A 70,015-nucleotide genomic window follows, 5' to 3' on the forward strand; every position below is an offset into this window, starting at 1 on the left:
TGATTAGATAGATTAGTTTCATGAAATTAGACTTATTAGGTATGGTCTCTTTCTCATCTACTCAAACAGTTGAGAAGGAGAACCGGTTGGGTCTCGTGTTGTGGAGTTGATGAAATATAAAGAGGTATGAGACGGTCAATGAACTTGAAAAGCTGGCCTAGTCAAAAAAGAATTAGGGGGGAAAGACGAGGATTGTTACTTAAAAAGTTATAAATATAATTGTATGGATACCAATTTAATTTTAAGTCATTTAATTTTGTTAATTGAGTCATAAACATTTTGATAATTTACCAATATGGTCATTCCAACCAATTTGAATAGGAAATTGATGACGTTGACCCAGCCATCCTATTTGGGTGGCGTTGACATAGATTATTTTTCCATTGTTTTTAAAATTTCTAATTTTTTTAATTTTTTTTTTAGTTTTCTTTTGAATTGGTAAACCTTGGTAGAGAAAAAAAATAAAAAATAAAACATAAAATAAAATTTTTAAAATATTTTTTTATAAAAAGCAAAATATGTGCACATCAGAGTAGGCCATGCCAAGTAGAATAGCGGTCCAATTCATCAATTTTCTGGCAAAGATTAGCCGAAATAAATATATTGTCAAATTGTCAAAAGACTTCGGATTTAATTAACAAATTTTAAAGGTTTATGATTGAATTGATATCCATATGATATTCTTAGAACTTTTTTGGTAATTTTTTCAGGAAAAAAGAAAGAAAGAAAGAAAGAAAAATTAGAATCTCAAACTACAATATATGCATTGTCCCTTCTAAATGGCTCGTGGCAACTCGGTAGAAAAGTTGGCAAATTCAAAACGAGAAAGCCAACTAGATGTTGTTAGCAACTCAAATGCAAGTTATAAATCAAAACTAGCTGGTATTCTGATGGGAGAAAGTAGGTCAAACAAATACGGGTTGGTAAGTACACATAAGGGTGGATAAATTCGAATCACATGTAAGAAATGGCCAATATAAAAGTCGATAAAATGATATTAAAGATTGATAGATCAAGACAAAGTCTTATAAAACTATGAAGTAGTTCATTTGAGAGTCAATAATTTTAAGATATTTGGTAATTTAATAAACAAAGTTGAAAAATCACTAAAATAAAAGAAGATCGATTAGTCCACATAAGAGTCGGTAAACTTTTAAAATTTATTAACTTTTCTTCAGAAATCTACCCACACGAATTCTTTTTTTCCCTTTTTTAAACGGAACAATAAAATCTTTTTTAAAAGAAAGGTCACAAAGATGATGGATGCTATCTATATCAGGTTCAGCTAAATATTTAATGATGTAGAACAAACCCCCCCCCCCCCAAAAAAAAAAAAAATTTCAACGGTAAGGTTGAACGTAAAAATTAGAACTGAATTTTTTTTTATAATTATTTGTCTGGATGGTAGGTCCATTATATTTATTGCCCGGAGACAATCACGTTGGCATGCCCGGCAGAAAAGGTTCGATAAGCAGTCTCTATCCGCCATGAAAAGCCTAGGCAGTTTTAATTCAATTTGAATTTGGTGCCTGTCAACTTTGAAAGACACGGGACGTGGGTGGATTTAGTGGGCTTGGTACGTCACTCAGACCAAAGTGACTAATCTTGGTCTCTTTGCACATTTTTCACGACCGAAAGTTGCTCAGTGTACCAAGGGACCCATCGTCTCCATTCAAGTCCCAAGTGAAATGTACCACGAGCATGAGTTTTCGCAAGCGCATTAAATCTTGAACCATGTGCCACATGCAAAAAGTCTTTAAGCCTATTACGATTTTGTTAATTCAATTTCAAACCCTTTAAATTTTGTTAATTGATTCTTAAACTTTTTACATTTTGCCAATTGAATTAATCTAAAATTTTGACTGAAAATCGTTAACGCGAATACTAATTATCTTACGTGGTACAACCGACCTTGATGTAGATAAATTTTTAATAATATTTTAAAATTTATTTTATTTTATATTACTTTTTATTTCTCTTTTTTTTTGTCTTTTTGTTTCTATTTATTTATTTTTTATTATTTTCTTTCTCTAGCTGGTCCATGAGGCTCAGCGACCAGCCAAAGGCGTGACCTTATTAGTCTCTAGCAAGCCAATGGTGATGGCAAGCTTTGTCTACCCTTGGCAAGATTGTAGCGAGGCTGCCCATTGCCACACTGGTAAGGTGGGTGGCAAGGCCAACCTCACCCAACAATGATGAGGTCAAGCCTCGCTAGGGGTGGGCGAGGTAGATCCCATTGGTTGTCGACCATTAGTAAGGCCCATCAAACCAGTTAGCGAAAGAAGGAAAGAAAGAAAAGAAAATGAAAGAATAAATAAATAAAAATTCAAAAATTATTCATGTTAGTACGGCCGTGTTATATAAGACGGTTAGCATTCAAGTCATCAATTTTTAGTTAAAATTGGCTAGATAAACTTAATTAGTAAAACGTAAAAAAATGTTTAAAAATCGATTGGCAAAATTAAAAAGCGTAAGATTAAATTGACAAATGCATAATAAATTTAAGATTTTTGAGACAATTTTCCAGCACCGCATGCATCCCTTCGTTCTAACTTTGTCGTGAGTCATGGATATTTGAAATTTCCTCTTCAAGAAGAAACGCATACATCCTAGATTCGATTCTCACTCGACGCATCTTTACAAATCTGCTAGTATCTCCGTGGATGTTGTAATTTATCTTTAATCACGACTCTCTGAAAAATTTGTCTTATTTGGTAGATTGTCAAGCAATCCAAAATCATGAAAATTGCGACGAATCTTTGCCCTCTCCTTGGAAGTCGTTAAGTGCCCCGAAGCCTCGTCGAAGCGTGTTCGATGAACTTAGTGCAGTTCTTGTGCTCCTAGGCGAAGCCGAGTCCCGATGGCCTCGATGTCCGAGTCAATCCCGACTGCAAACGCGACATAAGTTCGAACGAAATAATCGAGGACGATACTAATATAAACAGAGGACTTCGATGACTTGCTAGCAACCCCAGTCTTGGTTTCCATTGGTTTATTCAAGCACCTAAAGTACGTTAAAGTAATGTTTGTTCTTCTCGGTTTAAGCTAACGACCGAGATGTCGGGTTCTCGGTTCTTGTCCTCATCAATTCCCTAACTAATAGTATGTCATGGCAACAAAAATTCCAAGGCCAACCCTTTGAAAATATTACTTTAATCGACCTAACATGACAATAATATTCAAGTTTATGCCAGAAAATCTTGACGAGAGCATGGATCGTTTTCCCATAAGCTAAACATGGGGACTCTAAGCACGAGAAGTCAGCGTAAATCTCTAAAGCAAAGTACTAGTTAACTAAGTAATGCTCTATACCGTAGCATAAACGTCTAGGGTGACAACTATGACTACCCTTGTCATTGTCCTGAATAAAAATATCATTTAATTTTTTATTATATTGTCGAGATTAATCCTCAATTTAAATTATTATATGCTATGCTAAGACTTTGAGAACTTATTAAAGACGGTATGTCATTGCGCAAGTCATTGTCATAGTAGTTATAAAGGGGTCACTAAGCTCACAACTAAGCTATTGTTGTTAATAATGATAAATAACAAAAGAAATTAGAGAAATAACAAACATAGAGGGCAAAGAACATAGTGAATGCTGATAAATATCCGAGCAAGCAAGATAAGTTTTATCCGCATATGATCTTTGTTAAGAAATTACTTGTGGTATAAGCATGTCACCAAGGAGAAACGAATCTCTTTAGGTGGCCCAAGGCAGCCTCCGCGCATGCACGCTTGAATTATCAACATAGCATTCTTTCGCTAAATCACTTGTGTACAAACATAGGATAAAGCCTCAACAATCGAGCTTGGTGGTCAAAATTAGCAAGTCTCTCTCTCTCATGATCCATTGAACTAACTTAGTAACTGTTATGTTACTCATTGTTCCCATAAGCAAATAATCACAACAATAAAATTTTATGCAATAATCTTAACTCTGCCTATTCACAATTAAAATATCTTATTAGATGGTCTCAAACTATCCAATCATGCCAATCAAAGATCTTTATTCTTGCCAAAAAACAACCTTGCTATACATATTCATGACATCTAATCGAAGGTCATGACCTCACCGTTTTGGCAAAGCGCAGAGAGAGAGAGAGAGAGGTGGTAACTGGAGGTAGAGTGGTGCTATTGTTAGTGCCGATGGCCAGAGGCAGTGGGGGGAGGTCAGAAGGGTGGTGAGAGAGAAAGAGAGGTGGTAACTGGGGGTAGAAAGATGCTATTGTTGGTGTCGGCGGCTGGAGGCAGTGGCGGGAAGTTGTTAGGGTGGTGAAATCAAGCATTCTGACATCATGTCTTCATTTTGAAATCAAGGATTCATACCTAAGTTGCAAATTAGGTTAACAGTGACCATTAAGCTCGGAGTGCATTGATGTATCATTCATTTGAGAAGGGAAGATTGAAGGTGCAAATTTTTTTCCCAAAACAGAGAGGATCTCAATTCATCTCTCGATATGATATTACAATATATTTATATTAAGGATGGATAGAGATAGGTTAAAAAAATCCTGGTTTTTCCCTATGTGCATGAGGAACATTCTACAACCTCCACACCCAAGCAGGGCTAACGTGGGAAATGCCCTCTATCTAGTCTCTCTTGCCTTAATTCCTAAAATGCTTTGTTTTACATAGATAGTTCATCGGACGATGCCAAGTAACGACCAAAGTGTCGAGTATATGTTGGTTGGTGTGCCGCATTTATTTCTCTAATTAATTTCATCTCCTGATACTTTCCAATCACGATCCTCCCAGGCCGCAGATCTGGACGAGAAACTCTCACATTTTCCCATAAAGCTAAACGGGGGAACTAAACTGTCTTAAACTCGAGGTCAGCGTAGATACCTAAACTAACCTAAACTAAGCCAGAAGAGACAACTTTGAAGAGCGACTGACACCGCGCTCGTGTCACTGTCCTAGATACATCAACTAATTAAAGGGTCTTTTTTTTTTTTTTTGGTAAAGATCAACTAATTAAAGGATTAATACCACAAAATAAAATAAAATAACTCAAAGTATACTCTCCACCAGGGGTGAGCATGGTCTGGATTGGACCGACCCACCCACTAATCCTAAGATTAACTCGCACAGTGCTGGTTCTCAATTCTTGAAACTGATGATCTACCCTATTGAGTTTAGGACCGAAAACCGAACTGACCCAGTGGGTTCGGTTCGGTTTCAGGATTAACTCAAGATCAACTGAGAATTTATTTATTTCATTTTTTGTACTATCTAAAAAGGCAATCAAGCACCGAACCGACCCAATGGATTTGGTCCAGTTCCAGGGTTAACTCAAAACTAATCGATAATTTTTTCTTTCAATTTTTGTACTCTCTGAAAAGGCGAGTGAGGCAAGCCGAGAAGTTTTTTCTTTTAGTTTTAGCAAATTAAAGACTAAGGGGACGAATAAGACAGAAGAGAATGAGAATTAGAGGAGTATGCCACGATGAGCTATTTATGCCATTTTGAACGCTATGAGGACTCTTTACAAAAACATGTTTCTCTTTTGTAAATTATGGCTTTTGACGCCATAAAAGACATTAAAATATCTAAGTTATTAAAAATAATATAAAATTACTTGAACTCCTCACTAATAAGCTATTTAATATTGTTGATGTCACTTATTTGAAGATTTTCTCTATATAAAAAATTATATATATAAAATTATATATATAAAATCAGGTTGGTACAAGTTGGACCGACCCTAAACTCCAAGATCCATGGACTAACCTGCACTATGTTGGTCTAGGAATCTCAAGACCAAAGACCGACCCGCTCTCCTTGATAATTGGATTAAGATTTGTAGGGTTGAGCTGGTCCAGGGCTAGTCAGGATTGGTCCAGGGTTTACCCTGGACCGATGCTCAATCCTACTCTCCACCAATTGTTTTTTTTTTTAATTACTAAAAACCCTAAACTTATTGTGATACAATTGTCCAAATTTAAACCACAAATTTATACAAGTATAGGGCATATTTATCACGCTTGTATAAATTTGGGTGTTTTTATAATACAAAAAGAATATCAAGATAATATGAGTTTAAACTATAAAATTCCTTTGATTGACCAAAAAAGAAATATATATATATATAAATCCTCTTGGGTTCAAGGCGTTGTCCCTATGACCCTACCTAGTGACCTCGGGACCTCATGTCATCTTGTCGATAGAAAGCGTGAATCACATCTCAACAACATCAATTATGGTTTGGATTTTTGTTCTCGTGGTATTTGCCCTCAATTAAATTCGTGTTCGGTTCAACTCGGGGGTCGTTGGCCATTGATTCCATGCATTTGTTGTTGGTCAGTACTGCGATGGCACGCCGAATTACTACCGCCCGTCGCTGTCGCGTTAGTTATTCTGAAGCGTAGTAGCTGGAGCCACGTGTAACGATCTCTCCCGACGTTGGCTCAGTTTGGAAAATGAAATAGAAATTGCCTAACGGATGTTGATGAAATTGACTGGTGAGGGCCTCGTTCGTGCAGGTCTCGTTGCAACGAAGGACAGATATTTCTCCTTTTCATCAATTAAGCTCTCTCTCTCTCTCGGAACAATGACTCTATTATTGCAAGAATCTCCGAGGCACGTCGCTGGAGAGTTCAAAACCGTGATCTATCGTAAAATTTTCCCCAAGTGCAAGTGTCCCGCTATATTTTCTCTCTCTCTATATATATGATCTATTTTTAATAATCTTATTCTCTTTCATCTAGTAGATCGATTCTATAATAATCGTTAATCGACCATGTCACTTATATAGTTGGTTAGGCACGAATTTCTTGAGGCTAAAAGGATTGACGTGTTTAATCCTTCTTTGGTAAGGGATTTAATCTCTAGTGTTGATTCAATAACAATCATCTTCATTGATATTTTCACTGTGGTGCGATTAGCTTAAGTTGTTGTTTGATTTTCGTAATTCTCGAAATGATTTAGATATCTTCCGAGCAGAATTGTTCGAGTTATCCGCCACATCACAATTAGAGAGAGGCTCGTGCAAATGTGCATTTATTAAACTCGGGGCATATAGATATTGAGTAGTCTATTTGATGGATTACTCTTAAACAACTCCGAGTCTCTAGTGGGGAGTGGGTGGGTGTCAACTCGGACTGAAGGAAGCAAAGAAGGCCATTGGGCTTAAAATGAATGGGCCAAGCATGATATTAGGATCGCCTTGAGATAAGTTATTGTTATTTGGGCTTGGGCTCTTTCCAGGTAATACGGTTTTGCTTGACAGAGCAACTTGATTGAATGGGGTCAACCAATATTTTCTTGCAAAATCTTCTTATAAGCTCTTTTTTTCTTTTTAAAATATTTTTTTCTTTCATTTATTTACTTGTGCTTTGTTTCCTTTTCTCAAATTCACTTGTCTTGCTAACCTTCAATTTGTTTGACGAAAAAATAAATTATTTGAAAAATATTTTCAAAAAATAATCATTTGTATTATTTATATAAATAAATAACAATTTTTTTTCAAATCCCAAAGATGTTTGAACATAAATTGCTTTTGATATAAAAGATCATTTTGAAAAATATTTTATAAATTATTCATTTTTCAAAATAAAAGAGCATAATTATACTAGTTTAATGACAAGATAATTACCAAAAAAGTTTTAAAACTTTCGATTTTGTTAATTGAATTCTAAACCTTTTAATGATTTACTAACATAGTGATTCCTGTTAATTTTGAATAAAATTACTAACTTAGATGTTGTCCATTTTATGCAGTATAGCCGACGCCGATATTGACAATTTTTTTAATTTTTTTTCTCTTTCTTTCTTTCTTTCTTTCTTTACCTTTGTTTCCCCTAAAAGGCCTATGAGGGTCATGGCCCTCGTCCAATGGCTAGTGAAGGTCGTTGGCCTTTACTTATGATTGGGAGAGTCAACGGTGACCCTCACTAGGCTTTGTAGTAAAGAAAAATATTAGCTTGTTCTTGAGATATTAGTTTGTGGTAATCATGGTATGAATATATACTAATTTGAAGTAAATGTGACATAAATGTAGTCTTTGTAATACACAAATTAACTTGGGATAAATGTGACCAAGTGTATCGATTTGAGATATTTTTAGTAGTATTAACTCTAATTTAAAATTAATTGAAGCGTGAAACAATTCCCTCTTCTCTTCATCTCCTAATTTTTTCTCAACTTGGAAAATTTTTTGTGTAGTTTGAATTGTAAGTATGATTGCAAAATGGTGAAAGTCAATATCATCCAAACAAAAGAAAAACTACTTTACTAATTTAGGGTTTTGATACAGTTTGGAAGGGATATTTTCACCTGCAAAAGATTGTAAACGTCTTACCTTAAAAATGTTAAATGTATAATATAAATTGTGCAAAAGGCAAATTAGGGCATGTTTGTTAAAATTTTTTTGCTTGGAAGATTTTTTTTAAAAATTTTTTACGTATTATTTAAAGAAGTTAAGAAACAAACAAGAGAAAAAACATTTTGCCCCAAGTTTAGATGATTTTGTCCGATGAGTTTGGAGTTGGCACAATATCCTTTTCACCTGCAAAAGATATTGTACGTCTTACTTTAAAAATGTTAAATGTATAACATAAATTGAAAAAATGAAAAGAAAAAGGAAAAATAATAAAAGAATTGAAATAAAAATAACAAAAAAAATGAAAAGGTTTAGGATCAGTGTGCAATGATTGAAACATTAACATTCAAATGCGCACTACCATCAAAATTCAAAGTGGGATTTTCCATAATTTCTTCAAATCAAATTTGTTAAGCTTAACTTAATCAAAAGGCCGTGAGTTAAAAGAGTCGCAACAAAATAGTGTTTTTATAAAAGCAAAAATATCTGACAAAAAATGATAATAAAAGCAAAAATATCATCCGACACTTTAAAAGAATTTTGATCCTCATAAAAACAATATTAAAAAACGATAATTTCCTCGACGCGAAAGATGAAATCGCGCTCGGGGTTTATCGTTTCAGCCCATCCCGAACCACCGACTACGAACCCGAGCTCCGTTCCCCGACTAGGTTTAAGCATAGCCGTCGGCGACGGCGGCGGCGGCGACGAGGAGGAGGAGGAGAATGGGCGGCGCCACCAGGTTCCTGATGCTCCTCGCCGCCCCTCTCCCGCCGCGGTGCCCCTCCCTACCCCGCCTAGCGCGCCTCCACCACCACCACTGCCGCCGCCCCGCCCACCTGTCTCCTCTCACCTCCCGCGCTCTCCACCACCACATCCTCGCCGCTTCCACCAACCGTCTCCTTCCACTCCGAGTCGCGTCCTCTCCGCAACAGTTTCACGCTCAGGCTAGCGCCGTCAGAGACGACCATCTCTCCGACTCCGCTCATCCGTGGCCGGAGTGGCTCGACCTCGTCAGGAGCTTATCGGACGGCGGTTATTTCCGTAAGGACGGGTTGGGTGGGGTGGCGGCGCGGGGAATCGGCGGCGAGGCTGAGTTCGTGGCCGGCGTGGAATTGCGGGAGGAGGTCGTCCGCGCGGCTGAGGCGGGCTTGGCTTTTGCGCGCGATCGGCCTCATCTTTTCAGGTATCGTTTGTATGGAAATGCTCGTTCTCTCCGTAGTTGCTTTTTTGGTTCAGCGATGGGTAGAGTGTTCACACCTGGAGTTGGTTGTGTAGGGCACTGTCGAAGAGAGATATTGACGTGGTGGTCGAAAATGGAGCTCCTTTCTTGTTCAGAAATGCTGATGATTCCATCAGAAAGATAAGGGCGTTCGTGAGTGGGGAAGAAGCTGGTGTAAGAACTCATTTTCACTTTTCCTTTGCTTGTAACTTTGTTGCGCTGATCAATACTTTATTTGCTTGTTGGTTGTCAAATGTGTACACAACATCAAAATTGGTGATACCAAGTGAGCTTTATCTAATCTTATCTTACTTTATGTTCGTGGTGAACAATGCTTGCCTGCTTTGCTGATGGCCGCCTACTCTATCTGAATTTCCCAGATCATTGGGCGTACACACACGGTTCTTGCAGGCTTGCATTTACTGGTTGGGTCCTAGATGTTAAGATTTCATCTCGGTCTAATTTTCTTTCTAATTTAGAACCCGCTTCTTATAATTTGGTCAATTGAAACTTTCACTAATTTGAAGTTGTGGCTGTGCATAGGTGGTGCGGTCACTTTGTTAATATGTAGTTTGAAGTTAGTGTCGATTTTGCAAACAGTAGAAAATGCTTTATTTTTTCAGTTCATTTTCATCCTTCTGGTCTATTTGCAGCAACCCTATCTGAGGTAATCCAGTTCATTATTTTGCAGTAATACTTTGCTTATAAAGTTTTGCTGAAACATCCTATGTGATTGCAAATCCGCGTTATGGAGTCTTGCTGAATTTTTTTCCTTACAATCCCAAATCACTGCATTACTTGGAGCTGATAGTTTTTCTGTTAGATTGATGAGGGTTCATCATTCATGGTGTGTCTTTGTGGGCAAGCAATTCTGTGAATATTGTGTTTTGGTGGTCAAAATTGACGTCTGATTTCAGCATTCTTTTTGTTTGTTTTCAATGCATAGATTGTTGATGGGGATAAAGCGCAGACAATTGATTTGATGAGGTTTATATTGAGTTATGCCTGCAGTCCCACCGCACCAGAAAGAAGTGACTTTGGTAATCAAAGTTTGATTGCATCAGTACGGAATCTGCTACGGGAGATGGCAAGTCCAAGTCATACTGCTCCACCATTGAACTTTGCTGGTTCTCTTGAGAACCAGTTCTCTGGTGGCTATGGACAAATTCCTAGGTCCCATGGGCCAAATACTGAGATGAAAAGAGGTGATTGGATCTGCCCAAGGCAAGTCCTTGTTCTTGGTCACCAAACTAAATTCCATCCTGTCTTTTACCAATATGTATAATCTGCTTCTTATGATATGACAAGCGAATTGAATCTCTCTCATTGACATTTACGAGCAGGTGTAGTTTTATGAATTTTGCAAGAAACATGAAATGCCTTGAATGTGAAGAGGCACGGCCTAAAAGGCAATTGACAGGCAGAGAGTGGGAGTGTCCTCAGTGAGTATTTGTTAATTTAGATGTTTCTTACATTAAGTTTTGTGAGTGGCTATCATTAGTACTAAAAGTTATTACTATCACATATATGTTTTTTTACGTTTTTAGATGTGACTTCTTCAACTATGGGAGAAATCAAGTATGCTTGAGATGTGAATGCAAGCGTCCTGGAGAGATGTCATCCACTGTACCATCTGGATTTGGTTTAAGTCATGGTTCTGTTGAAAATGCTCATAAAATCGACATTGAGAGGAGATTTGCTGCCAATGCAGAGAAGGCACCAAGCTTCTTCAACAAAGTTTCACAACTAGATAGCACGTCGGACATTTACGGTGCTATAGCTGATGAAGATTTCCCTGAAATAAAGCCACTGAGGAAAGAAGTGACCAGAAGTAACTTGACTGCTGATGGAACTCCAAATATTGATGATAACCAAACTTGGAATGCAAATAAGAGACTTGATTCACCTTTTTCCAAGTCATCATCTCCACAGCAAGGACAGACTAGAGGAAACAATTCGGGTTCTGTTCCTTTTGTGCCTTTACCTGCTGATATGTTTGCGAATAAACCCGGAAATTCTGAAAATGAGTCAGACAACTTGGAGACAGATGAGGCTGCTTCTCTTGCTTCAAATGCCAGAAACCGGGGTCCTTCTGTTTCTGGAATTAACGTCTCTGGTAAATCAGGAGCTGGTCTTCTGTCTTCCCACGAGCCAGTTATCCATACCGAAAGCCAAGATAAAGAGAGTGGAGAAGAAAATTCTGAGAGATGGTTTAGGAGAATTGCAGATTTACACGATGCCCGAGATCTGCCATCTGCCACTTCTGACGAAGATTTCCCCGAGACCATGCCCATGCGTAAGGGAGAGAACCGATTTGCAGTTGGAAGGATGAAAGATCGTTCTTTGACTTCTCCAACGTACAAAAGACGTGCTGCAATGGAACAAGCTAACAAGTCCAACTTTGTTCCCTTTGTCCCATTCCCACCTGGGTACTTTGCTACGAAGGAAAACCAGCAGCCTGGCATTGCCAATACTACTAATAAAGCTTCTTTGGATACAAACTCAACTACTGCATCTCCAGGGGAGCTTCCACTGGAGGCAAATGATTCAAGTTCAATGCTGCCTAATCGCAATGGACAACCATTGGACAACCGGCATAGTGATGGTGGGAGCTCGAACATAAAGAATTCAACTCATAGTTCAACCTTGAATAAAGGGTCACATAATATGGGGACGCTACAGGACTTCGGCAATCCTCAGATGAGTAGTGGGAGTAGTGTAGGTGTTGGATCATTTCAAGCTGGTAGGGATACAAGAGAGAGGACAAATCTGGTGAGCAGTTCACACCAACCATCGGAAAGTTTCAACGTGAGAGAGCAGTGGAGAGGTAAGAGCCTGGAGGGTTCAGCTGTGAAAGAACCTGATCCTCTGGACATGTCAGAGGGGGCAAAGGCAGAGAGGTGGTTCCGACGCGTTGCCCAGATTAAGGACATTTCAGAGCTGAGCCAGATACCAGATGAGGATTTCCCATCAATAATGCCAATGCGGAAAGGAGTAAACAGGTTTGTCGTGAGCAAGAGGAAGACACCATTAGAGAGGAGGCTGACTTCTTCTCAGTATAGAAGAAATCTCCCTGTTGTGACCTCTGATCCCGTGAAAAATGAAAATGAGAATGAGTGATATTGAGGTTTTTCAACCATTGTAATGCATTGTAAAATCGTTTACGTGGCAAATTTTTAAAGTCAATAGTTTTCTTCAGAAGGTGATTCTTTATCTAAACAAAGTCAGCAGAAAACAACTTGAGCCCTCAGGTCTCAACTTATTTATCTTAAGCCTCTTTGTATCTCTTGTGCCATTGCTTATAGGCAATAGAACAAGAGGAGATAAAAGCAATCTGTGTGTGGAGAAGATGGAGAGTGAGGTGCTGGCGACTTTGTGGCAGGAGGATCTTTTTTAGGTGATGAATCTTGCTTGGATTGGTAAAAGATGTAGGAAAATTTGGCTTTCGAGGATAGGAGAAGTGGTTGTAAAGGGTGCTGGGGTGTGGGCGGTGTTGAACAGGAGGTCGCCCTGTGGTTGTGACTCCTGTGTTCCTTGTGTGTGGAACAGGGAGATGAAGCTTCACATTGTTGTCGAGGAACCTGCAGAAGGTAATTTTAGTGGAGCATTCCACTTTTGCTGTTTAGTGTTATTTTTCCTCATTGTCTATTATTTAATTCCAAACTCTTAGTCTTTATATAACTCACGATGATCTTGTGTTTTTTTACGTACCATGCTTTTAGGAACTATTTGATAAGATGATAGGAGGGGTATAGTACATCATTGAGAATAGGAAGTATTTAATGTAATGCCTCAATCAGTGGCACCTTGCTGACGTGTTGCAATTATTTTTATATGTAAGAAAATTAGATAGTGGAGATGAATTTATGTAAGGGGGAGGAAATGCTAATATTATGCATGTTATAATTTTCTTTGCAAAAATATTATTTGGGCGCTCGATTAGTCTAGATATACTGGCTTAGAGAGGTTAAAAAGTAAGTGATAATTATGTTAAAGTAATAGAAGGAACGGTGTGCAGGATCTTTTTTCAATCATCTTAGTTTTTGGGTCTTCATATTTAAATGGCGTCGCATGTTTTATAATGATTCATAGGTTTCATTTCGGCTGATTCTCTTGTGGATGACATTTAAAAAATCAAATGGATTCGATAGCGTGCTTGATGGTCTCTTGTAAGTGACGATGATCCTTCTAATTGGATAAGAGTAATGTTTGGCATATTAAGACCAGTTTGTGAAGGTAGCGTATTAGAGTGTTCTGAAAATTGCTATACTAATGCTTGGTTTGAGAGAGAAGGGAGGGGGAGAAAATGAGAGAAGGATGTGGAAACTTGAGAAAATTTGAATTTTTTCTGAGAAGGATATAAGAAAGATCTCCACCTGCCCCCACATTTGCTTCCAACATCTATCTTCCAAACGAAGAATGAGTGAGGTGGCATGTAATGCAAGTTGACTGTGTTAGAACAATATGAATTTGCCAAATTGCTTAATAAAGTAAATTTGTAGATCAATCTTAATATAGTCAGCTTTATTCATCGAGTAAATATAGACTTGAGCCACAACTGGAAGTGACCAGCCACTCCATGGATAAAACTGTACAGTTGACCCCCTGTTTCTCGGCTGCTTATTGGAGGGCTGTGATGTCCACATTTAAAGAAGTACAGATCCGAATCTGCAAATTTGGTCCATGCTAGAATCAGTGGCTACTGATTTACTATTGTCTCTTGCACTTTATATAAGTAGAATAAGTTGCTCTTGCTCTCGTTTGTTTGACTCTAGTAATCAAGGTCAGATTTTTGTGTCTCGGCAACTGCCCAGTTGAAAAAGGCAATTGAAAAAATAACCTTGCGCAGGTTTTGGACATCTTCCCTTATCTTTTCTGAATAGGTGAAGACTAACTAAGGTTCTTTGTTGCTGACCTGCCGGATTTGTTTGTATTCAATGAGAGATTACCTCAGTGTGATTGAGAAAGCCCTGATCAGTCCCTCCGGTCGAAGCTTTTGCATTTAGTTGCACGCTTTGTGGGCTGTTTATGGCCTTGTACGCGAAGCACATGGAATTCGCTAAATCGATCGCCTTAATGGCACTGGTGAGGGCACTGAAACGATATCATTTCATTAATTTGCTTACCCACTTCTCTTGCCTAATCTTGTATTTAGTTAAGGGAAAATTTCAAATAAGGGTTCAAAGTGAAAGTGTTTTCTTAAATAAGGATTCAGAGTGGACTTTATTTTAAAAAAGAATCTGAAGTTACTAACTTGTCTCAAATGAGGTTCCAAACTCGCTGGTTATCCAAATCTCTCTGATGGGCATATTCCAGCAAATAAATCGTGGACAAAAAATAGGATTCTCTTTGTAGATTTTTCACCCAACCAAATCAAAGAGAAGCTTCCCTTTTTTTTTTTTTTTTTTGGATTTCTGATCCCAAATCCTCAGCCTCTCATCTCCCCTTCATTCACATCTCTCTCTCTCTCTCTCTCAGACACAGACCCATTCATTCCAACATTTCGATGGCGCTGCTGTGACTCGGGAAGCCATCGAGAAGGAGGACAAAGTACATATCGTCGTGCATGTGGTCGTCGTCGATGGCGAGGGAGGAGATTGGGCGGTCGAGGAAGGAGTCCGCGTGGCATAGCATCTTGTCCGGGAGCTCGAATGTGATCTTGCCAGCGACTTAGTTCCATCGAGGCCCTCGTCGTTCGCTCCCAAAAGACGAACAATCCTCTCTGCTCTCGCTCTCTCCCGCACACATTTTCTTCGTCATTGCTAGTGTGCGACTGTGTGATGCTCTTGATTCACTGTCAATCCATCGCATGAGTTGCGCTAATATTCCGGTTCGATGATTTTTGTAGCTTGACCCACTATTGTTGTTAACTTTGCAATTAAGTTTCGTCTGAGAGGAGTAGGGAGGCTTCGAGAGCAGACTGTGTAAAACTCTTGCGATGCATCTGCCGATTGTTGCCCCTTTCTAACTGAACAAGATTGCATCAAAGAAGGTGAAAATAGTGGCTGAGTGAAACTCTTCAGCTTCACATCTCGCTGCCATCAGTGTGATATTCCATGATATGCTTGTAGCTTGTCGACACGCTGCTTGAACAAGCTGTATTGGCTATTCTTGGATGAATGAAGAATCGGATGCACTGATTTAATAAACTGACCTCGGTCAAAATGAAGCAAATTAGGGGATGTTAAAATTTAATGAAATCGACACTCCTCCCGTGCTTGTTCAACGTGGCACACTGTGTGTCTTTGAGTGGAACTAACTACACAAAAAAATTCTTCTATTTACGATGCTTTGATCAGCAAGTTCAAAGTGGCACACCATGTGTCTTTGAGTGAAACTAGCTGCACAAAAAAATTCTTCTATTTACGATGCTTCGATCAGCAAGTTCAAAGTGGCACACCATGTGTCTTTGAGTGAAACTAGCTGCACAAAAAAATTCTTCTATTTATGATGCTTCGATCAACAAAAGAACTCGTCAACAAGAGGCTTCACCAAAAATAGTTGGTTTTTGGTTTGCTTTGAAAAGCATACAAATTCTTCAATTCAAGTTATAAACTGAATTGGTTCAAAGCAATTACCAAAATTAATTTGACCTCGGTTGCAGTTGTCTTATAAAAGCCCAATATTAAATACACACTTCTCTTTCCTTTAAAGATTTCATTTCAAGCCTATTTTCTGGAGAAATTGATGCTGCTATCAAGCTGAGAAGCTTGAAGGAGTGGTAAGACAGGTCAAAGAGAGGCTCTATGAGAAGCTTGGGACACGGGGGAGAAGATTCGAGTCAGAATTCTTTCAGTTGGATCAAAATAGATTTTTCTTTTTTGGACAAAATCAATTTGGGATCTTTCTGATTTAATTGGGAGAGAATCTATAAAGAGAATTCAAGAGTGGAGATGATTCTCTTTGATTTGGTTGGAAGAAAAATCTACACTAAGAAAATTGAAGATCAACATGGGAAAGAAAGAAAATATGCAAAAAGCCCTAGAATTCAATTTGGAATCTTTAATTTACCTTTTTTTTTAACCATGCTCCAATCGCCAGAATAAGTCCACTAGTGAAAATTTGGCCAACTAGCGAGTTTAGGCCCTCATTTGAAATAGAGTTGGCAACTTCAGACTTCTTATTGATACAAAATTCATCCTAGGCACTTATTTGAGAAAACGGCTCTACTTTGAACCTTCATGTGAAATTTTCCTTTTAGTTAATCTGGTTACTCTAGTTGTAAAATAGCATATAACCCTATTGCAGGTATTGTTTTCCTCTAGAAAAAAAATATCACAATCAACTTCCTTGCTTAGGATCACCACTAATACGCCCGCAAATCCGACCCAAAACCTTGTCGTGGTTGGATCATACATACAGCCTTTTTCCCATAAGAAGGTAAATGCTAAAATCTACAGCTCTTCCCATACTTTTTGGGGGACCAAAAGTTGAATGACTCTTTTCAAGTTTAGCCGAAAGGATCGCCATTGCATAATGTTAAAAGAAAGGCATGAGTAAAAGCAGCACGAGTGTCCCCTTTTTCATAAGGCAATTTCGTGTTTTCATCAATGAAATGTTCGTCACCTCCAGACCACCTTAGGAAGTTACCGATGAAGTGTCCTGAAAAGGGACCTTACTAAAAGGAGCACGCTATCACGTACAGAAGCTGTAAATGTCTCAGCGATCTTCGACTTCCCACCCAATTATGATTCTTCAATTTCTAAAGACCCGAGCATGTCTGCCCTTCAATTAATATATAGTCTTATGACGACCTCAGATCTGACACACATCGTCGACGATTATTCAATTCACCGAGATTCAGGTCTGTCAAATGGGTCTGCGATGATATCATTTTCAATTCCCACTGGAAGACAAAAAGCATGAAACGAGGGAACCGGACCCGGTCCTCTAGAGAGGAGCCACATCGTGATGGTCACTCCAGGTGCTTTGATGAAAAATTCAGACCTCAATCAATGACCTGCAAGAAACTACCTTCCTCTGCTTCAACAAGGAGAGACCATTTCAAGCTAGTTGAATCCACGCCCAGTTATCACCGAACCCAGTCAGCATAATCAGACCACCAGTCAAAACTTTTCTCGCTGATTAAACTTGTTCCTCGAGATCCACGTAGATTAAAGTACAACACGTGAAGAATCGGGGCGGAAAAAGAGAAAAAAGAAATGCTAGATCGGGTGTTTGTCTCGGGCAGGCCCTATCCTAGCTTAGAAGCAGCGATGGAGGTGGCTTTGATCAACATTCTCGAAAAGAGGAAAGATGACAGACTAAATAAATTGACTTCTTCTTTACCAAGAAGTGGTCCGTCTCATGTTCAAGAGTTAGGAAGGTCTAAGATTCAGTTCGTTCTCGATCAGAAAGTCCATAACTTTTGCAAATGCGCTGGATTGCGTGAACATAAGAGGTTTCTTTATCGAGTAAACACCTTGACGGTGTGATCTCCATTATGTTATGTTTTTTCTATTTATATCTAAGATGCAGCTTTAGGACAAATATAATGTATAATTATACTAAAGAAGACGGCACTATTTTTACCCCTCCCCCTCTCTCTATATATATAAGTACACTCAATTTTCACAAAAAGAAAAAGTCACTGCAACTAACAAGTTTAAAGTGGTAGCCTTTTTTCTATTTCTATGTAGAAATCTAGTTATTATAATTAATAGTTTTACATGATTTGTTTATGTTTGTTGCGGACACTATGTTTTCTTTTTTAATGTTGGGTTTTACTTTCATAGGAATTTGTTTTGTAGAAAAGATATATTTTTTTTTTCAAAAAACATAATTCTATTCTACATTGTCAAGCAATTTTATAGATCAATTGTCAAAGTAGAATGCGATTTTTTTTTTTTAGCATAGATGATTTTTTAACATAATCACTTGTTTATAAATTTATATTTGTTTTATGAATAGCAACATTAAACCTGTTCTTATAGGTTGTCATTTATATAAATACATGTATAATGGGATCATATTATGAAACCAAAAAAAAAAGACTCTTTAAAAATTTTCCAAAATATAATCGCAGTTATATTCTACCATGTAAAACTTTAAAAGGCAAAATTTAATTAAACCGATTGCATAAAATAAGAATTCTTTTCAAACCATCATTATCAATTGACAAAAATTAATATCATCCATGAAGTGCTCACGAGAAAAAATCAAGATGTCTCGTTATACATAACTTTTTCATGTCAATGTTTTTGCGTATTCCTAAATACTTCTATAATGTCTTTATATGCTTAGTGTAAAGATATCTCACCAGTTAGTAAGTAAAAAAAAAAAAGACAAATTATTTAATGTAGTAAATCAGGAGACTTGATATATATATTTTTTCGGAAATATTCTTTTTCGATAAAAAAAACTATTTCCATGATAAGAATCTAAAAATAGAATAGGAAACGTAGCATCTTAACTACGGTACTAGTCATTACTATATTCAACTGACTCTCACTAAACAAAATAACTCATTTTGCTTTGAATTAACTTCGGAATTAGGTTCCTTTTCTTTTGAAAATACTTCGCCCTCCGAGCTAGAAACATTACGTGTCTATTGCGAAATGCTTGATCACGACAACTCGGATTCCATATAAAAATAGAAAACTAAACATAGAAAGAAGGCAAGGGGGTCGCTACTCGCTACTTTAACTTAAAATCGAACTGTAGGGGGCAATTTTGGCTTTTTTTTTTTTTTAATTAGTGAAAATGGAGGAGAAGAAGAGGGGACAAAAAACATAAAAATAGAAAAAAAAAAAAAAATCCAGGGGCTACAAAAAAAAAAAAAAAGAAAACGGAAAACGAAAAAAACGAAAAATGATAGCTTTAGAGATAGAAAGGGAGAGAGAAGAACACGTCCGACCAAGCAAAACAGGAGAGAAGAAGAAGCCTGGCGAGCGGAAAACAGAGCCTCCCGCTTCCACGGTCGGCCCCCCCACGCACCATCCCTCTACCTCCCCCTTCCCCTATTCCTACGCGCTCTCTCCCTCCCTCCCTCCCTCCCCTTCCTTCTCTCTCTCTCTCGCATCGTTCGACGCGACGCCATACCTCCCTCCTCCACCGCACCGACCGCCCAGCCATCGCCATTCCATCACCCTCTCCCTCCCCCTCCCCCCTCGTCTCGCCGCGTCAACCGGTCGCCACCCCTCGCACCATCACCACCGCAGGACATCACCATCGCCGCGGCGGCGGCGGCGGCGGCGACGTTGGAGACGTTTCCGGTGGAAGCCATGGCCGGCGTTTCTCGTGAGTCTCTCCTCCTTCCTTCCTTCCTTCCTTTGCATTGCTTCGTTTTCCGCGAGCTTCCGTTTCCGGTAGGCAATCCGCATTTATTTATTTATTTATTTTTTTCTCCTCTTTCCTTCCCGCGGGGAGGAAGTGGCGATCTCGAATGAGAACGCGAGCGAGCATTTCCACGATCGATTCCATTCGATTCCAGCTTGCGGAACCTGAAATCGGCTGCCTTTTCTCCTCCTTTCTGTTTTTTTTTTTTTTTTTTTTGCGAGCGTGGTGCTTCCAGCTGGAATGAGATGATCTGCTCCGCTCGGGATCGCTGATTTCGTTCCCCGCGTGTTCGGCGTCGAAGCCTCGCAATGGCCGAGAGGAACAGCCCCGCCCTCGGCATCCTCTCCCGGAAGTCCCTCTTCTCCCTGTTCACGGCCACCTCGCTCGTGTTCCTCCTGTCCTGGCTCTTCGTGTTTCAGTCCGCGGGCGGCCGTCCTCGCTTCATCGACCACAGCCTGCTCCCCAATTCCAAGCTCCTCGCCACGTTGGATGCCGCCGCCGCCGCTAACCGCGAGGGCCGGAGTGAGAATGAGGTCGGCCCCTCGGTGGGGAACCGGTCGATCCTCATGGACGGCGAGGAGGAAGCCGGCGAAGCGCCCAGAGCGAAGGCGGACGCGAAATGCGGCTCGCCTGATGATGATGATAGTAATTATAATAAAGCGGCCCTCAAGGTCTACATGTATGATTTGCCCCCGGAATTTCATTTCGGACTGTTGGATTGGAAAGGCGAGGGAGAGGGCGTTTGGCCGGATATTCGGACTAAGATTCCGGATTACCCTGGGGGATTGAACTTGCAGCACAGCATAGAGTATTGGCTGACTTTGGATCTCCTCTCCTCCGAGTTCACCAATTCGTCGGGTGGTCGCAGTGCGGTCAGGGTCCATAATTCTAACGAAGCTGACGTGATCTTCGTCCCCTTCTTCTCTTCCTTAAGTTACAACCGGTTTTCGAAGGGGAACCCGCATCAAAAGAAGAGCAAGAATAAGTTGCTGCAGGAGAAGTTGGTCAGTTATTTGGCAAGACAACCGGAATGGAAGAGGTCCGGTGGCAGAGACCATGTAGTTGTGGCTCACCATCCCAACAGCATGTTGGATGCAAGGATGAAGCTGTGGCCAGCTATGTTTATATTAGCAGACTTTGGGCGGTACCCTCCGAACATCGCCAATGTCGACAAGGATGTGATTGCTCCGTACAAACATGTGGTTAGGAACTACGCTGATGATAACTCGGGTTTTGATAGCCGTCCAACTTTGCTGTACTTCCAAGGTGCCATATACAGAAAAGATGTAAGTTCGCCCTCTTTTCCAGTGTTTAGATAGGATGATATGTCAGTCGCTGCATATGGACACCAGGGTGTGATATTTGAGTCTGTTCTCGACTTGCTCCTTTAGATACCGCAGTCTTTCTCGTGCATAATTTCTCTTTCACCTTTTCTGATTTCATCTCTATGCTTGCATTTGCTTAAACTCATTTGCAAAACAGAAATTATAGACTTAAACTGTTAGCTCTAGTCTCCAGTTGTTACAGGTGATGATCATCTGCAGTCCTTGTGTCTCTTGGAATTTGATGTTTCTGTATGTCACTTGCAATGTTATCTTAGCTGATTATCCTAGTTCATTTGTTTGGCTATTAAACTCAATCTGTGCTACTAACAATTGGTGGCCAGACTTTTTAAGAAGTTTATATCCGTTAAACCTACTGTTTTTGGCGTCTCGATTGCAATTGGGAGATATAGAGGTCTGAGTACAGCCTAATTTTACTGTGATTACTATGAGAGTATACAAGGAGAAACCTTTTCCTTATCTGCTCAGGTTTCCATCAGATGATAGATCCAAGAAAACTCTGATTTTGTCTGAATTCAACTGAAAGTTTGTTTGGTTAAAGCTGAAAGGAATTTGTTTTTGAAGATTATATAACCCATATGGATCGAAATTGTTGCAAAGAGTAGAATCCATGTCATAGTGCATCCTTATTTGTAAACATGGAAATGTAGTTGCATAAATTTTCATTTATCAGGGGTTTTATTGATTTCTGTTACTGTTGAAAACAATTTCATTCTCTTTTTAACCTGTATAACTAGAAAGGAGTCCTTGAATTTTATGATTTATTTTTGAGTTCTTTGAAAGCAAGTTTTAAATATGATTTTTTTTTTTTTTTTGGGAGAATCAAAGGGAGTTTAGTTTCCATATGCAACCTTTTAAAAACCGAAATTTCGTTTTTTTCCCATTATTCTCCATCAAACCTTTCTGAGGAGGTGGGGTCGTGCATTAGATATGTGCCAGGGGAAATTCATTTGTAATCAATCCAGTAATGCCAAGTAGATAATCTTTTGCACCATTTTTGTATCGATATGGAGTAAGCGCAATTTTCAAAAGTTCATTGAAGCTGAGAGCAAATTTTAGACTTGCTTGCTGAACTATTTCAAGCTGTGACTACCTCACTCGGATGAATGCTTGTTCATCTAGATGCAAAGTCATGGTACATGGTTTGTCTGGGCAGTAAATTTCCCTAAAATGTGCCTGCCCACAAAATCCATTCTCAGTTATAAGTTCCTTATTATTTATCAGTTTTTTTGTTCTATCTGTCCCTGAAAATTTTCCCAACCTTGGATCGACATAAATGTGTGACTCACATATACTTGGTACTTACTATTTGAGTTTGGTTTGGCTATGACTCTCTGCCATTTTCTGTTTGAGATGATATGCTTGAGAATTGCTTTGACAGGCATCGAGGAGTTCGCATCTTGAATATCCTCTACTTAATGTTCTTCTTTCTTTGCTAAAAATTTGGTTGTTATAATGTCTATGGGAATCAAACATAAGGAAATTTGTGGAGAACATTTTGATACAAACAATAGGTTCATCAGCATCATGTTTACCTTCTTGAATGCTCTTGAAAGACTGGTCAGCTCAGGGATTCTTATGTTAACAGATCAAGATATCCAATGTTTTGCCTTCTCATTTCGGTTTTGTATCTTGCTCTTATGCTCCTGATATTTAGGGTGGATATGTGCGGCAAGAGTTGTTCTATCTCCTAAAGGATGAGAAAGATGTGCATTTCTCATTTGGAAGCGTTCAAAAGGATGGAATCAGAAAAGCTACGCAAGGAATGCGGTCATCCAAGTTTTGCCTCAACATAGCTGGTGATACGCCCTCATCCAACCGCCTCTTTGATGCCATTGCCAGTCACTGTGTCCCGGTCATCATTAGTGATGAAATCGAGCTTCCATATGAGGATGTCCTCGACTACTCCCAATTCTGCATCTTCGTTCGTACTTCTGATGCTATAAAGAAAAACTTCCTCATAAATTTCATTAGGAGTATTGGAAAGGATGAGTGGACCCGAATGTGGCAGAGGTTGAAAGAGATCAATAATTTCTATGAGTTTCAGTACCCATCGAAGGATGGAGATGCTGTCCAGATGATATGGCAAGCTATAGCTCGTAAGGTTCCTTCAATTAGAATGAAGTTGCACAAGTCTCGGCGCTTTGCTCATCATCTGGGCCACACAGAAAGTGGATTGATATCATTCAAATCACCCAAAAATTTTTGGTGAAAAGACACGCAGTTCATTCTTTGTGGCTCCCTTTTTTCAAGAGCCTTCAACATTGTCCTGCTTGAGATAGACGAGAGCCGCTGGTCTTCTCACGGCAGATTTTGAGCCTGAAGCTGTAATTGTTGCAGAGAAATAGAAAGGAGTGAAGTAATTGTCTGGGCAATTCTTCCAGGATATATTGCTTTTTTGGTACTTTTCAGGGATTCGTGTTCTTATCCTGTGGAAGTATACCGTGTGCGACAGCACGAAGCAATGAATCTCTTGGGAAGCCTAACAAGTTCATAAATATTCAAATGGCATTACAGGTTCCTTAATGTGATTAAGATGGGTATAATACTGAAATAACATGTTACTCCTCAATGAATTCAACTCATTTATCTGTCGCTCCGTCTCTTTTGCTGAAATTACTGTTAACATCTGATTTTTGTATTTGCTCAAGTAACAAGCTTCAATCTCAAGTCCTCCTGGCTTCATCCAGCATTCAAGCAATGTATCCATTTGACAGAGGGGGCCTGCTTTTTTCTCATGATCAGTCCACATTCAATCAATTTGATCATTGGTCGACTAATAAGTGTAGCATCCTGTGCTTTCACCCATAAATATCAATTGAGATCTTGGAGCTGCAGAGATTGCCAGATCTTTGCAAGTCAGAAACTGGTATAGGTTCTCTTCTTGGAAAGATTCTTGAAGCGGACTTGGTGCACCCAAAAGTACCAGAATGCCATGTGATTCTTCTTTCTCTCAATATCAAAATGGCTCAAGCAGAAGGCCAAAAGCGTGCAATTCGAAATGAATCGTGTTTAAGATAATATTCTGTCTATTTGGATTAATACGCTAAACATATCAAGTTGAATCAGAATCATGCCATCTCAAATGGTTATTACCCCTTCAGTATTTACTGAGTTGAGCCGCTGCCTCGTCTTTTCAATCATACTCTGCCCTGATTATCCATGCAAACCTATGCATTCGCATACAAATACCTTACTAGGAACAGATCAAGATAAGCAGCCTTCAAGATAAAATCTCACGCTCTCTTTCATTCCCATATTTCTGAAGTAAAGACCAATTCAAACATCGATCCGAGTCTTACAACAAAAACAGCCAGCAAGTTCAAGAGTTCGCCAAGCAACTTTGCGCCTGCTTCTCTAACAGAACAGATGACCGCCTTGATTTTGCCAATGATTCTTTTCTTCTCTTTTCAAGTGGAAGGCGACGGCAGGGATGCCCTTGAGCAGCAGCCTCTCTCCCAGTATCTTTCCTATCTTGCAGCGGCCGCCAAATCCCGAGTGAACTCCATGCTCAGTCTAAAAGCCTTCTCCTGTGAGATCGCTGATTACACGACAGGGGCAGTTCGTAGGGCAATGGATCACTTGGGCACACACGTACTTGTTGGTAAAGTGCGTCTTCAGAACATGAGGCTCGAGAAAAGCTTATTATTTTCGGCGGTTTAGCCGGCGGTGGAATAACCATCTCTGCGTTGTAAATCAGCATAACAGACTTTGAATAGATTAAATACAAAAAAAAAAAAAAAATCAGCTTTCATTCATTTTCCAAATGGTTTGTTTTCCCTATTAGGTGATGCTCTATTAGGTGATGCTCATATATGAGCAAATCAACATTTTCAATATTACCCGATAAGCTCTTTTTGGCTAATCTAGTAATTTGTTATTGGCCAATATGACTAAATCTAGCATGTCATACATTCATATCATTATCATATGAATTAGAAGATGTGAAGAGGAAATAACAAATATTGACATTACTATAGTCAATACAATAACCATACTAACTCGTATCTAAATACAAGTCTACACCACTATTATGGAAGTTTAAATTAAAATTAAGTTGAATCAATATTAATACAGATTCTAAATTTCGATGAATCTCTAGAGCATATAATACAAATAAAGTGCATTTACCACGCATATTTGGTAATTGCCAATTCCTTTTATTTCATCTCTAGAGTTGTTCTCTACATAAATTCATTTCGTTTCAATTGAAATTCGATGGAGCTCAATGAAGGCATCTCTAGTCTATTGCTTTCGAATCTACAATCCATAAAGTTTAGATTCAATTAAAAAACCAAACTTGATATAAAAGTAGCTCACTTAAGAACACGGAAGGTGTCTCCTTCTTTGGCTTGCCATAATCGTGAGCAAAGTGATTCCTCTTACTACAATTGTAACATTTCAACCTTAACATTTTCTTCACACAAGAATGTTTTCTTGTCTTATGTTGGTCAAGTCTTGATTCTTGTTTGAAGAGTTCGCTTCCTTGCCTTTCCACCTTTTGAATGAATTAAGATGTTTGTGCTTGGAGCTTGGAAGAAACTCCTTATGAAATGGAACTAGCATAATAAATTTCTGTTTCTAGCTTAGTCACTAGGAGATGGTCCTGATGGCCTCTTTGGCAGCCCAAGGTGGCACAGTATATCCTCAAGTTCTTCTATAACTTAGTTAAGAGTTTCTAATACTTCTTGCTTTTCTAGCACATATTGCATTTTCACATTCAATATCTCATAATTCTTGCCATTCAATTTCTCTCATTTATTCAGTTCAGCTACTATGTTATTAGATGCCAAAGTCAGTGAACATTTCAAACATATTTGTACGAGTTATTAATGCTCAACATTTATGCATTTATTTTGTATAAACTAATCATATTAATGAATAAAATCAAATAAGATTTTAGAATCGAAAGGTTACTTTGTTTCTAATTATCATCCAAAATTCCTAACTTGAAATTATCATTTATATAATCATTTATACAAAAATAAGTTTTCCAAAGTCACTAAAACTTTCTTGAACTTTCCACAAATAATTGTAAATTAAAATAATAATTTACAATAGTAAATAATATTGAACTTTCATTAACCAAACATGTCCAAGTAAAAAGATAACAACATCAACATGGAAATAAATATTTACATCTAAAATATTTCAAACCAACCTAAGAAAAACAATAAATAAATAAATTCAACGATATTCAACTATCTATAAAAAGGGAAAAACATTTTAATTTTCTTAGAAAATTCCTCTGAAATACTGTCGCATTGGGTTACCATGGAAAGACCTTGGGAGATTCCTAATGGCTTATCCAAGGTGCATTCATTTTACACCAAGTTACTTTCAACCAAAACGGTTGAAGTCTTCGTTGCAAGTTTTTTATAAGCTGGAACCATGTTGGCCTACCATAAGCTATCTAATATTGCTTGTCATTCAAATGGAAGAATGTTTATTAGGATCGACACCTCAAAATTTGGCATAGGGTAATCATTCCAAATGATTCTTTTTATCATTCCGTTGACTCTAAGCACATGCGTCACTATATCAACATCATTTTAAAATTTCTAGCCAAAAATTGATTTGTGGAAGAGAAATAGATTTTTTTTTAATTTCTATTTCTATGAGTTTTTGAAGCAAAAATTCGTATTTAATAATAGCACAAATTTTTTGTTTTAGGAATAGAATTTTGTTTGATAACAACACAAATTTTCTCCTTCTTGGGGTGCGGCAAATGGTGATGGTGGATGGCCATTGGTGACAGAGACCGGCGTTGAGTGGTGGCGGCGGCGAGTGACCGGCGACAATGGTGGTTGACAACCAGTGACGATGGTGACGATCACATGCGTCACTATATCAACGTCATTCCATCAATAATTAGCTATTTTCGCTCTTAGGGTATGAATGATAAAATTTCTAGTCAAAAATTGATTTTTGGAAGAGAAATAGTTTTTTTTTTATTTATTTCTATTTCTAGATGAGTTTTTGAGCAAAAATTCATATTTGATAAACGACGCAAAATTTTTGTTCTCAAAATAAAATTTTGTTTGATAATAACATAAAATTTCTCTTCTTGAGGTACAGCAAATGGTGACGGTGGATGGCGGTTAGCGATGGAGACTAGTAGTGGGTGGTGGCGGCGGGTAACGGTGGTAGGCAACCGGGCACAATGGTGCCCAGCGATGAGCAGCGACCGGAGACTGGTGGGCGATGGACAGTAGGTGGGTGGTCAACTAATAGAGAAAATGAGCAATGCGAACAATTTTTATTTCTTATTTTTGTTTCAAAAAAGAGAAATAATTTTTTTTTTATTTTTGGTTTTTATTCCAAACTTATTTTTGAAGTAGAAATCTATTACAGAAATAGAAAAAATAAAATAATTTTACTAAATGGAATTTCTATTTCAAATATAAGTCTTGAATAGAAAAATTGTTTCTAGAGCAAAAATTTTGGTTTGTCATGCAGCACTTTAGCTCTTCAAGTCTCGCCTTGTGTTCATCCATTTTTACGATAGATTTGTGTACGAAATGCATTTCCTATAACAAATTTAAAAAAAAAAAAATGGTTACACATAATCTATAAAATAATTCATCAACATTTCATATTTTTTTTTTCAGTTAACGGTCAACGAAGGTCAGCAAAGGTCAACGCCAGTGAACGGTCAACGGATGATAGGGTTGGGTCAGCCGGGTCAGCTGGGTTGGATCAACGAGTCAGCTAGGTCAAGCTAGCCGAGGGGCAAAATGGCAACATCAATGAAAAAAGAACATAATCGTAAAAAACGTTGATAGGGGCAAAATCACAATTTTGCAAAAAGTGAGGGGCAAAACTATAATTGCATAGGTAGGTGAGGAGTCCCTTGCCCGTGCTGTGCACGTGCCGATGACCCCAGCCCATTTTGGCCACGTGTGGAGGCGCCTCCAACCACCTTCGGTGGCGTGCCACCCGTTGATTTTCTTGTCTCAACGGGAGCTTCAATCTTGTACTTTCAAAAACAAATTTTGTCGCACGGAACTTCGAGATGGGGCATTGAATAGAATAGTCGGGTGTCGGGTTTTTTGCCCCTGAGTTTTTGTTGGCGTCATTTCACGAATTCTAACCATTGATGCATTTACAAACAACAACAGTGATCGGGAAACAACATGTTAGAAATGGATTTCTAATCAAAACGGATACTCAAACTATTGAGTAACACTAAAAACACAAAATGCATAAACGTGCTTGAAGATCTTTGTATCACTGATTGTGTAAAGCACACTACCAAGACGGATGTACTTTATTTTCCACGGATTAAATGCTGTTGCAATCTTGAGAGGAATCAATCCTTCGATCCTTGATGGAAGCCTCTTAAGAGAGTTCTTTTACTTGAGAGAGAGAATCCACAAGATACAAATTTGCAGAATATTGTCTTTCTTTTTAACGTTTTTTTATATTGCAGTTTCTTTTACACAAAAAATAACTGCTTTTTAGAGTTACAGGTCAGGTTTGGCCCAACATGGGCGGTCCAACATCTTTTATAAAACCCATCAGACCCAATGACAAATGCGTTCCCATACTTTCGGCTTTGGAATCAATGTTGTCGATTCGATTCTTGTCCTAGAGAACTCATATTTAAATGAAGGAAAATGATATTGAGTTGCTGTGTAGGTTCCCTTTCAAATAGCAGACAAATTACGGCTGTGCTCCTGGATTATAGAAAAAGAAAGCCTATATAACAACGAGTTTCCTCAGAGTAATGAACTTTTTCTGAACAACAGTCAACAAAAAGTTACTGGAACTTATGTAGACATATCATCCCTATAGGTCTTTGCAGTTTATCAGCAAAGTTCTTGATCATGATGACAGTGCTAACATCGTGCGCCATCGGATTTGTTCGGTTTGTGTTCTTGCTCTTCTTCAGGGGGTTTCAGGCTTATATTTTCACTGAGAGCATGAGGTTGCCAATGCGTTGGCCGATTATCGCCTCTTCTGTCTATTTCCATACTTTTGAACAGCGTCCAATACGGTGCTTTCTCGTACTTCTCCACTATTCACTCCTGAACCCATGATTAAAACTACACTACTTCGTAGAGAAGTTTTGGCCCTTTTTTGATTGTCTCCGACGTGAGTGGACATCATTAAATAAGCAGTCCATAAATATTCAAGAAATATAAGGTGATCCATTCTACAACATGAATGTTAACTAGTGGATTAAAGATCTAGTCCTTACCACTCTATTGTGAGTGGACATTATAGTCATCACATCCGAAATCTTCCTGCCAGAGATCATCTTGAGTTTCAGTAGTAAATACGAACTGCTCAATATTCGCAATATTTCCAATAGTAGTATAAGCACATGAGCTTGAGTATTTGTCATTGATTATCGGGGGCAGTGCTAGCAAAACTCTCGTGAAAGGATGGCCTAAATGACCTGAAACAGTAGCTGCAACACTTGCTGGGTTTCGAAATGAGGAAGGAGCTTCACACGCCGATGGTCGACTAAGCTTCTTCCAGAGATCCAGTAAGATTCTTGACTGCGTACCTAGACATTGTTGATGCAAAATGCTACTTCACTGACCATAAGTCATCGCTGTTCAGTCTTCTGTACTATTCCCTGTGTTTTGGCTTGACGTCTCAGATGGTTTCAAAAGCCAATGATTCAGCCGTTCAGAGGCCCTGATCACCTGTAGCAGGAAGGCGTGATTGATTTTAAGTCTGTGTAATATGGGAAACTATGGAAGAGAATTTCACGGTCATGAATCTAATTAAGTGCATCAAATGCAAGATCTTCGAACTTTGATCATCTCGTCAAAATTACCTGTTCATCCCAATTTGTTTTCCATGTCATGTAGACAAGAGCAAGCAACTGTGAAGTGACCCCACAAATCATTCCTATCCATATTCCCTGTAAGCAGATTAAACAGGACTGTCAGATGAAGGTAAACCGAAGTACCAGAAGAAAAATTGGAATTTTCGGAAGTCGATTGCTTGAAACCATTTAAGTCATCTGTGAGTTCTGACTCATACCTTGACCTCCAAATGGGCAACATATCCCAGTAAAGCTCCAATGGGAACCCCAATCAGGTAATAGCATCCAATATTAACAAATGCAACCACACTCTGCCATCCTGCTCCTATGGCCACCCCTGCTTCCACCCAAAATTTGTCGACTCATCATCAAATTAAAGAGAACTACCAGGTTGAATATGCAAAGGAAGCGAGAACTCAGTGTCGTCGTTGACATGTAATCGCCTTGTTTAAAATCTTTGCTAAGAATTGCTATTATAGATGTTTACAGTTCACACTTGCCTGTGAGAACTGGCTGGACGCTGTTCAAGAACACCGAGAGTGCAAGTAGGTAAGAGAGTTCAGACACAGACTCATCCACTTCCTCGCTGCTTGTGAACAACTTTGCGATTTGGTAGCTGTAGAGAAGGCACAGGACCGCGCAGACTAGCCCGAAACACGTTGCCGTGCTGAAGATGACCTTGATGGCAAATTTTGCAGCTTTGGTGTTTCCTCTCCCCAGCTCATTCGAGACCCTCACACTAGCATACACCAAAGATCAGCAGAAAAACACTTTCAAGAAACTAAAAAGTGGAGACACACTCTTGATCTCATAAAGTAAAATCTAAAACTAATATATAAAAAAAAAAAAAGACCGACACCATTTCAAGTTTGTACCTTGCAGCAACTAGGAAACCGAGGCCGATCATTAGGATCCATGCTGCTATGCTAAGGCTGAGAGGTGAACATTAGGATCATTCAACAAGAGCAACATCGGAGCGAAAGTGAAGTGAAATCTGTTAGGAATGTTGGAATGAAGTCGCTGATATAATTACCAGATGGAGAAGGTTGATATGGTTACTGTGGCATTTTCCATGTACCCAGCAAGCAGTACAAGAACAGAGTTGTACCACAACTCCAAGCTTCAGAGAAACAAACAGAATGAGCGAGCAAAATTCCTGGCGCGACAATGTTCTTTGATTTGGTCAGATCATGTTCAGCTCAAATGGGCTCAGGCAATAATGATTATCGTTCAAGGAAATAGTGATTAACAACTTAATCAAATTGATTGTTGTGCAAGGAAATAGTGAGACGCCAATATTGAAGACGTGGGTGGGTTTTAACTGTCTAATTTTCTGTGCTATGATTTGCTTGACAAGCACCTGAATTTATATCCCTCCAGATTGTCCTAGCATTTCTCTTTTATAGTTCATATAAACATCTTTCTGGGGAAAATTAGTTTTTAACGCAAAATAAGGGTCAGTAACGCAAAAAAAATAGAAAAAGAAAAGAATGCAAAATTAATTAGTAAGTTATAAAGGTAGTGATCACTTATATTGAGATATGGTAGTTTACAAGAAGATCCAATAAATATTAAAATTGTTAATTAAGACAAATAAAAGTGGTAATTAAATCGAAAAATTGATAAATTTGAAAATATAATAAACGTTGGTAAACATCTGAAATAGGAGAATTACCAAAAAGTTTCAAACCTATTGTGATCAATGCCACATTTTGTTTTGGCCAATTTAGTCCTAAACCTTTTGCAATTGTGCCAATTCAGTCCATCAACCCAATTTTAGTAATTTTCCCAAGCTAAAATGAGAGTTGATAATTTATACAAGTTGGCAACATTAACAAGAGAAAAATTGGAAAATCACTTAAATGAATATTGACGATTTTTATAATAATTGGTACATTTCAAGCATTGTCAAGACGGTATATACAAGTTTGTAAAGGATAAGAGAAGTTGACAATTTTGAAAAGAAATAAAATCAAATGAATGTCCAAAACTAACTCAAATAAAGTTGATAATGCAGAAGTAGTTGGTAAGAAGTTGGTGGTTACTCTAACTAAAGATTGGTAACTTCCAGAAGTGTTGAGAAATATAACGGGTTTGCAAGAAAGGCACAAAAAGATGGTAAATCAATGAAAGAACTGGTAAATTAAAAAAATGAAAACCAAATAAATAAGGTTAAACAACTCAAATTAGAGTTGGTAAACCAAAAATAGATGGTTACATAATGGGTGAAAAGCTGGTAATTCACAGAAATAAAGATTTGTAAATTTATATAAGAGTTGATAAATTTAGTAAGGAAGACAAATACAAGTTAATAAACAATAACAAAAGTTAACAAGTCGTAAAAAAAAAAAAAAAAAATACAAAGACTTTCCTAGGTAACTCAAATAAGAGTTAGTGACCCAAAAGTAGTTTGTAATAATCAGAAAAAAAAGATACCAAATAAATATTAAATTTATCTAATAGTTGGTAAATTTAAGGCATTGATGAGAGAAACAAACAAGATTTGGTAGAAGATAAGAAAAATTGATGAGGAGAAAATTATAAAAAGGAGTTTGATAATTCCTTAATAGTATTTGTAAGTTATATTGAAGAATCAGGTCAAAGATAATATTTCTTACCAAAAAACGTACAGCTTTTTCAGAGATCTGTCGGCAGAAATTGCCATGGTCAGAGATAGTAAATTGCCCAATAGGAAAATGCTTGGGGATACTGCGATATCTTGACCTACCAGAGCATCACGCCGGAGGACACGGAGAGCTTGACGACCGGCCACAAGCTACTAAAAGCCGCCGTGGAGAACCCTTGCCACGTCTCCCCGCACCACCCTCCGAATATATAGACAAACTCGGCCGCCACCAGCGACCAGCACGACACGTTCATCGCGCCGAGTGCTCCGGCGAGCCCCCAGTCTAGCTTCATCACGAAGAGCCAGGAGAGGAGCAAGTGGAGCAAGAACGACACCGTGGCGAACCAGATGACGATGAAGTTCCTCTGTTGCGCTTGGAGGAACATCTGGATGGTGGCGCTGAAGACGGTGCTGTACATGATGGGGATGAGGCCAAGGGCCACCGGCTCGGCCTTGTCAGCTATGGAGGCGTCCTCGCCGAGGAGGGTGAAGAGCGGGGTGGCGAAGATGAAGGCCGGGATGAGGATGGTCGTGGCGGCGGTGCTGACAATCCAGGAGCGTTGGAGGTAGATGCCCATCATGTGGTACTGCTTGGCTCCGAAGGCCTGGCCGCAGAGGGTCTCGGTGGCGCTGGACATGCCCAGCTTTTGCAAGCGAAAGCAAACCGACACATCACTTCAGTAAACCAATTTTATACCAAAAGAACAGCAAGGCGAGCAATGTCACCTACCGTAACTCCGCTGACGAACCTCACGAGTATGGTCTGTACAATCGCGAAGGCGGCGAATTGCAGCGCGCTAATATGTCCGATGAATGCCTGGGTAACTATTATTATCCCAAATAATGTCACCCTCGACAACATTGCAGGGAATGCGATCTTCCACATCGTCTTCGTTTCGTCCCAAATCCTCCATCGCAGCCCTCTGGTCTTGGCCTCGTCTTCTGATCCCAGAAGCCTCTCTTCCACTCTCTGGTCCATGCCGACTTACTTATCTGGAAAAAAGGGCAAACGTGTATGGGGCGATGGATTTAAGGCTCGCAATTTCGCTGCGGCAAAGCCTTACATTATAAATTGTGTAAGAAGGTCACAATTGATCATGAAATACCCCATTCTGGTTATAATGCATTGCAGCAACAAATCAAGGGCCAGATAAATGGACTAAATACAAAATTGTTTGCATTTGGGGATGTGAGATTTGGATACGAGTCGTACCCCTAGTTCACATGGATAGGTCTTATACTCTCAACTACTGAGCCTCCCTTGTGGACTATGGTTGAAGTCACAATGATTTTCACATTTGAGCTAACTTGCTTACATTTAGCAGATAAACTTCTTGAAATTCGTGTTGATTAGTCAATGGAGATTTCGAGCTCTAATAGCACGACATGTGGACAAGACAACTTCCTTGTCACTGTCCCCTAACCAAACAACTTAAGAGTCGTACAAGTTACTCATTTGTGGCGTTCCGCCAAGATTCGTTTTGACATTGTGGGAAAAAAAGACAAAAGTTTCAATAATGCAACTTTGTAGTTGCTGATCAGTAGTAGAGCTTTGTCAATATTTCAGCATCACCACATGTTCGTATCCCTATCTAGACCGGATGCATATGGATTGGTTAGCTATAATCAGCTCCATAGATGTCTCCAAACCAACTTTCAAGTAATGACTATTCTTGGCCAGTTATGTCCATTGAGATATCGAGCGTGAGTCAAGAGATGAAAACAAGTTCGTTATCGACGTCACCATATGATCATTCAGCTGAAGTAATGCTTTTGTATGCTGAACTCATTGATCTTCTGCTGTGTAACCTCGGCGAATGATGCTAATACTGTTACTTAACTATTGAGGGTGCTGATTATGGCACAACCTAGGAAAAAAGACTTTGGTTAAAATCATTTTCCCAGCAATTCCCCGGTTCATCCTCATCTCAGTAATTGAAGAATAAGAAGCCTTTACAGCAAAAGTTACGAGTACACATTAGATCAAACTTGTGCACTCCCAAGCAATAACATGTTCCGACGCTTAAGCTGCTAAAGACTGAAGAAGAAGCAGAAGGAGGAGGAGGAGGAGGAAGGAGGAAGGAGGAGAAGAAGAAGGAGAAGGTGGAGAAGAAACTTACATGCAATGGGCTTGCGCAAGTCGCTCTTAAAGTGACTGCTTGTGATGTTGCTTAAGAACGGTTGACCGACACTAGGTTGCACAGCTACAGAAACATATTTATAAGGTTGTGGAGCAGACTCACTCTTGGAAGAGAGAAAAAGTGGGTGTTTTTCTAGAGAAAGAGTGATACATATGAGGCTCGGTTTAAGTTGTGTATGATATTAGACTGACCAGTACAAATAGATCGTATACTTTCAACTACTATTCCAAACTCATGTGATATGGTTGAAATTCATTGATTTTAGTTTTGAAAGTCTGAGTAATTAGATAAATGTATGATATTAGACTAATATAACTAACACGTTTGAGTAATATGTCATATTAGTTATGACTCACTCTCTCCTATACTTAATTATTTATCATTGATAAGTGATTGTCACATGAATTATTTAAAGATACACAAAAAATCTCTTGAATTTGGATTAAAAAATAGATATCTTTTCACATGATATATGAATACTTTATATATAAATGATTTATTATAGCGCAACTCCCACAAAATGCCTCTCTATGTCATTTTAATGTAAAAAGTTCACTTGTTTATATTTAACTAATAGCTTCTTGAAGTTCGTGTTGATTAGTCAATGGAGATTTTGAGTTCTAATAGCATCACGTGGACACGACAACTTCAACCGTCACCTCACCAAACAATTTAGAGTCGTACAAGTTACTCAGTTAGGTGTTCTGTGTTTTGACGTTGTGGGAAACAAGACAAGAGTTTCATTAATGCAACTTGGTAGTTGTAGAAAAGTAGTATAGCTTTGTCAATATTTCAGCATCACCACATGTTCGTATCCCCATCTGGATGAGATGCAAGTGGATTGGTTAGCTATCATCAGCTCCATAGATATTTCCAAACCAACTTTCAAAGTAATGATTGTTCTTGGCCAATTATGTCCAATGAGAGATCGAGCGTGAGTCGAGAGATGAAAACAAGTTCGTTAATCGACATCACCATATGATCATTATGCTGAAGTAATGCTTCTGTATGCTGAACTCATTGATCTTCTGCTGTGTAACCTCGGTGAATGATGCTAATACTATTACTTACATATTCAAGGTGTTTGACGATGGCGCAACCTAGTGATAAACATTTGGTTAAAACCATTTTCTCCGCGATTCCCTGTTCATCCAAGCCACAGTAATGGAAGAAAAAGAAGCCTTTGCAGCAAAAATTACGAGTATACATTAGATCAAACTTGTGCACTCCCAAGCAACAGCGTGTTCCAACTAAGCCGCTAAAGACTTTAATTAACCCATCTGCAGAAAGTAATCAATAATGAAGAAGAAGAAGAAGAAGGAACTTACGTGCAATGGGCTTGCGAAAGGCGCTCTTTGAGTAAATGCTTGTTATGCTGCTTAAGAACGGTTGATCAACGCTGGCTTGCACAGCTACAGAAACATATTTATAAGTTGTGGAGGAGTAGACTCACTCTTCGAAGAGAGACGAAGGCGGTGTTTTTCTAGAGAAAGGGTGGTACATATGAGGCTCTGTTTCAGTTGAGCATGATATTAGATTGATGTGACCAGTACAAATAGATTGAATACTTTTAACTATTGAGCAAAACTCATGGGATTTGGTTGAAATTCAATGATTTTTGTTTTGAAAGTTTCAGTTATGAGATGAATATATAATATTAGATTGATGAGAACAACACGTTTGAGTAATATGTCAAATTAGTTATGATTTGCTTTCTCGTATATTTAGTTACTTATCATTAATAAGTGATTGCCACATGAATTATCTTTATGATTCGCTCTCTCGTATATTTAATTACTTATCATTGATAAGTAATTGCCACATGAATTATCTAAAGATACGCAATTTTGTGTATTCTCATGTAACATACGAACACTCTACATATAGGGGCGTGCAAAAGAACTAGGAACTACCTAGACTGTCTAGAATCAGACCAAATCAGACCGAAACCGGCTATTCCCATGGGGGCCAGTCCGGTTCCTAATTCTAATTTGGTGAAACAAGTGAGTACTAGTCCAGTTTCTGATTCAAGGCGTGAAATTGCGTGTCCACCTACTCAGATCTGATCGGTGTGTGTATATATATATAATTCCATCTAAATTACTTAATTATTTTATAGTTTCTTGACTAAATATATATGTACATATATATGTAGTTAATAGACATTATCGAGTGATTTTGTTTTGGCATATAATAAAATTAACCACCTACTTTTCTTTTTTTTACTTGCTTTCTCAACCAAAACAAAATAAACAAATTAAGGAAGGAGATAACCGATTAAAGATGTCCATAAGAGCCAAGGTCTTTCTTTAACCATTCCCACGATTAAATTAGATTGACATTGAAAAAATATGGATCAAGCAATTAATGTTTTAACTTCTATGAAGGTTAGTACTTTTAATGTGGAGTCTAATTCTCCATATGTTTTTTATGTTAGGAAATCTTAAGAGAACCACACCATGATCTTTGAAAAAATTAAGTTTTTAGTTAACGAGTATTGTCTATTCGTTTCGTCTCATAATTTTCAATCCTAGATCAAAATCAATGAGTTGCAATTCAACTCAAATATAAGGCTGAACAAACTTTGTATGGATTAGGAGTTGGTTCCATGGCCTCACTCAAAAATCGGATCGGACAAGCGATTCAATTCCTAAGTAGATCAATAGAACCAATATGTGAGTTTTGGTTTCAATTTTTTTTTAATCGGTTCTTAATGGATGGTTTCCAATTCTAAAGTGAGGGCCATCCATCCATATTATGCTCATCCATATTTGTATATGAATGATTTATTATGCCGCAGCACCCACAAAATGCCTTGTCATTTTGATGTAAAGGAGTTCACTTGCTTATATTTAACTAATAAGCTTCTCGAAATTCGTATTGATTAGTCACGGGAGATTTTGGGTTCTAATAGGACAACAAGTTGACATGACCTCACGGGACAACTTAGAGTCGTACAAGTTACTTGCGTGGAAATCTGCCAAGAGTTCTGTTTGGACTTTGTGCCAGAAAATGATACAGGAGTTCCACGAGTTGCTTTTTTGTAGCTGCAGACAGATAGCGAAGCTTTGTCGACATTTCAGCTCCACCACATGTTCATATCCCTATCTAGATGTAATGCGTGTGGACTGGGCTGCTCCATGTATGTTTCCACACCAACTTCCAAAGAATTAATTGTTCGTGCCCATTTATGTCCAATGAGAGATCGAGCGTGAGTCAAGAGATGAATACAAGTTCGTCAATCGACATCACCATGTGATCATTCGGCTGAATTAATGCTTTTGTATGCTGAACTCTCTGATCTTCAGCTATGCAACCTCAGCGAATGACACTAATACTACTACGTACACTCTCAGGGGGTTGATTATGGCACAGACTAGTGATGAACACTTTGGTTAAAACCACTTTCTCCGTGATTTCCGTTTCATCCCCATCTCAGTTATGGAAGAATAAGAAGCGTGAACGGCAAAAAATATGAGTATACATTCTAGACAAGAATGATTAAGAGCAGGGACTACTTCAAATTTACACACTTCGCGTATTCTGACGCTGAAGCTGCTAAAAACTGTGATTAACCCATCTTGGAAAGTGATTAAGACAGAAAAAGAAGAAGAATAAAGAATTGACATGCCATGGGCTTAAACAATTCTCTCTTCGATAACTAATTGTCATGTTTTTTAAGAACAGTAGATCGACACTTGCTTCCACAGCTACAGACACATGTTCATGAGGTTGTGGAAGAGAGATTAAGATGGCGTTTTTTCGAGAGAAATGGCGATACATATGAGGCTCAGTTTCAGTTGTGCATATGCTCAAAGATTCTCTTCCACATTCTTGAAAAAGCCACGTTTTCAATGGAATCGGAGCGAATATGCTCATACATGAAATCGTTCCTAACAAAACAAATTACGATAGGTATTTCCGCAATTGATGGGAAATGTTCTTCAACTTCAGGCTCTTTCTCGGTATGGAGAGAAAACCATTCAAGATCGAGACCTGCCTAACCGCGCGCAACTAATTTTCTAGGTTTCGAGGAAAGGTAAGTCTTCACCTAATCGCCCGCCCATCATTTCGAGTCTGAAAGCGGAAAAGGCTTTTCGATGTAGGACCATGTGCAACTTCATATGTTATCTTGCTGCTAATTATTTTAGGGACGAATATATGATTCATTATGAGACTCGCTTTTGCTATTTTCAAGAAGTGATTGATGGCTATTGCATGATTAGGCACGACAATTTTCGAATATGTTTCGTGTATAAAGTATGGTCGATTGTGATCGTTGAAGTAGAAGTCCCAAAAGTGCTTCAGCGAAGGGAATGAGATAGGATAGATTATAGTTTGATCTCAGTCGTTTAGAGAAGGGTTTGCGTGTCCTAGCTTGGCTTTTACCTGATAAGACCGTTTTGAGTTTCCTCTTGTCCTCGGAGCAGACGAGTCAAGGCCAGAATAAATCTAATCTCGCATTTAATCTTAGTTAATCGCTGCACGACAAACATCATATACATTTAACCAATATAATATCATACTTCAGGCACATCCCTCATGCATATAACGTCCATAATCCTTATGTGAGATTCATTACTCCATGCATTATGAAAATTGTTCAAAAAGTCCAAAATTTATTACAATTTTACCAATTCAGTCCTAAATATTTCAATTTTATCAATTGAGTTTTAAACATTTTTACATTTTGCTACTTGAGTCTTTCGGTCAATTTTAGTCGAAAATTGCTAACGTAAACGTTAGCTATCCTAAAAGGCATGGTTAGATGGGCTAGTAGCCTCGTCGGCTAGAGGGGAGGCTTAAGCCCGCAATAGAGTCACGAGGGTCTAACCTTGCCAGATTTGCTGAGCGCAACCCTCATGGCCTTCAACCAAGCTACCTTTGGCGAGGGCTCAAGCCTCACTGGCCAAGCTGCTAGCGAGATGGTGAGGTCAAGCTTCGTTAGCCTAGCCCTAGCTTGCTTGCCGGCCACAATGAAAAAACAAAAATAAAAAATAAAAAAGAGAAAATAATAACAAAATATAAAAATTATCCACATCAACGCCACGTAGGATGATTGATATTCACGTCGGCAATTTCCATTCAAAATTGGCTAGATAGACTAATTGGAAAATTATCAAAAGATTTAGAACTATATTTGCCAAATTAAAAGATTTAAGACTAAATTTATACAATTATAACGAGTTTATGACTTTTTTGGTTATTTTTTGAGTTGCAAACCTTTTTACGTTTTGCTTATAGAGTTCATCCAGTAAATTTTAGTCGAAAATTACCAATATGAATGAGATTGTTCTACGTGGCATGATCGATGCTAACATGAATAATTTTATAATTTTTATAATTTTTTTTTTTTATTTCATTTTATTTTTTTTTTTTTTCCAAGCCCGATGAGGGTCATTTGTTGACCCTTGCCAGTCACAAACAAGGGTCGGCCAAAGAAAGAAAAGAAAAGTAAAAAGATTATAAAAATTCAAATTTTCTAAAAGATTTAGGATTAAATTAGCAAAAATATAATAAGTTTAAAACCTTTTGGATAATTTTCTTTATATAAGCTAATATTACCCTATTGCCAAAGGTTATTCCGTGACAATCGAATACACTTTTCTTTCCTTAGGAATTAATTTAGGAGTAGAGAAAGTTATATATGTTCCATTTTTTACTCTTTTAAACTAGTTAATCGTTATTAAGATAGTCCAGTTGACGAATATATGTCAATCTATACTATATCGAGATAATTTCTCGTCTTTCTTAAGTAGGCAATCTCCGTTTCGGTATTTCGCACACGATTTATGGAAATGAAATAGCGGACGAAGACAACACAGAAGGATACTATGATAATGCATAAGAACATAGAGCATCCAATGCTTGACTTGATTGAGACACAGACGTAAGTAAAAGATAGATTTGTCAGGAGACAATCCTGTTTAGTTTGGTTATAGGTCTACCTTTTCTTTTCTTTTTTCCCCTTTTTTGCTTTATTTTAAAAGATTAAACATAATATTAATCTTTAAAAGCTCCAGCTCAAGAAGGTCCTAAAATCTCACGCCCTGACAAATATGATAAATCGGAAAACATACATGACGCAAATCGATTCTATTTGCGTGCCACGCACTTCTACATTTCACTTCATACAAAGTCAGATGATTAATTATTTAAACCGAAAGATCCCAGTACTTTTTTCTTTTTGGGGTTAAAATTAGTCAAGTGTGACACATGTTGTGTAATCAACTAATTCTGGGAAAACGGGAGGAGTGATTGTCAAGACAGAGGGCTTCAACAACAAGATATAACTCCTAAAAGAGGCTTTTCGGATGACGGAGGGATGCCTATATGAATTCAATAACAAACTAAGAAGCGCCTTGTTGGGCATGTGGTCTCCCTAAATGAAGATATTGGAATTTGTGTTGGGTAATCGAATCTACCTTTTGGTATAGAGGTTTTGCTTAAGAGTGAAATTGAAATGTTACTTCTCCGCTTAAGCGAAAGCAATTTCAAAATGGGTGATCTCTTGGGAGTAAAGGATGAAATATCATGAGGCTCTATATTTAATATAGCAAAGCGTACAATATCTCAAAGAATTAGGCCAAGATATACGACACATTAAGAGGACCTTTATAGTAGAAATAGTCACAATGAAAATATGTAGCCCTTTGAGGTAATGATATTTCGTATTGCCCTTTCTTTTTTGCTTTGATAAATTAGGAGGTATAGAGGACCAGTTATCACGAGCCTCATAAGTCAGTTAATTCTTAACCTTTAGCCTTTGCAGGTAGGGATAATTGTCTAAAAAATCATAAACCTATTTTACAAGGCTAATTTAGTCCTAATTTTTTCCATTTAAACAATTTGATGATTTGCCGATTTAATTCGAAACTTTTTGATAATTTGTCAATATTATCATTCCAACCAATTTTGGCCTAAAATTGTTGATGCGATGGTCTTGTTAGTACTAGTTGGGTGACATTGCAAACCGGTGTTGCAATTCATTTTTAATGTCTTGAATTTTCTTTCTTTCTATTTCATTTTATTTTTTTTTATTTTTTTTCCTTCTTTAGATTTTCAATCAATAGGTCGCCACAATTGGTGATCCTATCAGCTTGAAATCTGGGAAAGGATAAAAGGAAAAAGAAAAAAATAACACAATTAAAAAAATTACAATAATCATCCATGTCGGTGTCGACTATCCTATGTGGCAATACCACATAAGATGACCGATGTCCACATAAATGATTTCTGATCAAAATTGGTCGTAAGAACTAAATTGAGAAATCATCAAAATATTTAGGAATAAATTGGCAAAATTAAAAATTTTATGATTGAATTGGCTATGTATCATAAGTTTAGGACTTCTCGAACAATTTTCTCCTTTATAGGTAATCCTATCTTAGAGCAGTTTGCACACATCTTGTAAGATTTCAAAATGCGACCCTTGGCTCTTGAGTTAGAATTCTCTTAATGTCCTGACCAATTGTCCAAACTCAAAGTTAATACCTTATATTTCCGCAATGGAATACTACAGCTAAGTGCTTAGCTTTGATGGTATCGATGTGTGTGGCTTTGTAAATTTAGATCCCATGCCTTTCGATTATGACTTAATGTTGATACCTAAATTTTGGCAACCTAATAATTTATTTATTGCACAAAAATTAGGGATCGATCTTGACCCCTAAACAAAAATATTTAATTAAAATTTGTATAGCATATAATTTAGGTGCATTTATTTTTCTTATTTTTGCATTCACATTGGATCGGCGAAGGTGAATAGACTTGAACGAATGGTTCTGAGTTTAATAGAAGTGAGGATATTTGATTCTTCGATGCGATATATCTGAAATAAGAACACGAAGACTCCACAGAGAAAATTCCCTATTTTTTCATAGAAAATTCCCCTTCCGGCCATGAAAAGCCCGAAGTCGGAAATCGGGAAACATGGCTTCCAAAAGCATTCGATCAATCCGTCCCATCATTTTGGACATCACAGCACCCTGAAGGCCTGCTGAAACAAGAACACGAAGACTCCACAGAGAAAATTCCCCGTTTTTCTATAGAAAATTCCCTTTGCGTTTGTTTAAAACAAGAAATAAAGTAGAATGAAATAAATATCTTCGTCAAATATTTGGGGCAAAAATTCACAATCGGAACAAGACAAAAAGAAATATTCATGGCAAGATCTAAAGGAAAAGAGGGCAAGAAAAATCTCATGTGCGGACATATATCTGATCTCATTATTTGAGTAATATATCATTTGACAATATTTGCTATTCCCCAAGAACGAAGATCTGTTTGTATCTTTCAATATTTTTAATAATATATTTCTTGTCTTAAAACAAGAAAAAGTACATCGTCAAAGATAGGAGTGAGCAAGAAGGAAAAAGACAAAATATGATATCTGCTTCGTTTCGTTTATTGTTCAAGTCCTCCCATCTATAAAAGGAGGCTCTCGGACAAAATAAGGAGGCTGGACAATTGACACATTCGGGCCCCAAAAACAGAGAAAGAAGAGACGGGGGAGAGAGAAACAAGGCTAGGCTAAGTTCTACATACACGTGAGGCACTCTAGGGACTAGATCTTTCTTCGCGTCTTTGGACACTAAACTGCTCCACCGTTTCTCTCCGCCTCAGCATCGTAGCAGGGACATCGAGTTTCTTCTATTCGGGTCGCGGGTGTCGTCAACTTGAGGCAAGACAGAAGGCCTTTTAACCGAACTCCAGCAATCCCAAGCGGTTATTCAACATCAGCCCAGCATCGTTGGGTCAAGGTCAAGCCTCGACAATCAACTTTCGGTCCATCACCGTTGGCGATCCAGTCCACAAACCACCGCTCACACTATCGTCATCAACATCGCTGTCCATCGCCGCCATTCCCGTTGAGAACCGCCGTATCGTAACCAGACACCACCCCGGCGATCTCCTGCTGTTCCGCCATGCTCGAGACGCCCGTGACGTCCCCGACGTGAGTCGCTCCCAAGCCCCTCGTAGCACCGTCCATGACCCACGACCAACCATTGTGCATCACCACCGGTCACTTTCCAATCCGCCATCAGCACGAATTTGCAGACCATATCCTTTGGATTAGGTAAAGTTCTCATCCCAAGTTAATTTGAATATTTTGTTGGCTATTTGATGCGTATCGATATTTAATTAAATATTTTCGAAAGATTAGCATCATAGGATATATTTTCTAATTCGCAACCGAACATGGTCTTTAATTCGAATCTATAAGACTTTAGATAAAATTATTGATCGCATAGGATTTAAATCGATATCTTGATCTTTAAGGTATAAGATTATGATATCAATATTATTCGCGATAAAAAATCAAGTTGATTTGATGTTGTTTGCTTATTTGAATCGTGCGCTATGTCTTTTGGCGGTTGAGCATATATTGAGTGTTCGAATGCTTATCTTGCTTTTATTGTTTACCTTTTCTGAAAAAAGAAAAAGAAAAAGATTGCATAGCATATCATGTAGATTAATTAGGTCATATTGCACGTCTAAGTAGATTCCATATATTCTTGATAAGATTCTAATCTAAATTAGGAATTAACATAGTTAGTGCCTAAATTGAATTAGATATTATCTTTGTTCTAGCTGGCTAGTTTTCCTTACATTTAATCTCAAATTTCAATAAAAGAAAATCCAAAAAATATCATGTCACCTAAAATTAGGTCATTTATTGCATGTCATTTAATCATTGCATGTTTAGGATCATTTAAATGTATTGCACATTAGGATAGTCGCATTTATATTTTCCCATCATTAGATTAGGTCATATAATTAATGTCCTGTGACATATAATATACATATTCGGTTGCACATTGCATGTCCTTTAGTTAAACATTTTTGTAGTCTTTAGACTCCATTAAATAAGTGATAATCCTAAAAAATATTCGACTGGTTGCCTATTAACTAGGAATCATATTTAGAGCTATTGATGTAATTTTGAGCTAACATTGTAGATACTTTCATGGCTTTGAGGCAAGTATTTCCTCCATTTACTAGGTGTTAGATAATGATTATGCATCGATATAATCACCTTATATGTTAGAAATAGGTTAAAATCAATCAAACTGCTTGTTGAACTAGTGTAATCAAATCCCAGCACTTAAAATCTCTGGTTCATAAGAATAAAATAATTCTTCCGTTATCTTACTTAGATATTAATAGACCTACAATAAATTGATTAATGAAGATTTCTAATTGAAAAATTAAGAACTTGAACTAAGTTGCGAATTGATATGGATTTAGGAGAGTCCAAGTTAAATTTAAATTTAATAGTTCATTAACCAATTCTTAGGTGGTTTATCCAAGGTAAGGTAGCGACACTTAAATAAAAAAAAAAACATACTCACGTGTGAACACACGCATGTGAAGGCAGCCGGCGGGTGAAGAATAAAAAAAAGTAGATGTGCACTCCTCCAACAAATCCCATATTTTATGGAAAAAAGATGGTCAACTTCACGTTTTCAGGACCGGAACCGGAGATGCCGAATCGGCCAAACCGGATCATTGGACCACGGAAGATCGCATCAGAGAGGCCGATGCCAAATATCTAGTCAAGCCGGCTGGTCCAGTAAAATCGTCGAACTACTTCACTAGAAAATCTGCTTCTTGACGCAGACAAATCCGGCATCATCATCGGTTTCGGACAGATGTACGTGGACCCTGCTACCTTATCAAACGTGCAAGTGTTTAGATTAGCGGTCGCTGTTCTGTGACGTGTTTGGCCGGGGCACCTCGAGCTTGTCCTGATCTGGCGACAGCATCCTGTCGTTCGGTTGGACTAGGCAGTCCGCACTTTTCCAACGTCCAACCGCCAGTCAACCGTTACCTTTGGCCCAAAAGCCAACGACAAGTCAACGCCCCGAAAGATCAAACGACACCTATTTGGAAAAAAAGGGCGTATGGCAATGATTGCGTCCGGACCTTTGAACGTGTCTCCAGCGTGATTCTTAATGGGATAAGGCATCTAGCATCAGAACGTGCTTAAGGCAATGTTTGGGTATTATGAGAACATTAGGCTAAACTCCTGGTCTTTTCCTGACTATTTTCGTTCTTCACATTTTACTTAGATTAAAGTCTCGCCGCTTACCCACTTTGGAATATCCGAAACTTTCACCGGCCGAGTGTGAATGTCTATGCATAAATTTATGAAGCTTTCGTAATTTATTGAAAATCACATCATGCTTTAAATGTTTACGAGAAAGAGCAATTTTCTTATTCTTTATTTTCTTTAACAGACCAACCCTTCACGGGTGATCACCGGTGAAGTTTGCAATCCAAGCACCGAAGGCACTAAATTTCCATTTCTTTGTAATCAATACACTTTGCCATAAAATTCCGATCAAATTTTCATCAAACTGTTGACGCGACAATCATTTAGCGTCTTGAAACTTGGACACATACTCGCCACACCAGCAGTTTGCTAGCCCGATATAGACCACATAACGTACTACTAAAAATAGAAGCAAAAGTTTCTTACATTCAATTATTGAAGTCTACCGACCCAAAAAAAAAAAAAATTATTGAAGTCTCAGAAAAAAAAATTGAAGTCGAGGTTTAAATTGTCTTAACTAATTTTACGGATGGATAGAGTCAACCTTAGAACACGAAAAATAAAGACGATATGAGGGCCGAATTAGCCCTAGGTCAGGAAACGTGCCCATTAGGGTAGGTATGTTTTGAACGGCCTAGATTTCTCCATGACCTCCATAGGGAAAAATCTCATTATTTGTCAACTTCCCCAACCACCACGTCTTTTGACTCAAAAAGAGTGGCGTCACGCGAATGGTATACTTATACGTGCTATATGTTTTTTGTTCAGGAACGTGGTTCACACTACATACGCGCAGAAAAGTGATCTTGGTGGAGGCGATGGACCCACCACCCCGACATCATCAGGTTCAAGGTTTTAAAGGCCAGTGGTTACGTGCTATATATGTTCATACGTGGTTACACTTAAAAAAGAAAACACGAAAGTGTATGTCGATTAAGCACATCATACATGTTCAATTCTTCAAGATGCCGAACGCACATTATCGCATGTTTGAGCAGCCTATTTTGACTTCGGACTGTGGCGGAGCAATCAAAGGGTTCGTGACTTACTAACGGAGGTGGAGTTTCCTAATTATAATACATTTGTTTTGTTTATGTAAAGAGGGCATTCAATGTTGCTTGTACCATGACGAAAAGTAAATAAACAAACGTTTCTTCGCACCAATATATTTTGGTAGATCCCATTTTTGAATATTGCTGATTTTATATAAGTATATTCCGTTTGAAGAACTATTATTTTTCTTTTGATTATTTACAACAGCAAGTCTTCTTTTTGATTTTTCATGCTTGTGTTTTCTTATGGATTGAAAGTATCTTGTTCCACTGATCAGTCATCCCCATTGGCATTCACCACCTAACAATCTATCCCAACTTCTTCCGGTTTTTTTATTCCGGTTTTTTTAATTCATTATTCTTTTCCTTCTCCCTTTTGGTTTTGGTTCTCTTGCTTAACCTCCATTTTCTCAGTTAATCAGGAAGCACGACTCTCTGTCCCCACCTTTGGGGAGAACTTCGGCGAGCCATGAATGCGTTGCTGAACATCACTGACGAATTTATCAATTCGAGCAAGAAACAGAAAGGGCTGAGACATGTCTGAATATGAATCCCACACCACGCAGTCTCCGTGTGCAAGTGCCCTTTGCTTTGCGTCTCTTGCTGTCTGAAGCTGAGCTTCTTCAGACAGAAAACAAGTAGCTTCACTAGCTTGTCTTCTTGCTCGGGTCCTCACTGTCTCATAGAGGGTCTCTGCATAAGGCTACGGTAATCTCTCTCTCTCTCTCTCTCTCTCTCAGTTGGCTTCATGCGAGAGAGGACTTCTCTTAGATTCTTGAAACGTGCGCTCGTTGGGTCTCAGATGGTTTTACGGCTTGATGATAGGTATGCAAGTCTGAGCAGCTTATACATGGGAGCTGGCTTCATAATATCAAGCCACCTCCCACTAAGATCATGATTGGGCAGTGATACATACTGATCGAATTCGTGTACAACTACTGCTTACCCTTCATTTTTTCGTGGTCTTCAATCGTGGTGTGAGTGTCACAACCTTTACATGCATTCTCGCCATACTGATACGCTGACTAAATTACAAATGACAAACACATAGTACATACTTATAATGCCTGTTAAAGAGAGCGATTTTGGATGCATGGGACACCAAATCTATATGTGCTATATGACTTGATATAAATATTATGGTACATTTCTTATGATTCCGTGTGGATCCACTTTCTCGTCTCGACTCCAACAGTTGTGGTATGTTCGGATTGAACTTAGACTACGGGAGACCTTTGTTTTTGTCATATTCAGAATTGTGTTTCCATGGATCGTCAAAATGAACATTCCTGCGGAAATTGACCCTTCGTGTTTTTCTAGCGGGATTTATGGGTGACGACAGGATGGAGGAAAGGCTTCTTGGTACAGAACCAAAAGAAACAAGTAGGCTGACAGGGAAGGTCTGGGTGGAATCAAAGAAAATATGGAGAGTTACCTTCCCTGCTATGTTGGCCAGAGTGACCTCTTTTGGAACCTTTGTAGTGACGCAAGCATTTATCGGGCACATTGGTGAGACAGAGCTTGCCGCTTATGCGCTCATTCAAATCATTGGCATACGATTTGCCAATGGAATAATAGTAAGCATTCATCTCACCTTTTTTCCGTTAAAGTCCAAAGCCATTATTTTGGGGTTTATAGTTAACGGACTCCACACTATTTTTACATTAATACTTCTGCACTGATAAGTCCCAGATGTGCTATGGCAGCTTTTGCTAGCAAATCTCTCATGGTGACTAAATCGTCCGATGAATATGGACCAGTGTCAATCGCATTTCCAAGAAACTATGCAAAATTTACGACTTTTTTTAACTTTCTGGAAAATCTGGAAAATGGGCTATTGAGAGAAGAGCTTGACTTGAATGTTGAATATTAGGGTGCATAGGCCATGTGAATCCATCAAATTCGACAAGGCGTTATCGAGAAAATTTAACCGAACTTTGTAAATAAACTTTTTGATCCTGCAGTTGGGCATGTCAAGTGCAACTGAAACATTATGTGGACAAGCATTTGGTGCAAAGCAATACCACATGTTAGGAATTTACTTGCAAAGATCTTGGATCATCAATCTGGTCACCGCAACCATCTTGGCCCCGCTTTTTGTCTATGCCTCGGCCATTTTCAAGCTTCTCGGTGAAGAAGACGAAATAGCCGAAGATGCTGGGTACATTGCCCTGTGGTTCATCCCAATCATTTACTCCTTTGTGTTCAGCATGACCATCCAAAAGTTCTTGCAGTGCCAGCTCAAGAACACCGTCGTAGGATGGCTCTCTGCTGGCACATTTGCAATTCATGTCTTGTTGTCTTGGCTCTTTGTTTACGTACTTGATTGGGGAATCCCAGGAGCGATGGGTGCGATGATAATATCAAATTGGTTAGTGGTGATTGGTGAGTTTGTGTATATGTTTGGAGGCTGGTGCGAAAGTACTTGGAAGGGGTTCACGTGGGCTGCATTCGCCGATTTATGCCCTGTCATAAAGCTTTCGGTATCCTCTGGCGTTATGTTATGGTAAAACTTTCTTTTCATGCTCCTGAGAAATTCTTGGTGAATGAACACACACACGACATATCACCAGTGAGAAATTATACAATTTAAATCCATCTTTGGGGAGTTAAATGAACGGATTGGAAAATAAATTTCCTCATGATTTGCTGCCGTTAATGATTCAGTAAGGTTACAATTGCCTTGATCACAATCCAAAGGTTTGCGTTCTGGTGTAAATTCACGCCAACTAAAACACCATGACACAACTCTATTGTCTATGGTGAAGCACTTGCCGACAAGATTGGATACATTCAATGTTTTTTCATGTCTTTTACCTGCTCTGTATTGGATTGATTCTAACACTCATACCATTTTCTCTGTCCTTGACCGAAAAGCTTGGAGTTGTGGTACAATGCTGTCTTAGTCCTCTTGGCCGGATACATGACAAATGCCGCTGCTGCGATATCTGCCTTCTCGATTTGGTATGATGGCATTGAATTAGGCATCTTATATATTCTACTTTGATTCATTCGCCAAGAATGTGATGAACAGAATTGATTTCTCCTTTTCAGCCTCAACATCTCGGCTTGGGAGTTCATGATATGCCTCGGTTTCCTAACTGGAGCTAGGTACGGCTTATGATGAGCCTGTGCATATTTTTGAATTGCTCCGTGCTTGCTTGACGCTATGTGACTTGATCCCTTCAATTCCTACAGCGTGAGGGTTTCCAATGAACTGGGGAGAGGAAATGCAAGAGCGGCGCTCTTTGCCATTAAAGTCATCTTGGGCACCTCAATTGGCATTGGAATTGTCTTTTGGATCTTGTGCCTAGTTTTTGGTCGACAGATTGGCTACATATTCACAAGTGAGGAAGACGTTGTGGAAGAGGTTTCAAGCCTCTCAGTTCTCCTCGCCTTCTCTATTTTACTCAACAGTGTTCAGCCAGTGCTTTCAGGTACACAGTGGCTGTTCCACTACCGTGAAGTGAATGGAAAAATTATTTGCAGATCCTTTCTTGTTGACCCATCTGTTCATGCCTTGCAGGTGTGGCGGTAGGTTCTGGGAGACAAAGTATGGTTGCCTATGTTAACGTAGGTTCCTATTATGTGATCGGAGTGCCTCTAGGAGTTGTGCTGGCGTATGTCGCCAAGTGGGAAGTTCAGGTAAGAATGCTCTTTTTTTAGAAACTTAATACGTAACCGTCACTTTATATTGCATTTTTGGTTTGATGAGGCGACCCTTCACTATTCAGAGAATAGTTGGCCAAGATAATCTATTGCTTGGTTTCAGACTCGGCTGAAACTCTTTTTGTTTGATGCCCACAGGGTATATGGATAGGGATGATTATTGGAGTTGCAACTCAGACAGCGGTGCTCGGATTTATTACTTATAGAACGAACTGGGACGAGCAGGTAAATGCCAATCTTGGACCACATCAGTTACATGCCTTCACATGACACATGCTGCAGGAGTTGTATTAGCTGGAAAAATCAGCAAGATCTCAAGATTCTTTTGTTTTTGTCTCCCTTTCGTAGAGAGAGATTTTTGAAAGCCAGTTACAGGATTGCGTTTGTTTTATAGGTGAACAAAGCATCAGAACGGCTCAATAGGTGGTTCTTGAAAAGACCAGATGACGATGGCGAGAGCTCTGCTACTGAACAGCTGAACGGATGAGGGAAAACTGAAGAGTAAAGGGTTTCATCTCGGTTTGGTTCTCGGATGCAAATGAGTTGTCTTCGTCATTTTTTCCCCATTTTGCCCCCTCTAATGACGGCCACAGAAACATTGATCAAACCCCATCCCAATTGACAAATCTTTCTGACCCCATTTTGTGAGTAACTAGACAAGATATATTTGTTGAAGATTGGAAGAACATTCACATTTCAGCGACCTTCATCTAGTAGTTCTTGATGTAACCATCTTTGCACCAGCTCAAAAGAAAGTACACATTGCTGATTGTGACAATGACGTAAGAAAGCTATAACTCGTCCAACTGGCAAATGAATGTTTGCTAAATCCTAAAAACTGGCTAACAGATTATAACGACCAAAGGAAACATTGCTCTTTGACAGAGGCGGTCATCTAGAGGAGGTAGCAGCAGTGGCAGTCCAATATAAAACCATATGTCAGAAAAATCGATTTGATAGACAAAGGGAAGTTTTCCGTTTTCTCAAAATCATACAGCAAGCACGCAAATTGTGTCGTGCGCTTAATTTCACCAATAGAAGAAATTGACAAGGTATTCTGGCACACAGAGTAGGTGAAGAAGACGCCCCACGTCGGATGGGACTTACGAACTTAGCAGATTGTATGCTGGTAAGTCCCTGATGCTAGAAACATTTTCAAGAGAGAGCTCACGCTCCAGCTGCGTTGTTGGTTTCAAGACATCCTGACAAGAAAATAAAGATGAAAGAGATGTGTTTGAAAGTGTTTCAATTATACATAGAGGAAAGCTTCGACAGTATCTCATGATAGTAACTAGGCAAACAAACATAAGGATCTTATCTTGTGTAGCTTATCTCATGAAATTCCATACACGAATGCTTTGCTAGTAACCACTGGGCATCCATCATTTGAAAGGCTACGCAATAAAGATTACTGAAAGCCATTTCATCTTCTTTAAGCAGTTCTAAGAACCTGATGCCAGCCAAAGAGGATGGCTTTCCTGCAGGTGCAATGAAACTGTCAATCCTCTCTTTACAATAGCAAGAAATCAAAATATGGGACAATATAACATGATTCATCATCTGAGAAGGTTAAATCAACAAAAAAGTTCATGTCGGTAAACAACTCAAATTAGAGTTGGTAAACCAAAGAACCTTGCTGGAAGACGGTGCCGTTTTTGCCGGTCATGAACGGTGTAATTGTGACCACAGATAGCTTTTCCAAAGAATAAACAACCAGAGGATGTTGAGAAAAACACCGCCTCTCTCTCTAGATCTTTCTCGATTAGCACAACTTTCTCTCGTTCTTGTCCCCTGCAAAAGTCTCCAGCTTTTGTCCGGCTAGCAGGTCGATATTTCAATGATAATTCATGGTGGAAGTCGGTTCACTAACCGACTTTACACCGTATATGTAATGCTCCGGATTTAACTTATTCGATGTATAGTCCACTTTAATCCGTCTCATTTAACTTTTGATGTACAGTCAAGCACTTTCCCAGGAGGTCATCCGTCCTTTAGCCTAAGCTCACTTAACTCTGAAATTCCAAGGTCGTCCTTACATCGAAAGACATATTTGTAAGTTAATTCCAGCTTTCACAACTCCTAGGACTTGCATTTATATAGGCTCGTCACGTGATTCTTACTCTTAAATATCTCATAAATATATCTAGCATTTCAAAAAGATAGATCCTTAGAAATTTATAGATTATTAAACTAGATATAGAAATACACCAGCCTCTTAAAAGTAACACTATAATAAAGACTCTTAAATTCGTGCACCGTTCTTAGGAGCCGAGTAGGCATCGACATCAAAATTTATAAATCAACGACCAAGGAGTTGATGGATAACCATAAAATCGATAACTTGTCCACTAAATAAATAGTCTCTCCACATAATTGGCAACTTCCTCTGAAGTGGATTTAGTTTAATTACTGACATTGCATGGATGCTCACAAGGACACTAGCAGACAATGGAGCTCGTAGGTGTCACACCCCAAAACCATAAAAAATGAGGATGACACGGCCATCCTTCTACTCAAAGGACGTAGCCTCCAATCCTCCAATTCCTACTCCCAAAAGTCCCAATCAACATTACTCTCGCTTTATTAATTGATGAACCTGAAAAGATGGGGAAAGAGAGAGATGAGCAACTACAATTTAGTGAGTAGTACATATCTTTTAAGAAAATCAAGCCTCTACATTACACATATAAAACTCAAAGACACGACTTATTTATGCTAGTCCAAAATATAACAACTTATAATAATGAAATGAGTTATATAATCCTTCAACCTTGTTATTTCAATAGCAAAATTTCATATTCATCCATAATATCAAAATAAGCATCGCTAGTTTAATTCAATAATCAAACTCGTTGTATCCCATATAAATGACTTATCACATTACATCTCAAGACTCTAGAGGTAGCTCCTACGAGATTCACATCATTGTGTAGCATTGAGCCATTGACCAACACATGTCAATGGTACAAGGCTCTAAAGGTGACTCCCACGAAATTATATTATTGTGTAACACTTAATCCTTACCAATATAAATAGTACAACATTATAGAGATGGCTCTCACAAAATTACATTATCATACCATATTTAGTCATTGACCAACATATATCAATAGTATAAGGCCCTAGAGGTGGCTCTCACAAATTTACGTTATCATGTAGCACTTAACTGTTGACTATAAGGATCTATAGGTGGTTTATACGAAATTATATTATCGTGTAGCACTTAGTTCTTAACCAGTCCATATCATAATCGGTTTCACAAACCATAACATAGTCTTTCACATATCGATTCTTTCCATAGTACCAATTCAAGATCTATTATAAATTGGTTTCACATATCGAATCAAATCACTCTTCATAAACCATACTCAAAGTCAACAATAATTCTTTCACAAAAAGGTTTCCCAAACCCAAAATATGGGGAAAAGTGCCAAAAAAAGTCATAAACCTTTTTTTGGTACCGATTTAGTCCTAAACATTTTTACGTTGTGCCAATCATTTCCGGCCAATTTTGACTGGATTTTGCTAACTGGACGCCGGTCGGTTGATGTGGTATGATTGGCGGCGACGTGTACAAATTTTAATAATATTTTAATTTTTTGATATTTTTGATATTTTTTCTTTTTATTTTTATTCTTTTCTTTATTCTTTTTCTTTTTTTCTGCTCATCTTCTTCCTCCAGCTGGTTGCCAGAGCTCGGCGATCGGCTAGAGGCGACATCGGCGAGGTCGAGGTCGAGTGGCCGCGAGGGCGGCGAGGGCGAGCCCCGCTAGCTCCTCCTCACGTCGGATGGGCGATGTCGAGCCTCACCCGCCTAGCGCAAGGCTGCCCTCGCGGCCAGGCGAGGTGGAGGTGGCCGGCGAGGTCTTGACCTCGCCGGCCGTCGCCTCCTAGCCGAGTCGGCGAGCTCCGGCGATCGGTTGGAGGAAGAAGATGAGCAGAAAAAGAAAAAGAATTAAGAAAATAATAAAAATAAAAATAAAAAAAAATAAAAAAAAAATATTTAAATATTATTAAAAGTTGTACATGTCGGCGTTGATCAGTCACGTTAACCGGCCGGCGTCCAGTTAGCAAAATCCGGTCAAAATTGGCTGGAAATGACTGAATTGACACAACGTAAAAAGATTTATGACTAAATCGGCACAAAAAAAAAAAAAGGTTTAGAACTAAATTGGTACAAAGCTAAAATGTTTAGGACTTTTTGGCGCTTTTCCCCCAAAATGTCATCTTTCCCAACCACATTCACCAAACAATATATATATATATATATATATATATATATATATATATATATATATTTATTTATTTATTTATTTATTTATTTATTTATTTATTTCATAATATATTTCTCGCTCAATTTCAGAATTTATTTCATAAAACATGAATATCTCATGAAGTCTTTCTCATTAAACACCTCTCAAATCATCAAAGATCTCATTCCATAAATCATTTGCCAAATATCATGACACCTTTCATAACACATTCATCAAATCATTCTCAAGTGAATAAAGAGTTATAAATGCCCGATCCGGTTATGCATCAAATATGCTATGACAATACTTTTGCCTTTTAGCCACTTCACAATTTTTCATTTTTGAAATTTGAGTTTACAAATTAAAATGAGAGGTAGCCAGGCTCCAAACTAACCAACAATGCTTACTCAAATCAACAAATTTGCAGTCCTATCATATAAGCGAGAAATAACATCAAAATCAAGTAAAACGCTATCTCAATTGCGGCTCGGCTAAACTAAGCTTAAACACTAATAAAATAACTCCCACGCACTAGCAAATTGCATATCCAAATGATTATTTAAGATGTTTGCAACACGAAACTTGAGTGCGAAACCTGGTTATGCCATAACTCTCTCCACCAAACCATGTTTTAAAAGTACTTATAGTTAATAGAAAACCTTTCAGACACACTATAAGAATCCCAACTTGAACATCCCAAAATCAAATTGAAAAACGACAAACTACATGCCCGATGTGCACTGTTCATTGCTCACGAGAAACTTCGAAATTTTATTTTGGGCAAACTGTAAGGTCAAATCACGATTTGTAAAATTCTACAGCTCCACAACATCTTAATCTATCATTTCTATAAAAGTACGTGACTCAATGACTAAAAAATCGGACTTCGCCGCTCGATTTTCCTAAATTTCCGAATTTGAGGCATAAACCTGAAAAAAATTTCAATTGAATAAATGGAGACTTTAGGCTCTTATTAGGCATCGCATTACATAGTTGAGTCGGCTTGGCGAGGTCCCAAATGTGTACATCAGAAATCCTTCTTTTTCCTCTTCACTTTATTCTTCTTCTTTTTCTTCTTTCCTCCCTTCTCTGCTTGCGTGCTCTCGGCCTCTTGAAAGAACCGAAGCTTGCACTGTTCGCTTTTCTTTTCTTTTGTTGACTGACTCTTCTTTTCCTTCTATTTTTCAACTCTTTGACCTTTGATTAGTCAAACCGCAATATTACAGTCGGGATGGTTGGGGATACCACTAGGGCAGTAGGGACAGCAGTGAAGGCTAATAGGCTCCGCGAGGGGGCTCCAAGGCTTGGCGAGATCCGTCGGTAGCAGCTGCTGTGCCGCGAAACCTGTAATGAAAGCATCGGGAAGGCTGGAAACTTGATTGAGATTTGCAGCTGAGCAAGGGCAGAGGTGCAGCGTCGGAGTTGGTCTGAAGCTTGCATGCCGGGCTGAATGGTAGCTGGCGAGGACTGCAGTTATGCAGCTAGGAGTTGACAGGTGTGGCAGCGGTGCAGATGGTGCAATAACTCTTCGGGGTTGTTGGCTAGCTAGCTAGGTGCTCCATAAGATGTCTCATGAGTTTCATAATTTATTTTTCGATCACTTGAACATCATTAACTTTTAAGAAAATTTCACTTAAACATCATAATTTTCAAATGATCACTTCAATGCCACAACACCGGTAATTAAAAATCCGACTTAGCATGACACTTGTAATAAATGGTTGTGGGGTCCTTTTCCCTTGAAGAAATAATGAAAAAATATTTTATGATTTTGTGTGGCTACGGTTTCTCGGCCTTTCTCCAAGTTGCAGCAGGTTCAGGATAAAGATCTTGATGGTCATCCTATGAATCGTGTTTCTGTGTATCCGCAATATCAAAATTCCCGAAGAACTTCACGCTTCGCGTTCTTCTGGCAGGATTCATGACTGACGATAGGATGGAGGAAAGGCTTCTTGGTACAGAAGCAAAAGACATGAGTAGTCTGGCAGGGAAGGTGTGGGCGGAGTCAAAGAAAGCGTGGAGAGTTACCTTCCCAGCAATGTTGGCCAGAGTGACTAATTTTGGAGTCTTTGTAGTGACGCAAGCATTCATCGGGCACATCAGCAAAACAGAGCTCGCTGCTTATGCGCTCATTCAAATCATCGGCGTCCGATTTGCCAACGGCATACTTGTAAGGATTAGTCTCCCCGTTTTTCCAAAGTTAATGTCGACAGACCTAGTTTTTAAGACTGTTTTAGTTGACTGGCTCCACAATATGCTGTGTTGCTAATTCCACGGTGAGCATTTCAGATGTGATCCGGGGGCTTTTGTTGGGAAATTCTGATCACGAGTAAATAGTCTGATGAATATGGACCAGTGTCAATCATGTTTCCAAGAAACCATCGAGTTTACACGTTTTTTCTTTTTTCTAAATTTTCTACAAATTAGGGAATATGGGCGATCGAGAGAGGGGCTTGAATTGAATATTCAATATTGGGGCTATAGGTTGTGTGAATCCACCAAATTTGACTATGCATTATCGGGAAAATTTGACTGAACTTTCAAATGAACGTTTTTTGATCCTGCAGTTGGGCATGTCAAGTGCAACTGAAACATTATGTGGGCAAGCATTTGGTGCAAAGCAATACCACATGTTAGGCATTTACTTGCAAAGATCTTGGATCATCAATCTGGTCACGGCAACTGTCTTGGTCCCTGTCTTCGTCTATACCTCGTCCATTTTCAAGCTTCTTGGTGTAGAAGATGAAATGGCCGAAGCTGCTGGGTACATTGCCCTGTGGTTCATCCCGATCATGTACTACTTTGTTTTCATTTTTACCATCCAAATGTTCTTGCAGAGCCAGCTTAAGAACGCCATCATAGGATGGCTCTCCGCCATCTCGTTTGCAATTCATGTCTTGTTGTCTTGGCTCTTTGTGTACATACTTGATTGGGGAATCCCAGGAGCAATGAGTGCGATGATATTATCAAATTGGTTAACGTTGATTGGTGAGTTTGTGTATATATTTGGAGGCTGGTGCGGAAGTACTTGGAAGGGGTTCACCTGGGCTGCATTCGCCGATTTATGGCCCGTCATAAAGCTTTCCGTGTCCTCTGGCATAATGCTGTGGTAGACTTTCTTTCCATCGAATTTCATTTATGTTTCTAAAAAAATTACGGGTGAATGAACTCACAAACTCAAAATATTACAAAAGAGAAATTATACAGTTGAAATCTCTTTCTAGGGAGTTAAATGAGCGGATTGGCAAAAGAAAATTCCTTCATGTCATTAACGATGCAGTAAGGCTAGAATTGCCTTGATCACAATCCAAGGTTTGTGTCCTGGTGTCAGTTCGCAACAGCTGAAATACCATGGCACAGCTCTATAGTCTTTGGATAAGTACTGGTGGACATGATTGGTGATATTCAATGGTTATTCATGTCGTTTACACACTCACCATTGTTTCATTCCTTACTCTGACCATTTTCTGTCTTTGATCGAAATAGCTTGGAATTATGGTACAATGCTGTCCTAGTCCTCTTGGCCGGATACATGACAAATGCCACTGTTGCAATATCTGCCTTCTCGATTTGGTATGATGTCGTCGAATAAGGCATATTATGTCTTCTACTTTGATGTCAGTTGCCAGGAAAGTGATGAACCGAATTGATTTTCTTTTTTCAGCCTCAACATCTCGGCTTGGGAATTAATGATTTTCCTCGGTTTCCTAGCAGGAGCTAGGTATGGCTTATGATGAACCTGAACAAATCTTTAAGTTGCTCCGTGTTTGCTTGACACTATGTGACTTGATCCTTTCAATTCCTACAGCGTGAGGGTTTCCAATGAATTGGGGAGAGGAAATGTGAAAGCGGCAGTGTTCGCCATTAAAGTCATCTTGGGCACCTCAATTAGCATAGGAGTTGTCTTTTGGGCCTTGTGCCTTGTTTTCGGTCGACAGATTGCCTACATATTCACAAGTGAGGAAGACATTGCGGAAGAGGTTTCAAGCCTCTCAGTTCTCCTTGCCTTCTCTATTTTACTCAACAGTGTTCAGCCGGTGCTCTCAGGTACGCAGTGGCTGTTCCACTATCGTGACACGAATGGTAAAATTATTTACAGATCCTTTCTTGCTGACCCATCTGTTCATGCCTTGCAGGAGTGGCGGTAGGTTCTGGGAGACAAAGTATGGTTGCCTATGTTAACATAGGTTCCTATTATGTGATCGGAGTGCCTCTAGGAGTTGTGCTGGCATATGTCGCCAAGTGGGAAGTTCAGGTAAGAAGGCTTATTTTTTAGAAACTTGATCCTTAACGGTCACTTTATATTGCTGGTTTGATAAGGCAACACTTCACTATTTGGAGAATAGGAGCGCTTTTGGTAACGATTCTATTCCTGGGAATAGATTCTGATCAGAAATTATTATTTTTTATTCTGTTCCGAGAACTGATTCTGAGTAAAAGAACGCGTTTGGTAACTGTCCAAAATTTCTAATTATGTAATAAAATTGCGTTTGGTACTGTGCTCATTGATTTTGTTCCAAATCAATTTCTTTTAATTTTTAAATAAATTGTTTACTTTTTTCTTTTATTTTTTTCTTTTTTCTCCTATTCTTATTCTTCTTGTGGCCGGTCGCTGGTCCGGCGACTGGCCAGACAAGAGCCAACGACCACACTAGAGCGTCGCTGGCCCTCAGCGAGGCTAGCCTCGCCAGGGCTAGGTGAGGCCTGCCTGGCCACCGATGGGGCTGGGTGTCGCGAGGCTTGCCTAGCCTCGATGAGGCTCGGCCTCGCCAGATCTGGGGAGGATGAGCCTCACCGATGGCTGTGCTTGGCTCCAGCGAGCTCGCCGGACCGGCGGCAGGCGGCGGCGGACGGCGGCGGGCGGCGGTGGATGGCGGTTGTGAAATGGCCAAAGGGAAGAAAAAGAATAGTTGGTTTTTGATTCTCAAATTTGTTCCCGGAACAAGAATCAACTTTTATTTATTTATTTATTCTTAATTCCACTCTCAATCTGTTCCTGGGAACAAAAATTTTACCAAACGCGATTCTCAGCCCAAACTGATTCTGAAAACAAAAAATCAGAATTTGGTCCTGTTTGGATGGTTACCAAACAGGGCTTAGTTGGCCAAGATAAGCCATTGCTTGGTTTCAGACTCGGCTGAAACTCCTTTTGTTTGACGTCCACAGGGTATATGGATAGGGATGATTATTGGAGTCGCAACTCAGACGGCAGTGCTCGGTTTTATTACTTATAGAACGAACTGGGACGAGCAGGTAAATGCCAATCTTGGACCATGACACTTACATGCCTTCACATTACACATGCTGCAGGATTTGTATTAGCTGGAAATATCAGCACGATCTCAAGATTCTTTTGTTTTTGTCTTCCTTTCGTAAAGAGAAATTTTTGAAAGCCAATTACAGATTGTCTTCGTTTTATAGGTGAACAAAGCATCGGAACGGGTCAATAAGTGGTTCTTGAAAAGATCGAATGACCATGGCGAGAGCGCTGCTACTGAACAGCCGAGCGAATGAAGGAAAACTGAAGAGTAAAGGGTTTCCTCCCGGTTTGGTTCTCGGATGAATGAGCTGTCTCCATCATTTTTTCCCCGTTTTGCCCCCTCTAATGATGGCCATAGAAACATTGATCAAACTCACCGCGATTGACAAATCTTTCAGACCACATTTGTCAGTGACTGGACAAAATGTATTTTTTGAATATTGGAAGAACCGTCATGCTTCAGCGACCTTCATCTAGTAGTTCTTGCTGTAAACATCTTTGCACCAGCTCAAAAGAAAGCACATATTGCCAGTCATAACAATGATGCAAGAAAGCTATAACTCGTCCAACTGGCAAATGAATGTTTGCTAAACACCAACAAATGGTTAACAGATTATAATGACCGAAGGAAACGTTGCTCTAGCTTTGACAGAGGCGGTCGTCTAGAGGAGGTAGCAGCGGTGACGGTCCAATATAAAACAATATGCCAGACAAATCAATGTTAAAGACAAAGGGAAGTTTCACGTTTTCTCAAAATCGTACAGCAAGCCCGCAAATTGTGCTGTGTGCTCATTTTCACCAATTGAAGAAATTCATAAGGTATTCTGGGACAGAGTAGGTGAAGAAGGGATCAAACATTGGATGGGACAATTCGAAACTATATGTATCTCAGTTACAAATTACAACTCTAGCAGATTGTATGCTTGTAAGTCCCTGATGCTAGGAACATCTTCAAGAGAGCTCACGCTCCAGCTGCATTCTTGTCGATTTCAAGACATCCTGATAAGAAAATATAGATGAAACAGAAGTGTTTGAAGATGTTTCAATTATACATAGAGGAAAGCTTCGACAGTATATCATGATAGTAACTAGGCAAACAAACATTAGGATCATATCTTGGGTAACTTATCTCATTACATTCCATATATGATGAATGCTTTGCTAGTAGCCATTGGGCATCCATCAATTAAAAGGCTACGCAATAAAGATTACCGAAAGCCATTTCTAAGAACCTGATGCCAGCCAAAGAGGATGGCTTTCCTACAAGAGCAATGAAACTGTCAATCCTCTCTTTACAATAGCAAGAAATCAAACAATGGAACAATATAACATGATTCATCTTCAGAGAAGGTTAAATCGACAAAAAAATTCATGCCGGTAAACAACCCAAATTAGAGTTGTTAAACCAAAGAACCTTGCTAGGAAGACAGTACCATTATTCCCAGCCATTAACAATGCAACTATGACCACATAAAGCTTTTCCAAAGAATAAGCTGTCACACCCCAAAACTACAAGAAAATAATGATGACAAGGCCGTCCTTCCCCATGAAGGACGCAATTAAAATATAACCAAATATCTCCAAATATATATACATATCAGATAAACCAACAAATTGGTTACAACATCAGAGTTTCTATAGTTCACCGAAAAGAATATGTGCAATCAGAACTCGGCCAACCCAACAAACTTATAACAACTATATAACCAACTCCTTAAGCCATAACCCAAAATAAACTCTCAAAATTTTCTTAGTAACGCTTTCATCCTATTTGTTGCTAACCCAAGGACTTGAAAACATGAAAGATGAGTGGAATGAACAATCACAACTTAATGAGTAGCACATACCATAAAAGCATATCAAACTTCCACATTACACATTTATAACTTAAGACATGGCTTATTATTGACAGACAAAAATATAATAATTTGCATGAATAAAATGCGTTATATATTACTTCAACCTGGTTATATTAAATAGCATAATTTTTCATTCATCCATAATAACAAAATAGGCATTACCAGTTTGGTTCAATAATCGGACTCATCCTATCTCATATTAATGGTTCATTTCACATTCAATATCTAAACTCAATGCCTTAAAAGTAGCTCCCACGAAATTACGTTATCGTATAGTATTTAGTCCTTACCCCACATATAGTAATAGTACGACCCTAGAGGTAGCTTCTACGAAATTACATTATCGTGTAGTATTTAGCATTTTACTACGCATGTTAGTAGTACAAAGCCCTAAAGGTGGCTCCCAAGTGACTAAGTCGCAATATAGCACTTACCCCTTGACTACAAGGCTCTAGAGATGAGTCACACAAAATTTCGTTATCGTGGAACACTTAATCCTTTACCTATTCACACCCCCACTTGATTTTCTCAACACAACACAAATCATCTTTCAATAGTTATCATATAATCACATAAATCAATTATACCAAAATAGCACGCATAATCCTTCAAGAAAGATTTGCTGAATCATCCCACAATAACTCAAGGCACTGAGCACTCTATCCATCTTTATACAATAGATGGGTCCTCACTTTTCAACACAAGTATATGCCACTTACTCTTACCTTAGTGCATGAGCTTCACAAAACCAAAAAAGACATTAGTACTATTCACCTGAGGATGCTCCAAAATCAAATAACACATGTTATTTGAGCCGTCAATCTCACGATCCTATCAAATAAGTGAGAAATAACATTAAATTTGAGTAACACGATACCTCAATCATGAAATGGCTATATTACACCTAAACATTAATAAAATGATTCATATGCGCTAATAAATTACATACTCAAAGCGTAAAATTTGGTTATAATATAATTTTTTTCATCGAACCTTGTTCCAGACATACTTATAGTCAATAAAAAGCCCTTCAAACATACTACAAGAATCCTAATTTGATCGTTCCAAAATCAAGCCAAAAACTAACAAAATAAGGGCCTGAAGTTGTTAGATGCGCATTGTTCACTGCGCACGGAAACTTCAAAATTTTGTTTCGGGCAAACCATAAGTTCAATTGAAAATCCATAAAATCCTACGGCTCCACGATACCCTATATGCACTTCTCACCGCATGCTAGAAATTTCGAAATTTTGTTTATGGTAAACCATAAGTTCAATTTAAGATTCGTAAGATCCTATGGCTCCATAATACCATAAACTATCATTTTTATAAAAATACGTGGCTCAATGACTCAAAAATCAAACTTCACCACTCAATTTTCTCAAGATTCCGAATTTGAGTCCTAAACCCAAAAAATACCTCAATTGGATGAACATGGGCTTGAGCATCTACTGGGCATTGCATTATACGAGTCGACTTAGCGAGGCCCTAAAGGCGTGCACAAGAGAAAACCCTTTTTTCCTCTTCTTCCTTCTTCTTTTTCTTTCTTTGTTTCTTGCCCTTTTCTCTTTCTCTTTTCGCTCTCTTTATGAGCTGGCTGGCTTGCCCTTTTCTCTTTCTCTTTTTGCTCTCTTTATGAGCTGGCTGGGCTTAAAAGGACAAGCGTTTCTCCCTTTTAATTGTTTCCCCTTTTTTTCTTATAACAAATAGTGGATCCCACCACTTAGTTTTTTTTTGGTCAGTCCTACTCTATTTCTACTCTACACTCACTCGACTTTTGCCCCGCCTCTTGTAGGGTGTGGGAGTCGAAACCCACTCCTGAAACTTACGCGTCCCCACCCCATCCCCGAGAATGTGGGAATTTGAACCCCTCACCTCCCCCTTCCATGTTGGAAGGGTGGCCACTGGGGCGAATCCCAGATCCCACCACTTAGTTGAAAAGTTAAATATTACATAAGTAGCCAAGCGATGTTGTGAAAAACACTGCCTCCCTCTCTAGATCTTTCTTGATTAGCCCAGCTTTCTCTCTGTTCTTATCCTCTGCAAAAGTCTCCAGCTTTTCGCCCAGCTAGCAAGTTGATATTTTAGAAATAATTTGGTGGGAAGTTAGCTCCTGACCTACTTTACACTCTATATTAGGGATGATTGGGTTTAGGGTGGATAGGGATTAGATCTAGACTTTGTATCCCGACCATATTATAACCGATTTTCATTTTTCGGATCATATACCCGACCCTGTTTATATTGAATTCTATACTTGACCCACTTTGTTTTTCCGTTCCGAGTCTAGGGTCAACCATGTTTTCATTGAAACTTATTTTGTAATTTCCCGATATCCTATACGACTTCGAATTTTATATTAATACGCGAGAATATAACGTAATTCTCCTTATTTGTATTGAAACATTAAGCACTTGTAATAAATAAATACGTGAACGTTTTGACTAAACGAAAAATTAATGATCAACATGGCTAATTATAATAAATAAAATCATAAGATAAAGAATTAGCAACAAACATTGGTCTAATATTAGTTTTATTCCCACAACTACGTTACTCATTTATGCAAGCATAACTCCTCTTACAAAAGAAAAATTAGGCAAACTAATCTACGTGATACATAAGAATTTGGCAGCGACAAACACCATTCGTCCGTCGAACGATGCAAGAGGGAGTTGGTGAGGGAGGGAAGCAAGTGAGGAAAAGGAACGATGAAGGAGAAGTGCCTTGCATGTTTGAGAGAGCTAAGAGGAAAAACGATGTATGATTGCGGGAGTAAGAATAAAAATCAGGGGAAAAAATAGGGTTTTGAATCTCTACTTACAAAACCAATTCCTAGATGGATAATCACTCGAAACCGATTCTCGAACCGATTTAAACGGATTCCGAATTTTGAGAACCGGTTCCCGGATCGGTTTTAACGGGAACCAATTCCCGACCTTGTTTTCTGGATGGACTAGTTCGATTCCTGGGTATATCCAGTCTGGTTGCACACCCCTACTCTATATGTAAAGTCTCGGATTTAACTTATTAGATATTGTCTGCTTTAGTATATTCCATAGTGAGTTTCATGATTTTGTTCTTTGGTAAACAAGCAACTACTTTCCTAGAAAGTTACCTATCTTGATAGTGCTTTAACCTAGGCTCGCTAAGTTTATCCTAAATTCCAGCTTTCACGACTCTTAGTACTTGTCTTTATACAGATTTGTTACATAACGCTTACTCATAAATTTCTCCTAAATATATCTAGCGTTTCAAAAAGATAGATTCCTGAAAATTTATTAAACATTAAGCTAGATATAGATTTATGAAAAAACCCTTAAAAGTAATAACATAATAAAGACTCTTAAATTCACGTGCTAGTCCTGGGAGCAGGAGGCATCAACATCAAAATTTGTAAATTGACAACCGAGCAGTAGATGGATAACCATGAAATGGACAACTTGTGCACTAAACCGATAACCTCTCCACATAAATCGGCGACTTCCTCCAAAGTAGATTTGGTTCAATTACTAACATTGCATGGACGGTCGCAAGGACATTGGCAGACTATAGAGCTCGTCGGGATGGTTAGGGACAGCAGTGAGGGCTAATAGGCTCGGCAAGGTGGCTTCAAGGCTTGGCGAGATCCGTGGGTAGCAGCTGGTACGCCAGGAAACCTGCAAGGAAAGCGTCGGGAAGGTTGGAAACTCGATTGGGATTTGCAGCTGAGCAAGGGCAGAGGGTGCTGCTTCGGAGCTGGTCCGCAGGAGGCCGGCCAGGCTGAGAAAATATTGAGTGGGGAACAAAATTCTAGTCCATTCAGAAGACTAAACATGTCACGTTGGGCCCACCGTCAGAAACCACCCAACTTGCCTCTCTCTTCAATTAATCTTTCTACCTACCTTTTTATTTTTTCCTTTTTCGTCTTATTCTTCTTCCACCTTTCACTCCGCTTCTTCTTTCTCCTTTCACTCCGGAGACACAAACACCTCACCGTCTCAGTCCACCGGAGGCCACCAACTAACTGTCTCGAGTCCACCACCTCACCGCCTCGAATCAACAAGCGTAGGTCGTCGTAGGCAATGGACGAGGCGACGGCGTGATTCGTCGACGCGGCGGAGGGCCTCGAGCTCCTGGCCGACCCGGCGCCGAAGCAGAGGCCGCGGGAGGAGTTGGACAGGAGGTGGCGCCGCTAGAGGTTGGAGAAGAAGCGGGCGAAGATGGAGGCGACTCGCCGGAGGGCTTGAAACGAAGAAGAGAGAAGAGGGAGAGTCGTACAATTGAAATATTAACTGAGGAGAGAGATAAGTTGCAGGGTTGCAGATGATGAGCCTAAACGTGATACATGTTGCCGTCCAAGTTCCACCCAATTTTTTCTCGGCCAGGCTGAGATGGTAGCTGGCGAGGATTGCAGTGACGCGGCTAGGCCTAGGAATTGACAGGTGTGGCGGCGGTGCAGGTGACGCAATAGCTCGTAGGGGTTGTCGTTGGCTAGCCGGGCTTGACTTAAGTTATCTCGCGCGTTCATAATTTATTTTTCGGTCACTTTAACATCAATAAATATCACAACACCAATTGTCAGAATAATAAATGTTTTTTAACTGATTTTTGGGCGCGTTTGGAGTAACGTTTCGCATTTAAAAATTGTTTTAACGAAATAGAAAAAAATGTTTCGTTAGGGAACAATTTTTGAACAAAAAAATGCGTTTGGTAAATGCCCGAAATATAAAAAGAATAGAAACACGTTTGGTAAAATTTATATAATTTTTTATTTCTTTTAATTTTTTAATATTTTTATTTTATTTTTCTATTTTATTTCTTATTTATTTTATTTATTTTTCCTTTTTTTTTTTTTCTTCTTTGGCCGGCCGCCGGCTCGGCCATGGCCGGCGACCGGCCGACAAGGGCGGCGGCCTCGCCCGGCCACGGCGAGGCTCGCCGGCCCCGGCAAGGCGAGGCCGAGCCTCGTCGTGGCCGGGCGAGGCTCGGCCGCCCGCCGGCCACCGCGGGCGATGGCCGGCGAGGCCGAGCCTCGCCGGCCGCCGGGCGAGCTCGGCCTCGCCGGATCTCGGGCGAGATCGAGCTCGCCCGACCTCACACCCGGGTTGGGTGAGCTCGAGCTCGCCCGGATCCGGCGAGGCCGAGCCTCGCCCGGCCGCTGGCGAGCTCGGCTCCACGGGGGGCGGCGAGCCTCACCGTGGCCGGGCGAGGCCGCCGGCCCTCGTCGGCCGGTCGCGGCGGTCGCCGGCCATGGCCAAGGCCGCGACCGGCCAAAGAAAAAAGAAAGAAAAAGAAGAAGAAAAGAAAAAAATAAAAAGATAAGTATTTCTAGATTTTGTTCCAAAACAAAGAAACAAGTTTTTTTGTTTCTTGTTTCTTTTTTTTTTGTTCCAGGAACAAAAAGAAAAAAAGGAACAGAAACGCACACACGCGTTTCTGTTCCTTTTTGTTCCTGCGAACAAAAAAAGAAATTTTTGTTCCTAGGAACAGAAACAGGGTGCAGCCAAACGATTTTTAAAGGCCGCAACACCAATTATCAGAACAATAAATGCTTTTTCTCGAAGAAATAATGAATTTTTTTTTTATGATTTGTGTGGATCCAGTTTCTCCACCTGTCTGCAAAAATTGCGGCAGGTTCAAGTTGTACAATGACTAAGATCTTCTTTTTTGTCATCCTATGAATCGTGTTTCCGTGTATCCGCAATATAAACGTTCCCGAAGAATTTCACGCTTCGCGTTCTAGTGGCAGGAGTCATGAGTGACGACAGGATGGAGGAAAGGCTTCTTGGTACAGAAGCAAAAGACAAAGGTAGTCTATTTGGGAAGGTCTGGGCGGAGTCAAAAAAAATATGGAGAGTTACCTTCCCAGCAATGTTGGCCAGAGTGACTACTTATGGAGTCTTTGTAGTGACGCAAGCATTCGTGGGGCACATCAGTGATACAGAGCTCGCCGCTTATGCGCTCATTCAAATCATCGGCCTGCGATTTGCCAACGGAATAATTGTAAGGATTAGACTCCCCTCTTTTCCAATTCTGATCATGAGTAAATAGTCTGATGAATATGGGCCGGTGTCGATCAAGTTTCCAAGAAACTATCGAATTTACACTTTTTCCCCCCTAAACTTTCCGCAAATTATGCAATATGGGCGATCGAGAGAGGGGCTTGAATTAAATATTCAATATTTGGGTGTATAGGCTGTGAACTTTGCAAATGAACTTTTTGATCCTGCAGTTGGGCATGTCAAGTGCAACTGAAACATTATGCGGGCAAGCATTTGGTGCAGAGCAATACCACATGTTAGGCATTTACTTGCAAAGATCTTGGATCATCAATCTGGTCACGGCAACCATCTTGGTCCCGTTCTTTGTCTATAGCTCGTCCATTTTCAAGCTTCTTGGTATAGAAGATGACGTAGCTGAAGCCGCTGGGAACATTGCCCTGTGGTTCATCCCGATCATCTACTACTATGTCTTCTTCTTTACCATCCAAATGTTCTTACAGAGCCAGCTCAAGAACGCCATCATAGGATGGCTCTGCACCATCTCATTCGCAATTCATGTCTTGTTGTCTTGGCTCTTTGTGTACGTACTTGATTGGGGAATCCCAGGAGCAATGAGTGCGCTGATAATATCAAATTGGTTAGGGGTGATTGGGGAGTTTGTTTACATGTTTGGAGGCTGGTGCGAAAGTACTTGGACGGGTTTCACCTGGGCTGCATTTGCCGATTTATGGCCCGTCATAAAGCTTTCCGTGTCCTCTGGCATTATGCTGTGGTAGACTTTCTTTCCATCGAATTTCCTTTATGCTTCCGAGAAATTCCAGGTGAATGAACTCACATGCTCAAAATATTACAAGAGAGAAATTATACTGTTTAAATCTGTTTCTCGGGAGTTGAATGAGCCGATTGGCAAAAGAAAATTTCTTCATGTCATTAACGATGCAGTAAGGCTAGAATTGCCTTGATCACAATCCTAAGTTTGTGTGCTGGCGTCAGTTCACAACAACTGAAATACCATGGCACAACTCTATTGTCTTTGGGAAAGCACTGGCCGATATAGTTGGCGATATTTAACGGTTATTCATGTCGTTTTCATCCTCACGAATGTATCGTTCCTTATTCTGACCATTTTCTTTGTCCTTGATCAAAACAGCTTGGAATTATGGTACACTAGTGTCTTAGTCCTCTTGGCAGGATACATGACAAATGCCACTGCTGCAATATCTGCCTTCTCGATTTGGTATGATGGCATCGAATAAGGTGTCTTATTTCTTCTACTTTGAGGTAAGCGGCCACGAAAGTGATGAACTGAGTTTGATTTTCTTTTTTCAGCCTCAACATCTCGGGTTGGGAGCTCATGATATGCCTCGGTTTCCTAACTGGAGCTAGGTATGGCTTATGATGAACCTGTGCAAATTTTTGAATTGCTCTGTGCTTGCTTGACGCTTTGTGACTCGATCCTTTCAATTCCTACAGTGTAAGGGTTTCCAATGAATTGGGCCAAGGAAATGCAAAAGCAGCAGTGTTCGCCATTAAAGTCATCTTGGGCACCTCAATTAGCATTGGAGTTGTCTTTTGGATCTTGTGCCTAGTTTTCGGTCGACAGATTGCCTACATATTCACAAGTGAGGAAGACGTCGCGGAAGAGGTTTCAAGCCTCTCAGTTCTCCTTGCCTTCTCTATTTTACTCAACAGTGTTCAGCCAGTGCTCTCAGGTAAGTAGTGGCTGTTCCACTACTCATGACGTGAATGGCAGAATTATTTACAGATTCCTCCTTGCTGACCCATCCGTTCATCTCTTGCAGGTGCAGCGGTAGGTTCTGGGACACAAAGTGTGGTTGCCTATGTTAACATGTGCTCCTATTATGTGATCGGAGTGCCTCTAGGAGTCGTGCTTGTGTACGTCGCCAAGTTGGAAATTCAGGTAAGAAGGCCTGAACCTGCTTCTGTCTTTCGCTGGGAACCCGACTGTCATTTGTGTTACAGTTTTGGTTTGATTGGGCGACACTTCACTATTCAGAGAATACTTAGCCAAGATAAGCTATTTCTTGGTTTCTGACTATGCGGAAATTCCTTGGTTTGATGCCCACAGGGTATATGGATAGGAATGATAATCGGAGTCGCAACTCAGACAGCAGTGCTTAGTTTCATTACTTACAGAATG

At 39.2% G+C, this 70,015-nt stretch overlaps 6 protein-coding genes, 1 long non-coding RNA gene and 1 pseudogene across 11 annotated transcripts in view; 6 read left to right on the forward strand and 2 right to left on the reverse strand.

The window, feature by feature from the left end:
* Positions 1–8,938: 8,938 nt before the first annotated feature.
* On the forward strand, positions 8,939–13,451 carry LOC104443391 (zinc finger protein VAR3, chloroplastic). Its single transcript, XM_010056767.3, has 5 exons — positions 8,939–9,512; positions 9,605–9,722; positions 10,495–10,772; positions 10,892–10,990; positions 11,096–13,451. Exons 1-5 carry the CDS (start codon positions 9,052–9,054, stop codon positions 12,666–12,668), a joined length of 2,529 nt encoding a protein of 842 aa, XP_010055069.2. The 5' UTR covers positions 8,939–9,051; the 3' UTR covers positions 12,669–13,451.
* Positions 13,452–14,119: 668 nt separating this feature from the next.
* On the forward strand, positions 14,120–15,589 carry LOC120294367. Its single transcript, XR_005551743.1, has 2 exons — positions 14,120–14,633; positions 15,027–15,589. It is a non-coding gene; the product is annotated as an uncharacterized LOC120294367 (long non-coding RNA).
* A 3,927-nt stretch (positions 15,590–19,516) lies between these two features.
* On the forward strand, positions 19,517–23,866 carry LOC104443411 (probable arabinosyltransferase ARAD1). The gene is made up of 3 exons (XM_010056787.3): positions 19,517–19,787; positions 20,062–21,112; positions 22,827–23,866. The coding sequence occupies exons 2-3, from the start codon at positions 20,135–20,137 to the stop codon at positions 23,379–23,381; spliced, it is 1,533 nt and encodes a 510-aa protein (XP_010055089.2). The 5' UTR covers positions 19,517–19,787; positions 20,062–20,134; the 3' UTR covers positions 23,382–23,866.
* Positions 23,867–24,413: 547 nt separating this feature from the next.
* LOC120288518 lies at positions 24,414–24,851 on the reverse strand (annotated as a pseudogene).
* Positions 24,852–29,230: 4,379 nt separating this feature from the next.
* LOC104443419 (protein DETOXIFICATION 24) lies at positions 29,231–34,846 on the reverse strand. Of its 3 annotated transcripts, XM_039316720.1 has the most exons (10): positions 34,698–34,846; positions 34,322–34,445; positions 33,308–33,570; positions 32,680–33,221; positions 30,985–31,071; positions 30,827–30,883; positions 30,452–30,690; positions 30,170–30,288; positions 29,961–30,047; positions 29,231–29,826 (listed from the first exon to the last, which is right to left on the reverse strand). In XM_039316720.1, the coding sequence occupies exons 3-10, from the start codon at positions 33,554–33,556 to the stop codon at positions 29,737–29,739; spliced, it is 1,470 nt and encodes a 489-aa protein (XP_039172654.1). In that variant the 5' UTR covers positions 33,557–33,570; positions 34,322–34,445; positions 34,698–34,846; the 3' UTR covers positions 29,231–29,736. The 3 variants fall into 3 exon arrangements, with proteins under 3 accessions (XP_039172654.1, XP_010055109.1, XP_039172661.1); XM_010056807.3 differs by lacking the exon at positions 34,322–34,445 and having other exon boundaries at positions 34,698–34,834; XM_039316727.1 differs by lacking the exon at positions 34,698–34,846 and having other exon boundaries at positions 34,322–34,569.
* Positions 34,847–47,193: 12,347 nt separating this feature from the next.
* Positions 47,194–51,214, forward strand: LOC104443438 (protein DETOXIFICATION 24). Of its 3 annotated transcripts, XM_010056838.3 has the most exons (10): positions 47,194–47,537; positions 47,655–47,804; positions 48,150–48,406; positions 48,794–49,335; positions 49,707–49,793; positions 49,884–49,940; positions 50,028–50,266; positions 50,356–50,474; positions 50,637–50,723; positions 50,893–51,214. In XM_010056838.3, exons 3-10 carry the CDS (start codon positions 48,158–48,160, stop codon positions 50,983–50,985), a joined length of 1,473 nt encoding a protein of 490 aa, XP_010055140.1. In that variant the 5' UTR covers positions 47,194–47,537; positions 47,655–47,804; positions 48,150–48,157; the 3' UTR covers positions 50,986–51,214. The 3 variants fall into 3 exon arrangements, with proteins under 3 accessions (XP_010055140.1, XP_039170842.1, XP_010055130.1); XM_039314908.1 differs by having other exon boundaries at positions 47,655–48,406; XM_010056828.3 differs by lacking the exon at positions 47,655–47,804.
* Positions 51,215–56,584: 5,370 nt separating this feature from the next.
* Positions 56,585–60,504, forward strand: LOC104443451 (protein DETOXIFICATION 20). Its single transcript, XM_010056850.3, has 8 exons — positions 56,585–56,921; positions 57,319–57,860; positions 58,238–58,324; positions 58,416–58,472; positions 58,560–58,798; positions 58,888–59,006; positions 59,918–60,004; positions 60,173–60,504. Exons 1-8 carry the CDS (start codon positions 56,673–56,675, stop codon positions 60,263–60,265), a joined length of 1,473 nt encoding a protein of 490 aa, XP_010055152.2. The 5' UTR covers positions 56,585–56,672; the 3' UTR covers positions 60,266–60,504.
* A 7,019-nt stretch (positions 60,505–67,523) lies between these two features.
* Positions 67,524–70,015, forward strand: part of LOC104443474 (protein DETOXIFICATION 24) — a 2,997-nt gene continuing 505 nt past the window's right edge. The window contains exons 1-7 of the mRNA XM_010056892.3: positions 67,524–67,855; positions 68,085–68,626; positions 69,005–69,091; positions 69,184–69,240; positions 69,328–69,566; positions 69,657–69,775; positions 69,944–70,015. The exon at positions 69,944–70,015 is cut by the window's right edge and continues 15 nt beyond it. Coding sequence (XP_010055194.2) covers positions 67,607–67,855; positions 68,085–68,626; positions 69,005–69,091; positions 69,184–69,240; positions 69,328–69,566; positions 69,657–69,775; positions 69,944–70,015 — 1,365 coding nt within the window. The 5' untranslated portion in view covers positions 67,524–67,606. The remainder of the gene's footprint in view (positions 67,856–68,084; positions 68,627–69,004; positions 69,092–69,183; positions 69,241–69,327; positions 69,567–69,656; positions 69,776–69,943) is intronic.

Source organism: Eucalyptus grandis, chromosome 1, assembly GCF_016545825.1.
Source record: "Eucalyptus grandis isolate ANBG69807.140 chromosome 1, ASM1654582v1, whole genome shotgun sequence".
Classification (NCBI taxonomy): domain Eukaryota; kingdom Viridiplantae; phylum Streptophyta; class Magnoliopsida; order Myrtales; family Myrtaceae; genus Eucalyptus; species Eucalyptus grandis.

Bases quoted from the DNA above. Each gene is read 5' to 3' on its own strand.
- LOC104443391 (XM_010056767.3), top strand. From the start codon at position 9,052: ATGGGCGGCGCCACCAGGTTCCTGATGCTCCTCGCCGCCCCTCTCCCG. The intron at 9,513-9,604 runs GTATCGTTTGTA...TTGGTTGTGTAG, and splicing joins GATCGGCCTCATCTTTTCAG to GGCACTGTCGAAGAGAGATA. The intron at 10,991-11,095 runs GTGAGTATTTGT...TTACGTTTTTAG, and splicing joins AGAGAGTGGGAGTGTCCTCA to ATGTGACTTCTTCAACTATG.
- LOC104443438 (XM_039314908.1), top strand. From the start codon at position 48,158: ATGGGTGACGACAGGATGGAGGAAAGGCTTCTTGGTACAGAACCAAAA. The intron at 50,475-50,636 runs GTAAGAATGCTC...TGATGCCCACAG, and splicing joins TCGCCAAGTGGGAAGTTCAG to GGTATATGGATAGGGATGAT. The intron at 50,724-50,892 runs GTAAATGCCAAT...TTTGTTTTATAG, and splicing joins GAACGAACTGGGACGAGCAG to GTGAACAAAGCATCAGAACG.
- LOC104443411 (XM_010056787.3), top strand. From the start codon at position 20,135: ATGGCCGAGAGGAACAGCCCCGCCCTCGGCATCCTCTCCCGGAAGTCC. The intron at 21,113-22,826 runs GTAAGTTCGCCC...CCTGATATTTAG, and splicing joins GTGCCATATACAGAAAAGAT to GGTGGATATGTGCGGCAAGA.
- LOC104443419 (XM_039316720.1), bottom strand. From the start codon at position 33,556: ATGGACCAGAGAGTGGAAGAGAGGCTTCTGGGATCAGAAGACGAGGCC. The intron at 33,222-33,307 runs GTAGGTGACATT...CGCTTGCAAAAG, and splicing joins GGTTCGTCAGCGGAGTTACG to CTGGGCATGTCCAGCGCCAC. The intron at 30,289-30,451 runs GCAAGTGTGAAC...GGGTGGAAGCAG, and splicing joins CGTCCAGCCAGTTCTCACAG to GGGTGGCCATAGGAGCAGGA.
- LOC104443451 (XM_010056850.3), top strand. From the start codon at position 56,673: ATGACTGACGATAGGATGGAGGAAAGGCTTCTTGGTACAGAAGCAAAA. The intron at 58,473-58,559 runs GTATGGCTTATG...CAATTCCTACAG, and splicing joins GGTTTCCTAGCAGGAGCTAG to CGTGAGGGTTTCCAATGAAT. The intron at 58,799-58,887 runs GTACGCAGTGGC...CATGCCTTGCAG, and splicing joins TGTTCAGCCGGTGCTCTCAG to GAGTGGCGGTAGGTTCTGGG.